Source organism: Pistacia vera, unplaced genomic scaffold, assembly GCF_008641045.1.
Source record: "Pistacia vera cultivar Batoury unplaced genomic scaffold, PisVer_v2 Contig4, whole genome shotgun sequence".
Taxonomy (NCBI): domain Eukaryota; kingdom Viridiplantae; phylum Streptophyta; class Magnoliopsida; order Sapindales; family Anacardiaceae; genus Pistacia; species Pistacia vera.
This window is the reverse complement of record NW_022196223.1, coordinates 332615-399123: the sequence shown is the minus strand read 5'-3', so window position 1 is coordinate 399123 and position 66509 is coordinate 332615. Positions and strand designations below refer to the sequence as shown.

Here is a 66509-nt window from a genome sequence, read left to right as displayed (position 1 = left end):
CTTCTTCCGGTCATGGTGATTTTGTGTTGATAGTAATTTTTCTTTTTCTTAAATTTCTCTCTTGATCCCTCTTTAGAAGTTCTCTTATATCGCTCAGTTTAACAACCTTAGTTTTGAAATTTGGTGGAATTCTGCTTCTATTTACTTAATGTGTTAAGGTACAGTAATTACAAGTATTAAATGTTTATGAGTGTTGATTTATTACTGTCACTATTACTTGTTTAGGGTAATCATAAACATTCATACACCTCTGTCATAAGCTTTTTATTTTTTTTTTAAAAGAAATATTTTGAAAATTTAGGACATATAATTTATGATATCCTATTTTTGTAGTGGTTGAAAAAAAGAAAAAAGAAAATTGTTTTCATAAGGATATGAAACTCTAAGTTATGATCATGTATCTTTTATTCTGTATATATCTTATTAATAATGAAAATATAATAGTGTGAAGGCAAATGATAAAAGTGAGGAATGTTTTTTTCTTTCATTTGTTAATCATTTCAATACAGAGTCCTCTAAGTCCAACTAACAAAGTGCTGCTTTTTTATTTAGACTTTTTGGTAAAGTTGTGGTGGATATATATATTAGATCATCAACTTGCGTTATGGTAAAATGGGAAGAAATCAAATTGTTTGAATGGTTAAATATTAAATTAATCTTAAAAAATATGATTAATTTTTATTAATTAATAAGTCAATTTATTCCCGTTTCTCAATATCAAAACTAAATTCATCTGAATTACACTCTGGTCGGTTGAATTCGGTCCAATATCATAAAGATACATTGAACATAATATCAACTCATTAACAATGTATGCCTTGGCAATAGAGCCTTCAAGTCTTACTTAATTCCTTACATAAGATTTATAAGTTCTTAAAGTCCTTTCAATTGGACACATCCATCGAAATCCAGCTGCAATTGTCAAGGTTTTAAAAACACGGCCCAGACCGATCGGTCGGTTCAACCAGTTGAATCGAGAATCGGTGATCAAGCGGAGTCGATTCGACTAAAAAACTGGAAATATTAAATGACCCAGTTTGAACCGCGGTTGGACTGAATTTTTTGTTACGAACCACCGGTTCAACCCGGCAATTGAACATCTTGTATTTTATTTTTTTTTATGACATAGAATGTCTAGCGGATGAATTCATGGAGAATGGTGAACGTCAGAGTCCATGCGTAAAGCCCAAAGGGCTTAAATGAGCATGCCCCATTCAAATGACCATAATTTTTGATCCGGGAAGAGTTACGGAGCCTATAAGATACCGTTGGAAAGCTTATTTCGAGCCCGTCATCGTGGGAACCAGCTTTAGCTAGTCGGAGGTCATTTTTGAGGTCAAAATCCACCGTTTTGGTGTGTGTTCGGATGGGTTTTTAGTTATTTGCATGTTTTTTTCGATTTTATTTCGGATTTTCTTGTTTTAATTGATTTAGTTTTTGTTTCCTTTTATTATTAGGAGTCTTATTAGGGTTGATTGTCACCCTATATAAACTTAATTTTCGTTTTGGAGACCATTCAATGCATTATTTAGATTTTTCTTTAGATTTCATAGTTTAAGTTTCTGGATTGAGACTTGTTTATTAGTTCTAAAGGTGTGGCCGAGTGCTACCCTTGTCTATTTATGCTAACTCGCTGCGTCATTTTATATGTCATGTTGACGTTAGAATGACATCATCACACTGACATCCGCATAAACCGGTTCGACTGACCAACCCGATGACCGAACCAGAGTCAGTCCTTGGGTTGGGTTTTAAAACCTTGACAATTATCAATAGTCACAGCTGGATTCTAGCATGGGTAATATCAACATTTTCTATTACTCCATAATGTAAATTAGGTCTACTAATATGAAGATATACACTAGTGATTAATAAAAAAGGATAAAAACTATAAACCCGCCGCTCAATTGATATCTCAATAATATTATTAATATTATTTAGGTTTAGGTTAATATAATAAACCTACCACAAAACAAGATAAAACAATATACCCGCCACCATCTTCAATTGATATCTTAGTATTATTATTATTTTTCAGTTTAGGTTAACATGATANTTGGAGAAACTTAGAATTCAGGAATGTGCACAGTTAGAGGTTTCGTTCCCAAGCCTCTCGCCGTATTGCAACACAGAGGTAGATGGATGTAAGATGCATTGCGGAGAAGAATTTGACTATAAACCAATACGGCGGTAAGGTTGCCATTTTCTGGAACGATTCATATTTTTAATTTTCATCTCAATATGCGCTCTTTCTTACTAAATAACATTTTATCTCCTCATCTATTTGAAATAACTAGCCTCAAAGCAGAGGTAGATGAGTGCAATATACTGTCCGATAGTGAAGATGACCCCTCGACTACTGAGGAATATTTCGGAGCTCCCAACTTCTTTAAGGTAGGGTTGTCAGTTTCTAAACTGTTGTCATTCATAATTTGTATGATTTAGGGATATATAGCAACAATCCATACATTGTTTCAATCTATAATCTATATTATTATCTTATTATTGCTTTTTTTATGCAGGCCTTTCTCGTGGGAGTAATTAATTTCATCCGTAAAATGTTCAATTGGACGAGTGCAACTTCTGACTAATAGATCGGAGTTCACAACTTCTTTAAGGTAAGGTTGTCATTTTCTGAATTTTTTTTTTTTTTTTTTTGGGTAATCTTAATAAATGCTGTTTCCTCTTGAATTGAATTTTTGTTTTATATGTTAGTTACTGGAACATCTACTTAGAGACTTATTTTGATAGATTTGACCACTGATTAGTTTGATTCTAAGAAGTTAATTAATAAGTGAAATATCCAGAAATGCTCTGGCTTGAAAATTGGAGGGAATTTGATTCTATAAAGTTCTGTTATTTGCAGTCAAACCTTTTGATTTACATGCTTTCACAGTGTTTTATGAGAGAACCACAACCAGTAATATCTAATGTCTTTTTTTTTTTTTTTTTTTCTAATAATGTAAAAAGGCTCTGTTTTCCTTTTTCATTTCTATCTATGCATTCACTTTTGATGGATAGCGCTTTGACAATTATATGTCTGCTTGTTTTTGTTGATGGATTAGGAATGTAGTTTGGTTTGTTAATTTTTCTGATGATATTAATTTATCTGATGATAATTTGAGTTATCAATTCTAATATGTTAATTGAACTCTCCACTGGAAATGCTGATTAACTTGAATGAATATAATAACGTCTTGTATCAGAAATTTGATAGCTGAATATAATAAAAATGCGAGGGCACTTCTGTCTTGTTTCTCTATCAAGTTTGTTCATCCATCCTTGGAAGGAGGTTTAGTGACACTCTGTAATGTGCATGTAACATGAGCTAATGTGATGTCCCATGAGTGGTTGATTGTATGTGTATCAATTATAAGATTTTTTATTTTTTATTGGCTCTTATTATTTGGACATGACACTGTACATGTTTAGTATTACTTTCTCTTTGTAAAGAGTTGTGCTATAAGAGATCATCACCTTAAATGTGTGATCTGGATACATAGTGATCTCTTCAACCATGTGTTGTTTCAAATTTTCTCACCTCTCTGCGACTTTGAAATTAATAGCAACGATGTAATTTAACTATCTTATTATTGTCTGTTTATGCAGGCCTATCTTATTGGAGACGTAGAGCTAGGATATGAACTTCAACTGGAATAAGGCAACTACTAATGGTTGATGTCTGTCAGTTTTTCTATTTGATGAATAAGTTAACAGTGCACTTGTATTGTCTATTTTTGTGTTTGTCTTAATAATGTAAAACACTCTGTTGTTCATTTTCATTTTTTTTTTAATTTTTTTATCAGATGGTATGTTAATAAGACAACTTTACTGTTCTGCAATTACTGGTAACTTCACGTTTTCTTTGTTACTGTACATTTGCAACACTAATTTTTTCTGTAAATTATGAATGGTTCATATATCATTAAAAATTTTGTGGAGAAACAAAGGAATCCCTAAGCAGGAATCTTCCATAATGAAAAACTAGAATTGGTTTTAAAGTTTTTTACAGCTTTTAATCTAAAAAACAGTTTTTAAATTTTATATCAGACACATTTTCAAATATTAAAAATATTGAAATAGAGCTCAAAAATTTGAATAGTATTTAAGTTTTCAAAAATTATTTTTGAAACACAAATCAAATATAAGAAGTTTCTATGAGCCCAGACTTCAACATACACAAATATAATACAAATGGCAGGGGATTAGGACTTTGTATAATGTGCTAGACTGCTAGTTTAGATGGTATTTAGATTTCTTAGTGGAAGCTTTTTCCATCTTTATTATGAATGTATTTGCTCTCCCTCCTCCCGTTCTTCCTATCATACATTTGCACCACTAATCTTTTTTTGCAAATTATGGATGATTGGCACTCTAGCAATGGATGTTTGTTAGATATCCCATATCGACTAGACACACTCAAACCAAGCCATTTGATTTATAAAAGGGAATAATCTTCCCATTCAATAAAGCATTTTGANTGTTTTATATGTTAGTTACTGGAACATCTACTTAGAGACTTATTTTGATAGATTTGACCACTGATTAGTTTGATATTAAGAACTTGATTACTAAGTGAAACATCCAGAAATGCTCTGCTTGCAAATCGGAGGGAATGTGACTCTATATCACAAGTTTATTCCAAAACAAGTTTTGTTATTTACACTCAAACCTTTTGATTTTAGTGAATAATGTGTTACTCTACTCGAATGAATCACATGCTTTCACAATGTTTTATGAGAGGAACACAACTAGTAAAAGACTCTGTTTTCCTTTTTCATTTGTCTCTATGCATTCACTTATGATGGATAGCCCTTTGGCAATTATATGTCTGCTTGTTTTTGTTGCTGGCTTAGGAATGTAGTTTGGTTTTTTAATTTTCATGATGATATATTCTATTAGTCCTTTTTAGGGGTTGTTTTCATTTTAATTTATCAATTCTAATATGTTGATTGAACTCTCCTCTGGAAATGCTGACTAAGTTGAATGAATATAATAACTTGTATCAGAAATTTGACAGCTGAATATAATAAAAATGGGAGGGCAGTAGCAGTATATATAACTCCCTCAAAACTCTCTCAAATTTGATTTACTTTCAGGTGTTGAGTTACGTACATTACAAGTATTTACATGCAACTTTTATTTTCGGTTGATTTATTGGTTTATATTCTTGTATTCTTGTTCAGTTCAAATTTAGAGTATTTGAATTAACTAAACGGTGTTGCTGTCAAAAGATATACCGGTACAATCAAATCAATTTTAAAGTTGAATGGAGGAGATTGAGAGAGAACAACAGTAAAAGATTTGGTTAATACTTTATTTAGAATGTATTAATATACAAGTTTTCCAGTAAACGAGGAGTTCACTACTTGACTCCATTTTCCCAAGTTACTCTAGTTTTGTTTAAAACAATCATATATTGTATAACAGCTATATTCATGATCACAAATAGCTTCCTTGTATAGAAAACTCTCCACCCATGTCTCTCATAACTCTTTACCTTACTCAAATTTGTCCAAATATAATAACTTGTTGTATCAGAAATTTGACAGCTGAATATAATAAAAATGGGAGGGCACTTGTGCTAAATCTAACTTGTTTCTCTATCAAGTTTGTTCATCCATCCGCTGGAAGGCAGTTTAGTGAGAGTCAGTAATGTGCATGTCAAATGTGCTAATGTGATGTCCCATGAGTGGTTGATTGTATGTGTATCAATTATAAGATTCTTTTTTATTGGTTCTTCTTATTTTGACATGACACTGTACATGTTTGTATTACTTTGTCTTTGTAAAGAGTTGTGCTATAAGAGATCATCAGCTTAAATGTGTGATCTGGATACAAAGTGATCTCTTCAACCATGTGTACTGGTGATCTCTTCAACCATGTGTTGTTTCTAATTTTCTCACTTCTCTTCGACTTTGAAATTAATAGCAACGATTCATATCTTATATTTTAATCCATAATCTGTAGTTTAAGTATCTTATTATTGTTTGTTTATGCAGGCCTATCTTATTGGTGAGGCAGAGCTAGGATAAATTATCAATGCACTTGTGATGGAATATTGTCTGTTTTTGTGTTTGTCTTAATAATGTAAAACAATCTGTTGTTCATTTTCATTTTTTTTTAAATTTTTTTTATCAGATGGTATGTTAATAAGGCAACTTTATTGTTCTGCGATTACTGGTAACTTACATTTTCTTTGTTACTATACATTTGCAGCACTAATTTTTTCTGTAAATTATGAATGGTTCATATATCATTAAAAATTTTGTGGAGAAACAGAGGATCCCCTAAGGAGGAAATCTTCCATAATGAAAAACTAGAATCGGTTTTAAAGTTTTTTACAGCTTTTAATCTAAAAAACAGTTTTTAAATTTTATATCAGACACATTTTCAAATATTAAAAATATTAAAATAGAGCTCAAAAATTTGAATTGTATTTAAGTTTTCGAAAATTATTTTTGAAACACAATTCCATAATGAAAAACTAGAATCGGATTAGGACTTTGTATAATGTGCTAGACTGCTAGTTTAGATGGTATTTAGATTTCTTAGTGGAAGCTTTTTCCATCTTTATTATGAATGTATTTGCTCTCCCTCCTCCCGTTCTTCCTATCATACATTTGCACCACTAATCTTTTTTTTGCAAATTATGGATGATTGGCACTATAGCAATGGATGTTTGTTAGAGATCTCATATCGACTAGACGCACTCAAGCCAAGCCATTTGGTTTATAAAAGGGAATAATCTTCCCATTCAATAAGGCATTTTGAGTAAGCAATTAGGCTAAAAAACTAACAAGTGGTATCAGAGTCAGCTCAGATGAACCGAGTGATTAACCATTCAAAGCATGACCCACAATATGGGCTTAATCTCAAACTATCTGGTTTATAAGAAAGGGAATCCTTTTCTTCAATAAGGTTTTTAGGCCCAAAAACCAACAATGTCTTGTTCATTGTTCATTAATATTATGAAATAGATAACTGCATGCTTGGCCAACTTGGTGACCAAGTCAGTTTGAACATTTTGTAAACAAATGGAGTCCACACGGTTCTTTTGTCACGGTTTAACAACTCCATTGACTATTACTACACATAAATTAATTGTTTTATGTTTCATTGACATTGTCAACAGATATCCGATTCATACTTTGTCTTTGCGAGATCGTTCTCATTTCTCTCATTCAACAGACGAAACCATGGTTAATGTGGAACAGGTCTTTCTCGCAGCCTTCATTTCGGTTTTGTTCACAAAACTGGCATCCAGTGAGGTGCGGGAGTTTGCCGATCAAGTGGGGATCCGTCCAAAGCTGAAGAAGTGGAAGAAAAAGCTGTCGACGATTCAGGCTGTGCTTACTGATGCAGAGGAGAAACAGCTGATAGACAGGGCTGTTAAAACTTGGCTGGATGAGCTCCGACACTTTGGTTACGATTTAGAAGACGTATTGGATGACTAAGCCACTGAAGCTTTGCACCGTAAGTTGATATCTGAACATTATACTAGTACTTTCAAGATTTCCAAAATCATCCCTGCTTGCTTTAATTGTTTGAGTCCATGTGCTGCGAAGTTTAATGTTGGCATGGAGTTTAAGATAAGTGGTATTACAAGCCGCTTGGGAGAACTCTGTGCACAAAGAACTGAATTTGGATTGCAAGTTATTGCTGGAGGGACATCTTCAACTGCCGTGTTCCAAAGACCACCTAGCACATGTTTGCCAACTGAGCTTGATGTTTGTGGGAGAGATGGAGATAAAGCTAAGATTCATGAAATGGTGTTGAAGGATGGACCAGGTAATGCCAACTTTCATGTTATACCAATTGTTGGCATGGGAGGAATTGGGAAAACAACGCTTGCTCAACTTGTGTATAATGATGAGACGCTAAAGGAACGTTTCAAACTAAAAGCATGGGTTTGTGTTTCTAATGACTTTGATGCTTTGAGAATTTCAAAGGCGATTCTTGAGTCGATTGATCTTTCACCTTGTGATTTAAAGGATTTAAATCCAGTGCAGGTTCGATTGAAACAAGAATTATCTGGAAAAAGATTCTTGCTTGTGTCAGATGATGTTTGGGAATTATGGTTTGTGGGAAGCCTTGAAGTCACCGTTTATGGCGGGAGCACCTGGAAGTAAGATAATTGTGACAACTCGGAGTGTAGATGTTGCGTTAACAATAGAGCCTGTTCAATACTATAGCTTGCAACTCCTATCAAATGATGATTGTTGGTCAGTGTTTGTGAAACATGCATTTGGGAGCAAAGATATTGGTACACAGTGAAATTTGGAATTAATTCGTGAGCAAGTTGTTGAAAAGTGTAGAGGTTTACCCCTAGCTGCAAGGACTCTTGGTGGCCTTCTGCGTTCTAAGCAAAGAGATGATGAGTGGCAAGACGTACTGAATAGCAAAATCTGGAATTTACCAGATGAAAGTGACATCCTTCCGGTGTTGAGATTAAGCTACCATCATCTTCCTTCACATCTAAAGAGATGTTTTTCTTATTGTGCAATTTTTCCAAAGGATTATGAATTTGAGGAGACAGAGCTTATTCATTTATGGATGGCAGAAGATCTTATTCAAGAGCAAAACGATGACAAGCAAATGGAAGATGTTGGTGGTGAGTATTTCCGGGATTTACTATCAAGGTCAATTTTTCAATCATCGAATAGTAAAAGTTCCAAATTTATAATGCATGACCTTATTAATGATTTGGCCCAATGGGTATTTGGAGAAACGAGTTTTAGATTGGAGGATGAATTTGGAGTAGTTAAGCTGCCGAAAGGTTTTGAAAGAGCTCGTCATTGTTCTTATACTTGTGGTCGATATGATGGAAAAAATAAATTTGAAATCTTTCACCAAGTTGAGTGCTTAAGAACATTCCTGGCAATAAATCAGCATTCTGATAGTTGCTATGTAACCAATATGGTTGTTTCTGATTTATTGCCGAAATTAAAAAAACTGAGGGTGTTGTCTTTAAAAAATTACTATATCTCTGAACTACCCAATTCAATACAAAGTTTGAGGCATCTGAGGTATCTTGATCTTTCTGGTACTGAGATTAGAGTTTTACCAGACTCAGTAACTTCACTATTAAACTTGCAAATTCTGATGTTAAGATATTGTTGTCATCTCTTAAAGCTGCCTTCCAACATAGGGAACCTGGTCAAACTACGCCATCTTGATATGAGAGATTCAAACTTAATACAGGACATTCCACTGGGAATCAAAGATTTGAAATGGCTACAAACATTGTCTAACTTTGTTGTGGGTAAGAATATTGGATCTAGATGTGGTTTGAAAGATCTGAAGAACTTAAAGTATCTTCGAGGGGAACTTTGCATCTCAAGATTAGAGAACGTGACTGATTCTCATGACATCAGTAGCGAAGCCATATTAAGTGATAAGAAGGGTTTAGAAGTGTTGTTGTTAGAATGGAGTTCTCTATTCAATGAGTCGCGTGATGAGGTGGCAGAAAAAAATGTACTTGACATGTTACGACCTCATAAAAATCTAAAAGAACTCACAATTAAATGCTATGGTGGCTCAAGATTTTCAACTTGGATAGAAGATCCATCATTCTCAAAGATAGTAGTCCTAAGATTGGAAAGGTGTGAAAGATGCACATCTTTGCCTTCACTCGGACTATTGAGCTCACTCAAAGACCTTACCATCACAGGGATTCCAAGACTGAAAATCATAGGTTCTGAGATGTATGGAAAGGGTTACTCAAAACCTTTTCAATCACTCGAGACTCTTTTTTTTAAGAATTTGCAGGAATGGCAGTACTGGAATCCCATCAGAGACAGTGAACATGTTAAAGTGCATCCTCAACTCCGCAAGTTATTGATTATAAACTGCCCAAAGCTCTCAGAAAGATTACCTGACCATCTTCCTTCGCTGGTGAAACTTATGATTCATAATTGTGCTCAGTTTGTAGTTTCATTCCCAAGCCTTCCCCTGCTGTGTGAATTAGACATAGATAGATGCCAAAAGATGGTATTCAGTAGTCTAATTGACTTCAAGTCACTAAAGTCTGTGACCCTTTCTAAGGTTTCAGCATTTGAAAATTGGTCAATGCCAGGCTTTGAGACAGTAAACTCTCTAAAAATTGTCAGCTGTGAAGATTTCATACCGTTACCGCAAGGGATGTATACCTTCACCTCCCTCAGGGAGCTACTTATCAGAGACTGCAATGCCCTAACATTCCTGCCTGATGTAATGAAGCACAACATGGCATCCCTTGAATGCTTGGAAATTGAAAGGTGCAATTCTTTAACATTCATTGCAAGAAGTCAGTTACCTTCATCTCTGAAAAAGCTTGGGATAAGGAATTGTACGGAATTGCGGCATTTGTTGAATGACAGAGAGGATGCCTCTACTTCTTCAAAAATGCACCAGGAGAATGTCAAGAACACCAACATTCCTCATCTTGAGTACTTATCCATCTCGGACTGCTCATCCCTTCTTGATTACTTGTTACCTGAGAAACTCACCCACCTTATTGTCAGTAAGTGCTCAAATCTGATAGCCTTGCCATCCAGAGGCCAGTTACCCGCTACACTCAAGCACCTTGAGATTTGGGATTGCTCAATTCTGAGAACCTTATCACAGGAAGGGCAGTTACCAAGAGCTCTTGAAAGCCTTCGAATTAATAACTGTCTGAAGTTGGAGTCAATAGCAGAGATGTTTTGTAATAATGCTTCCCTTGGATCTCTGCAGATTGTGAAATGTAAAGATCTTCAATCCTTACCTGAAGGCCTATGCAATCTTAGTTGTCTTCATGAGATTAAGATTTGGGATTGTCCAAGTCTTGTTTCATTCCCTCATGGAGGGCTTCCGAGTACCAATTTAAGAGTTTTCGAAGTCAGCAGATGTGAGAAATTTGAAGCTCTACCTGAGCACATGCACAACCTCTATTCTCTCCAGGAATTACATATCCGGGATTGTCCAAGGATCAAATCCTTTCCTGAAGAAGGTTTTCCGACAAATCTAACATCACTGATAATTTCAGATCTTAATATATATAAACCTTTGGTTGAGTGGGGGTTGCACAGATTAGCCTTTCTTCGAGAGCTTGAGATTGTTGGATGTTCAGATGCAGTATCCTTTCCAGAGGAGGAGCTAGAAATGATTCTGCCTTCCTCTCTGATTGGGTTGATCATTGCAGAATTTCCGAATTTGAGATACCTATCTTCAAAGGGTTTTCAGCACCTTGACTCTCTCGAACATTTGCAGATCAGAGATTGTCCAAACTTGGCATCCTTCCCAGAGGCTGGCCTGCCATCCTCACTTTTGCAATTACGAATTACTGCTTGTCCGTTGCTGAAAAAACAATGTATGAGCAACAAAGGGCAAGACTGGTCCAAGATAGCTCATATTCCTCGCGTTGAGGTGGACCGAAAATTCGTCTTCTGTCCATATGAAGATGAATAAGCTCTATTTCTTTTCAGGTCTGTCAATTTCGAACACCTAGAAGATTAGCTACTTTAACAGTGACTCATTTAAATGTTTATGACAACAGAGTGTTAATTATGTCACACATGGATGCAGCTAACTTATTTTCTTTTTAATGTATCAGATATGCTGAGGTAATTTGACTCGTCAAAGCTGATATGTTGAACTGTCAACTGAAATTGCTATTTTAAAGTAATGGCGATTAGTACTTTTATGTTATATCATTTGGGCTTGGCTAAGTTGAATTTAATAACTTGTGCTAGAAATTTGAAACGTTTTCTTGTTTCATCTTGCAGATTGGATCATAGATATAGGAAGTTTGAGAAGCTAAGTGTAAGATCTGAAGATCAGCATGATAGCTAGCATAAACCTAGTTGGAGGCCCAGTAGTCCAACATGTTGGTCATTTTTTGAAGCTTACTAGATGTGGATGGAGTATAATTCATATTGGTTTCTACTCAATGAAATACAGGCTAATAACAGAGCTGAAGCATTACCTTAGGCCAAGGACTGATAGAAGTAATGAATAGTGTCTGATTGTGAATATTGCTGATCAAGCTTGAAGCCATTGCCTTGTGCTAAGGACCTCTCAGAGATGTCCTGCATAGTTGTTTGATTGTAAAACAATCTGCAAGCTACATCAAAAATTTCATGTTCATTGCCTCAAAATTAAACAAAATGTTGTTTCCAACATTGCTAGCTACATTCATGGACAAGTTTAATTTTTTGAAATCTTTGTAGCGACAGAATTACCAGTTGAGATTGTTAAATTCTCTCCTAATGCAAGCTTGTAGTAAAAGAGAAGAATGACCACCGTTAGTAGTACCACCTATTGCTCATTTGCTGGAACAATTGTCAATTTCTTTTCCAGAATATGAATGCCTCTGAGTACTATTTATAGTAGTACCCATGAATGGAATCTCGCTAACCGAAACTATTTATGGGCGAGACGAAGATAAAGAGAAAATACTAGAAATGGTGTTAAGGGATGAAGTAAGTGATCATGCCAACTTTAGTGTAATACCCATCATTGGCACAGAAGGAGTTGGAAAAACAACACTCACTCGACTTGTGTATGATGATAAGGCAGTGGAAGACTTCAAACCAAGAGCCTGGCTTTCCCTCTACGAAGATTCCAATGTTTTCAGAATCTCCAAGGCCATTCTAGAGTCAATCACTTCTAAATCCTGCAGTCTAAAGGATTTAGATGAAGTGCTGGCTCAACTGGAAGAAGCAATTTTTGGGAGGAAATTCTTGTTTGTCTTAGGTGATGTTTCGACAGAGAATTATGGTTTGTGGGAAACTCTAAAGTCTTCGTTTATGGCTGGAGCACCGGCAGTGTAAATTTTGAATTCCACGTCAATCTCAGTACTCAACCTTTTATATTAGAGGTATTATCAGATGAAGCTTGCTGGTCCATGCTCAAGATGTATGGTTCGAGATTAATCCGTGAAAAAGTTATTGAGATGTGTAAAGGCTTACCCTTGGCAGCGAGTATTCTTCGTGGGCTTATAAAGTCTACGCAGGGTGATGAAAGGGAATATAATGCGAACACTAAAATATGGGAGTTAGCAGATGATATTGAGATTCTTCCCGTGCTAAAGTTAAGCTACCACTCTCTTTTCTTTATGTTTACAAAGATGCTTTATGTATTGTGCAATTTTACCTGACGACTATGAATTCGAAGAAAAGGAGCTTGTTCTTCTATGGATAGCAGAATGTCTAATTGGAGAAGCGCAAGGGGATGAACGAATTGAAGATATAGGTGGTAAGTTTTTCCAAGAACTATTGAAAAGATGTCTTTTCCAGCATTCAAGTAGTCACGCTTCTAAATATAGAATGCATGACCTTGTCAAAATTATGGCCCGATGGATTTATGGAGAAACAGAATATTCCAGGTCCGATGATGTGTTGGGGGTCAATGAGCAACGGGAAGAATTCAAGAAGACCTCTCATTCTGATACTTCCGCTCGGTCTGATGAGAAAAATATCTTTAAGTTATTCTATGATGTTGACAACTTACGAACATTTGTTCCTGGACTCATAAGTAATAATGATAACCATCACATTACTGATGCGCTTCTTTCTGATTTGCTACCAAAGTCCGAAAGATTGAGGGCGTTATCTTTGGCAACACATAGTATTACGAAGTTACCCAGTTTAGTTGAAGGTTTGAGATATCTAAGATATGTCAACCTCTCCAGCACTATGATCAGAACGTTACCTGATTCAATATGTTTGCTACCCATCTTGCAAATTTTGCTATTAAGGGATTGTTCTCATCTCGTAGAGTTGCCTTCCAATTTGAGGAAATTGATCAATTTATGGTATCTTGATATTACCGGTGTCAATTTACTTAGAGAAATGCCATTGGGAATGAAAGAGTTGACATGTCTTAGAACATTATTGAATTTTATTGTGGGCAAAGGTGTAGGATCTGATTTAAAAGATTTGGAGGACTTAAAATTTCTTGGTGAGCTTTACGTTTCAAGATTACAGAATGCAACTGGTTCACAAGATACAAAGGACTCCATATTAAAAGATAAGAAGGCTCTAAAAGTGCTGGTACTAGAGTGGGACTTTCAGTTGGATGACACAAGAGATGAGTTAGTGGAAGAAAATGTACTGGGCACGCTCCAACCTTACCAAAATCTGAAAGAACTCACAATCAAAGGCTACACTGGCACAAGATTTTCATCTTGGCTTGGAGATTCAACATATTCAAAAATAGTTGTGTTAACATTGAAAAGATGTGAAAGATGTAGAGTCTTGCCTTCACTTGGATGCTTGGGTTTGCTTGAACACCTTACTATTAAGGGAATAACAGGAATAAAAAGGATAGGTTCTGAGCTTTTTGGAAAAGATTGTTCAAGTCCTTTTAAATCACTGAAGACTCTTTGTTTTGAAGATTTGAAAGAATTGGAGAATTGGGATCCTGTTGAAGAAAATGAGCATGTTGAAATATTCCCTTGCTTGCGTGAGCTATCCCTTGTGAAATGCCCCAAACTCCATCGAAAACTACCTGAAATTCACTTTTTACTTTGTTTTAAACTTACAATTTAGGAATGTGGGGTATTAGAGGTTTCGTTCCCAAGCCTCTCACCGTATTGCGACGCAGAGGTAGACGGATGTAAGATGCATTGCGGAGAAGAATTTGACTTCACAGGCTGCTTTAAACGAATGCGGCAAGGTTGTCATTTTCTGGAACTACTTATGTTTTTAATTTTCATCTCAATATACTCTCTTTCTTACTAAATAACATTTTATCTCCTCAGCTATTTGAAATAACTTGCCTCAAAGCAGAGGCACATGAATGCACTATGCTGTCCTATACCTATGGATAGCCCTTTGACGATTATCTACTGTCTTCCTTTTTTTCTTTTTTTCTTTTTTTCTTTTTTTTGAATAAATGTAAAAGACTCTGTTTTCCTTTTTCATTTCCATCTATGCATTCACTTTTACTGGATAGCCCTTTGACGATTATATGTTTGCTTGTTTTTGTTAATGGATTAAGAATGTAGATTGGTTTTTTAATTTTTATGATGATATTATATTAGTCTTTCTTAAGGGTTGTTTTAATTTTAATTTATCAGATTCTAATATGTTGATCGAATTCTCCACTGGAAATACTGATTAAGTTGAATGAATATAATAACTTGTTACATTAGAAATTTGACAGCTGAATATAATAAAAATGGGAGGGCACTTCTAACTTGTATTCCTGTCAAGTTTGTTCATCCATCGGTTGGAAGGAGGTTTGGTGCATATTGATCGGATAAAAATCAAATCATACACCTAATTAATTTTACTAGTATCTATTGCAAGCATACCATGAAGCTTAGTTGTGAGGATCTTATTACGGAATCCAATATCAGATTAAAAACATTCTTATGATTTGGTATTATCCATCTTATGATTTGGTATTATTCATATTTAATAGAGTATTAAAAACATTCTTATGATTTGGTATTATTCATATTTAATTTGCTTGTCCTTTCCTTGTTGTTTAAGGCTTCTTGTGCTTTATAATCCATCTTTTCTAAACCATCCACGGTTAAAAGAATGAATTCCTTTATTATTCTCCACTGCGCCAATCACTTTTTCTTTTCCTTTTTCAAAAGTGTCAACAGGGTATTTTTTTTTCCATGGATATCTCCACCTCTCTTATCAAACTCTCAATAATTTCTCTTATTCTCTCTCTCATCACGCTCTTACCATCTCTCTCTCAAATTCTACTCTTGTTTTCTCAGTGTTAAGGTAAGCATAATATAGGAAAATTTAGGGTGCGTTTGGCATATTATTTCTATCCATATTCCTAATTCTATTCCCAAAATACTTGTTTGGCACATTATTTGAGAAATATTAGTATATTTTTTTATTATTTTTAGACCACTTATGTTTATTAATTTCATTAATTGCCCATAGAAAAAAAGTTTAAAAAGTTAATAAAAACACCTCCACCCACCCATACTCGCCAGATTCCGGCAACCACCGTCGGTGATAGTCGGAATCTGTCACAACGGCCTACACCATGACTGGAACTGGTTGGTAATTCACCAATCTGGCCTTCAGCGACGGCCAAATCTTGCCTATCGTTGACTGACAACTGACGGCCAGATCTAGACTTTTGCGGCCATCGACGGCCAGATCTGGTCATAGATCTGACCTTTTTCGACCAGATCTGTGGTGGATCTGGTTGGAAAAGGCCATATTGACGCCCTACCCGTCAGATCCGACCGGTCTATGTCGTAATGCCATTTTCTAGCTAGATCCCGACAGCGATGGCTGTTGTTGATTTTCGCAAGTGTACGAAATCGTGCAAGTAATAAAGTGTAAGAATACGGATGTCGAACCCAAGGGAATTACTAATACCAAGTACCAATTAAACTATCCTATTACTATTTGATTAATCAGATTTTCAGAATGATTCAATGAAAAATAAAACAACTTAGAAACAAAAATGAAAAAAAGAGACTTTTATTAACACTTTAGTAGGAAATCAATATGATTAAACCTAGGGCATAGATTTCACACCAATTTAATCCTATGCATTGATATTTATCGTTAACCCAATTANGTGGATGACATAAATCACACTCTATATAAGGTTTTTTCCCTTTGTATTTAGGATTGTGATTTTGCCCCTTCTGTGTGTTCTGCGCATACAATGCAGTGGTCACATCTGAACCAACATTAGCCCCCGATAGAATCCTTTGGCTTTTTATCTTGATTAACAATAGAGTATGCTTGCTTGACTGAGGGCAATGGCGACATCGGAAGGATTTGACTTCTTACCATGGAATAAGTGTCATTTAACCCCATTAGAAATTGCAGCAACCTCTGTTGGCTTAATGTTCAAGGTACGCCTTAGCTGATATACTATTTGGTGGTGGTAATCTAATTAACGAGCTCAGTTCATCTCACAATGCTTTTAGTTTGTTATAATAAATGGCTATAGACATAGTACCTTGTGTGAGATTAACAATCTCCCAGTGAATCCCATAAATTCTAGTTCCATTCACCTTATGGTACTGCTCCTGTAGGTCCTGCCACACCTGATATGCACTGGTGGAATAAACAATTCCGTTAAAGATCTCCTTTGAAACTGTGTTGAAGATCCAAGCCAGGACTAGTGAATTGCATCTTTCCCATTGTGCACCTAAATTCGAATCAGATGGTTTCTTGCATGTGTCATCGACAAAACCCAGCTTATTCTTAGCCGTAAGTGAGACTGTCATGGCCTTGCTCCAGATGCCATCATTGTTCTCCTGTGAGTTGTTCTATTACCAGTACCGACCCTGGAGTATCCGATGAGTGAATGTAGAGTGATGAGTTCGTATCTGTAGGATTCATTGTCGATTCACAACTGGAATTCATCATCTTATACGATTACCGTGTAAAACATAAATCTGAGCTTACTTAGCTGATTGTCGAACAAATTGAGAATTGAGCTGAGCAAAATTTTGAAAAGATCGAGAGCTGAAACAAAAATCGAACAGATCAAGAGCCAATTGCTGAATAGATTGAAACTTAAACTAATTATGAATTGAATCAGTTGAATCAAAGGAATGGACGAGCTATTCAAGCATTTCTCGAACAATAATGGACGAACTAAATGAGCATTTCTAGAAGACCAAACCCTAGTGCTCTGATACCAGAAAAGATTTTCAGTCGAGAGAAATTTGTGAAAAAGGAAAATTTTATTCACTGTCGAAATATTATTACAATGCATTCTTCTTAAGTAAAACTCTTAGCTTTTAACTCTAGTAAACTTTACTCAACTAAATCAACTAATTTCAGCTAACTATAGTTACAATTAACCCATTCTGTTACATCACTAAAACCAGCTTAAATCAGCTAAAATTTCTGTTGACTACTAGTCAACATTGGACCGATGAGCTGGAAGCAGAAGCTAAGCTAAGTGAGATGAGATGCTGAGTTGAATATATCTTCAATAGTTGGTTCTAGTTTCTGAATTTTAATGCGTGAAAACAAAAGAAGAGATGAATTTGTTTACAAAACAGAATTGAAACTCTGTAGAAAAGCAGAGAGGAAAGCAGAGAATAAAACACAAAAAAAACATTGCAGAACAGAGTACTCTGTAATTACATCAGAGTATTCCTTTATTTACAAGACACTATAACATTTTTTACTTGTTTCAGATGACAACCGTAGCACAGATTGTAAATTGGGAGTCCTCCATTTCTCCTTTTATGGCTGGAGCACAGAAAGGATTTTTCAGATTTTCTGCTTCTCTTTATATATTGCTGGCTTGCATGCTATCTCATCGAAGGGAGAGCGAATGGGAAGATATAATGAGCAACAAAATCTGGAATGTATCATATGAAAATAATAAACCTTAAAACGAGGTCATGTCAACAGGTGAGCTTAAGCTAGACAATCTACTGGTCAAGTGATCTGTTGCCCCGAATCTATTATCCAATTTAGTTTCATCAAGGCAAGATAAGAGTGATGTAGTTGTGCATCTGGTGTGTATGTACTTGATTAGCTATTGACTTGTTCTTTGATCCATTCTTCCTTTGTAATTAGCTGGAAACCATGAATTTTGTAACATGTACCCATTGTGAACTTCATGTGTTGGTCAAGAGGGATGATAGCAGGTTTGGCACATGATAAACTAGTAGTAGAAATTAATTCTAAAGCATATTTAAACTGACAGATGGATATCCCTTTAGTAGACCCTGCCACCTCTAGACCAAGAAAATATTTGAGCAACCCTAAATCTTTGAGGTTAAAATTAGAGTGAAGCAGCTGCTTGGCATTATCTATTAAGGCAGAATTACTACTAGTGATGACTATATCATCAACATAGACCAGATACACCACAATTTGATTACCATGTCTCTTAACAAACAAAGAATAATCTGATTTCAATTTGGAAAATCCTCTTCTAATTAAAGCAGTAGTAATCTTAAAGTTCCAGGCCTTGGAAGCGTGTTTGAGCCCATATAAAGACTTGTGAAGTCTGCAAACAACATTCTATCCAAATGGTTTATGAAAACCTTGAGATAAAGACATAAAAATCTCCTCAGTTAAGTCACCTTGTAGAAAGGCATTATCAACATCAAGATGATACAAGGGCCAATCATTAACGGAAGCTAGAGAGAGTATAGTTCTTACTGTTACCATTTTAACAATAGGGGAAAATGTTTCCTTATAATCAATTTCAGTCTATTGTGTGTAACCTTTTGCCACCAACCTAGCCTTATACCTGTCAAAAGTACCATCAGCATTAAATTTCAACTTGTACACCCATTTACACCCAATTGGAGTCTTACCATGAGGCAAAGTGACCAATGACCAGGTATGATTGTCCTTTAAAGCTTTTATTTTCTTTGACATAGTTTCTACCCATTCTGGATCTTTGGAGGCTTAGGAAAAGCTAACTGTTTCAGTTAAAGAAGAAATTTTGCTAAGTCAGGCTTGATATTTGGGTGAAATGTGAGTGTAATCTATGTTACCTGAAATAGGATATTTCACAAGGTGAGCTTGTGATGAAGAGGAAAGTGTAGGGCAATGAAAATCTGTAGTCTGTATAGGTGGCTTGCTGATTCTAGTTGATTTCCTTAAGGGTACAGGATGAGATTGTCTCAAATTTTTAGGTTCAGGAGGTGCATTTGGTCTAGAAGGTGAACTATATGATTCAGATATAGTGGGTGAACTAGAGGTCACAGTTCAATCTGTTTGTTGTCCTGGAAGGTTATCCATATGTATGCAAGGCTGTCCAGTATGTGTATCTAAGGAATCTACATCTAAAAATGAATCTGATGTGAAAATAGACATATCTGAAGTTGACCATTTGAAGGGAAAAATGTGTTCGTGAAAGGTGACATCCCTAGTAGTTTGGATAGTATGATCTTGTAAATTGTACAGCAAATATCCTTTTTTATCCAAAGAGTATCCTACAAACACACATGGAATAGACCTAGGGGAAAATTTATCTTTGGCAGTAAGAATTGTATAGTAAGCTAAGCAACCAAAGACTCTTAAGTGTGCTATTGAAGGAGGCTTGCTAAAGAACTTTTCAAATAGGGAAAAACCTTTTAACACAATGGTTGGACATCTATTTGTCAAATAAACTGCTATTTGAACACAGTGGCCCCAAAGAGAATACGGTAACTCGGACTGAAATTTCAAAGCCCTAGCAACTTGTAAAATATGCCTATGCTTTCTTTCCACAACATCATTTTGTTGTGGAGAGTAAACACATTAACTTTGGTGTTGAATACCTAGTTCTTTCAACAAATCATGACAGCTTTTATTGAAAAATTTTAAACCATTGTCGGATCTAATGCATTTAGGTGTTATATGATATTGATATCTGACCATAGTCAAGAAATGTTTGGGCATTTGAAAAACATCATATTTAAATTGCATCAAGAAAATCCATGTTACTCTTGTAGAATCATCCACAATTGTAAGAAAGAATCTTGCATTACTAAAAGTGGATACCTTATAGGGTCCCCATACATCCATATGCAAAAGATCAAATGCTAATTTTGAAACACTTTGACTTAATGGAAAAGGTATTCTGGTTTGCTTTGCCAGTGGACAAATTGAACAATGTGAAAAATTGTCAACTGGCAAAGTTTTGATCATCTATTTTAGAACAAGATTTGGGACATGGCCCAATTTTTTATGCCAAACATGAAAATCAGAACATGCCCTAGAACTAGGAATTGAAACTTTATTCATTACTGCATTACAAACCCCATTTGTAGAAAGCATTTTGGCCAGGGTATGAATGTTAGAGTTGGGTGAATATGACTGTATGAAAGGCGCATGAAAGTACAAGCCTTGAAAGTTTTTACCAATCCCCTTCAACTTGCCACTTCAGAGGTCCTGGATTAAGCAAAAATCAAGGTAAAAGGTAATTGCACAATATTGGGTGAAGTGTATTTTGATAATGAAAACATAATATACTTGAAATCTGGTAAATGCAACACATGATCAAGACTAATTTTATCATCTACCTTAACAGATCTAGTGTGCCTAATCCTAGTTTTTGTTCCATTTGGTGGGCCAACATAAGTATTTGGATTAGAGGTCATGTCAATAGGTGAGCTTAAGTTAGACAATCTACTGGTCAAGTGATCTGTTGCCCCTGAATCTATTATCCAATTTACAGTTTCATTAAGGCAAGATAAGAGTGATGTAGTTGTACCTGCTACATTAGCCAATGCTGAGACGTTTTCTTTTCCAAGCAATTGAAGAAGCTGTTAATATTGTTCTGCCAATAGAATTGTTCCAAGTGAACTTGAACTCTTTGATGATTCCACAAGAGTGTTAGAGGCAGAAGTTATTTGTGCATCAGGCTGTTTATGTACTTGATTAGCTATTGACTTGTTCTTTGATCCATTCTTCCCTTTGTAATTAGCTGGATAACCATGAATTTTGTAACATGTATCCCATTTGTGCCCTGGTAGATGACATAAATCACACTCTATATAAGGTTTTTTCCCTTTGTATTTAGGATTGTGATTTTGCCCCTTCTGTGTGTTCTGCGCATACAATGCAGTGGTCACATCTGAACCAACATTAGCCCCCGATAGAATCCTTTGGCTTTTTATCTTGATTAACAATAGAGTATGCTTGCTTGACTGAGGGCAATGGCGACATCAGAAGGATTTGACTTATTACCATGGAATAAGTGTCATTTAACCCCATTAGAAATCGCAGCAACCTCTGTTGGTTTAATGTTCAAGGTACGCCTTAGCTGATATACTATTTGGTGGTGGTAAGCTAATTAACGAGCTTAGTTCATCCCACAATGCTTTTAGTTTGTTATAATAAATGGCTATACACATAGTACCTTGTGTGAGATTAACAATCTCCCAATGAATCCCATAAATTCTGGTTCCATTCACCTTATGGTACTGCTCTTGTAGGTCCTACCACACCTGATATGCACTGGTGGAATAAACAATTCCATTAAAGATCTACTTTGAAACTGTGTTGAAGATCCAAGCCAGGACTAGTGAATTGCATCTTTCCCATTGTGCACCTAAATTCGAATCAGATGGTTTCTTGCATGTGTCATCGACAAAACCCAACTTATTCTTAGCCCTAAGTGAGACTGTCATGGCCCTGCTCCAGATGCCATAATTCTCGGTGCCTGTGAGTTGTTCTATTACCAATACCGACCCTACACAAATCTGAGCTTACTGAGCTGATTGTCAAAGAAATTGAGAATTGAGCTGAGCAAAATTTCATAAAGATCGAGAGCTGAAACAAAAATCGAACAGATCGAGAGCCAATTGCTGAATAGATTGAAACTTAAACTGATTATGAATTGAATCAGTTGAATCAAAGGAATGGACGAGCTAATCAAGCATTTCTCGAACAATAATCGACGAACCAAATGAGCATTTCTAGAAGACCGAACCCTAGTGCTCTGATACCAAAAAAGATTTTCAGTCGAGAGAAATTTGTGAGAAAGGAGAATTTTATTCACTGTCGAAATATTACAATGCATTGTTCTTAAGTAATACTCTTAGCTTTTAGCTCTAGTAAACTTTACTCAACTAACTAACTCAACTGATTTCAGCTAACTATAGTTACAATTAACCCATTCTGTTACATCACTAAAACCAGCTTAACTTTCTGTTGACTAATAGTCAACATTGGACTGATGAGCTGGAAGCAGAAGCTAAGCTAAGTGAGCTGAGATGCAGAGTTGAATGGAAGCAGAGAATAAAACACAAACAAAACATTACAGAACAGAGCACTCTGTAATTACATCAGAATATTCCTTTATTTACAAGACGCTAACATTTTTTACATGTTTCAGATGACAACCGTAGCACAGATTGTAAATTGGGAGTCCTCCATTTCTCCTTTTATGGCTGGAGCACAGAAAGGATTTTTCAGATTTTCTGCTTCTCTTTATATATTGCTGGCTTGCTTGCTATCTCATCGAAGGGAGAACGAATGGGAAGATATAATGAACATCAAAATCTGGAATGTATCATATGAAAATAATAAACCTTAAAATTTCCTCGTAACATGATGCATGAGACGATGTTAGTTGTTGGGATCAGGGAATCATCATTTTATTATTAATGAAGAAATAAGTCTTAATAAATATTTCTGACTTCCAAATGCTTAGTTGACGCTTGTGCGAGCTTTCCGTTGTAAAATGGCTGATGAGCTTTCTTCATTGAAGAAACTTACAATTCAGGAATGTGGAAAGTTAGTGGTTTCATTCTCATGAAGCCTTCCAAGCTTTTACCAAGCAGAAGTTGATAGAAGAAAGGTGCTGTGCGGCATTGAAATTTGACTCTATGACACTGGACAAATATTTCAGGAGTTGGGTAATTGATGAAGGTAAGAATATCTTTATCTAAACTCTTTGATCTTCTTCTTTTCATGCCAATTAATAAATGCTCTTGCTTCTTGAAATAAATAATCTTTCTGTTTTATGTAGGCCAATCTTATCGGAGATCCAGAGGGCTTAAAACCAGACATAATTGAGCCCTAGAGCGGAACAGAGTGCTTGAACTAATGAGTAATTTGCTCTTGAGACAGCACACAACAAAGTGGGCGGTGATAATGAATCAAAAGGCGATATCGAATCGATCAATTCAGATTTTCAGACTGTATACACATTTTTGTTCGCCAGGTTTAGACCTTCATCAACTTCAGCTGTATTTTACTTTACAATTTCCATATTTCCGAGACTATCTTATTGGAAAATTGTTTTAATGAGTAAAAACACAAGAAAGGTGAGTTTGTGTACAAAACAGAAGTGAAACTCTGTAGAAATGAGGGGAAGCAGAGGATGGGTCTAAAGTCTATTTTTTTTCTTTTTTCTTTTGTATTTTCCAACACCACAAATAGTTTACCATACCTAAAATTGCATCCAATAAGTTGCTTTATTCTAATATTCAGTTGAATTCAAACTGTCTAACCTCATAGTAGATAACTGAAACTAATAAAATACTAACAAAAGAGTCGAGCAGAGGACTGTGTAATTACACGTGTGTCTCTTGTGTTACACGACATTAGCATTATCCAATCCAAGACCGGCAGCTGCAAGGCCCCATGAATTATAAAACAAATTTCTTTTTTCACACCAGTCTATCATTTTGTAATCTAACAAGTAACGAATTATAAATTATTAATAATAATGATAATCATAAAATCTTTACACATCTGTCATCAAATCGTGTCTAGTGTTTACAACAAGAAGTCAACAAATCTAAGATTTCTTTTTCCCCATTTTATTGCACAAGTTTAATACTAGGTTCTGATCAAATAATTTCTTACTTCTTGTTCTTGGGTCATTTGATCGAAAGTCCACACGGTTTTAGTTTTAATTTATAAAGAGAATCAAACGAGCTCATCAGATTAATTGACATATTCTATATATAAAAATCCACATGGAAGAACGAAGATTAAGATTGGAGACATTCTTTATTTCTTCAAAACTATTTTTTCCCACATTAATTTCTTAACTTATCACATATTATTATATGACACAGCTTGTTCATGGTATATCACAAATTTCTTATGTAAAAATATACCATCTCTCTTCTTCTGTCTTCTTCTCTGAGAAAACTCTAACTCTCTCAAAAATATCCAAAATTCAATCTGACACTAGCCCTTGAACTACCGGCTTCAACTCTACAAAAGTTTTCTAACTTTGACACTTGGTAGCCCCTCATTCGTCGGCAATCAAATTACCCATCTTGTAAATAGTAAAAAATGTTAACTCAAACCGGAGAGGCTGCCAGGTCCCGATTGGACCAGTCCAAGTGGCCAGTCCAGTCCTAGTTTTAAAATGGTGAGTTACTGCACAATCAAAATATGCAGTTTCATTTGTTTAAGAAGGGAAGTTTAGCTTTCTGAAATATTCTTAAAGGCATTCATATATATTATCAAATCGAAAGAACATTATTTATAATATAAACAAATATCCTTTTCATATTTCTCAATAGATCGGGGGTATATAAATTAATCTGATTTCTTGACAAACTCAACTTATAATTAAGTGCAGTACGTAGTTAACTGGTTCTGTTTCTTAGGTTGAACGGTTCTTTACAAAGTCCACACGGTTAATGTATATTTATATATACATAGATCCATAGAAAAGGAGATAGCACATGCTATCATATATATTACGTACTATAATCCACAAATGATGTGAGGAGTTCAAGGTATGGTTTCGCAGATCACGCACAAGGCCAGGTCGCAGATATTTAACAGGTTCATGGTTCTTGATCAAAGGGCCAGCCATTAATTTGTTAGTGTGAACAGGTTATAAGCAAAGACGAAACTGTGATCAAAAGTCCACCCGGATTTAGTTCCTAATGTAGAGGGAGAATCAAACAAGTAATAAGTTCATCAGATTAATTGAATCAAATAACACGCACCTGCTACTCACATAATTAATGTAAAGAGTTGACATTATCTGCGTTGCTTCACATGGCTTAATTTTCATATATACAATAATGTGCATGTATATACATTTTTACTCACCAGGTTTAGACCACCTTCAACTTCAGCTGTATTTTACTTTACCAATGGCATTGTTCCGAGACTAATTTTAATGAGAGAAACACAAGAAAGGAAGATTAAGATTGGAGACATTCTTTATTTCTTGAAAACTATTTCTTCCCACGTTAATTACTTAACTTATCAACCTACTTTGTTTAAAATAATCACATATTATATTATGACACAGCTTGTTTCATGGTCCATAAAATTGTTATTCTATCACAAATTTCTTACATAAAAATATACATCTCTTTACTTCTCTCTTATTCTCTCAGAACACCCTCTTAACTCTCTCAAATTCTCTCAAAAATTCAATTCTGAACGTTCTTAGTGTGTTGAGGTAAGTACATTAACTACAAGTATTTACATATTTGTTTTTCATTATGTTTTGGTTTTTTGATTTATTATTGTTCATATTTACATTTCATAGTAAAATGATAGATGACAACCATAAGAAAATATTAAGTGTAGATATAGACTGAGACAGGCTTGATTAATTTTATCTTGGGGGAATCTCTGCTTCAATTTACTTAATTGTGTTAAGGTAAATTGATTGCAAGTATTTAAATGTTTATATTTACTTTTATTATTACAAATATTTAAATGTTTATTATCACTTGTGCTAAGGTAATAATAAACATTCACTTACATCCCGTCATTTGCTTTTTTTTTTTTTTTTTTCCCCCCTTAAAGAAACATGTTTAAAATCTTAAAAATTTTAGGACATATAATTTCATGATATGTCCAAAATCTTGTAGTGGTTGGAAAAAAAATTGTTTTCATAAGGCATATGAAACTCATGATCATGTATTTTTTATTTTGTATATATACGTACCTCAAGACTCTTGGTATCATTTTTCTTTTTTTTTTATTCTTTTCATCATTTGTTAATCATTTTATTGTTAGGTCCTATTTTATTATTGGGACATGACACTGCAATATATTAAATGCCTGCAGTCGATATTCATGGGAAGCTCCACTAACTACTTTTAATTTATAAAGAGAATAAAAATGAAGAATACTAAGAAAATATTAAGGGTAGTTATAGACTGAGACAAGCTTAATTAATTTTATCATTCATTTTTGATACCATTCATGGTTATTTGTGTCCATTTTTTATTAATTTTTTTTTTTCAGAGAAGAGACGAAGTCACCTGTCCAAATGACTTCCTCCGAATTTATTAAAAGGCCTCACTTGTGGCGGAGGAAAACCATGGTAACAAGCAGGATACCTGGGATTTACAGAACCCTCCCAAATATCAAAATTATAAAGAAAAAACAACACAAAACAAAACAAAACGAACAAGCCTAAACCAAAGAAAAACCCAAAAAGTCAAGTTACCATCTAAACTGAGGCAAACCCGCCTTATCCAACCGAAGAATGCGTTTCAAATTACGAGGCAAAGAATTAAAATCCAAAAAAGTATTATTATTACCCTCCTCGCCCCATCTAGCGAGGAAATCTGCTGCGCTATTCCCTTCGCGTAATTAATGATTAATGGTGAAATATACGTCTCTTAACAGTATCAAAAGATCATCCCAATAGTCCCATAAGTAACAAGCCGTGTACTTTCGACTACTCAACCAAGATACAATCAAAGTGGAGTCGCTCTCAATATTTATATGATTAAAACCCAACTCTTTACACAAAGAAATACCAGCTAGTAACGCCCTCAATTCAGCCTCATTATTTGTGCCATGCCCGAAAGAAGAAGAGAAAGCCCCTTTGAAAATACCTCGCACATCTCGAATGACACCTCCTCCCCCACAGCTACCCAGGTTGCCCCAACAACATCCATCTACATTCAATTTAATCCACCCTTCAGCCGGTTTCCTCCAATAAACCAGTTTCGAAATAGCCCTTGCTCTATCAACATAAGGCACTTCAAGAGCCCGAAGAATAACCTCATCCCTAGCAGAGATAGGCCACTGTTTTACCATAAGAGAGGAAATCTTACGTATCCATACTTTCACTAGAAACCAAACATTATCCACCGATTCAGCTGAGTTCTCCATGTGAACCTTGCAACGATGCAGCCAGAGACGCTAGGTAATGATAGACGGGATGAGACCGAGAAGAACCCCTATGTGACTTGACTTCTTGGAAACATTAAACCACTGCATCACAGTCGACCACCAAGAAAGACCATAGACATGATTAATACCCAGAGTGATAGTTGTAGTCTTCCATACCTCCGCAGCAATACTCCCATTACAAAGCACATGATTTAAGCTTTCTGTGTGGCCATGAGTGCAGCAATTACATCGAGATGCCAACGGGATTCCAAGTGATTGCACCCGAGAATCCAACGCCTGCCCATTAAAACGAGCGTTCCACATACACATAGAAATTTTCTTCAATAGAAGGTGATGCCAAATCTAGTCCATGCCCAGATGTTTAGTGCCTTTCACACGGATTAGATCCCACGCAGAAGCCAACGTAAAATCTCCCTTAATATCTGGTTTCCAAATGGTAATATCAGTTCCCACCTTACCAGCCACCACACCGTTCATAATCTCCTCTGTTTTGTCTAAACCGACCAGTTCCACCAGATAATTCTCATCCCAGGAACCATCAACCCATACATCTTTAATTGTGATTCGAGAATGCCCTAAATCTCTACTGGCACATAAAGGCCCACTCGCCAACCACTGATCAAACCAAAAGGAGGAGCTGCCCTCTCTCACCTTTACAATCACATTTTTTGGCCATATCAGGAAGCACATTCATAATAGACTTCCAGAAACGGGAAGCATTTCTTCTAGTCTCAGCAAAGAAAATGTGGCCGTGTTTCACATATTTCGCATGGAAAAACTTGGTCCAAAGATTATCAACAGTTACCAATCTCCAAGCAAATTTCATGGTTATTTGTGTCTGTGTTTGTTAAAATTTTCTCTCATATTCGCTCAGTCTTTCCAGCTCTAACTCTGAAATTCTGTAGAAATCTCTACTTCAATTTTTGCTAAATAATCAGTTTTACAAAGGGTATCTTTTTCCATAGTTACATTCACAAATGACAGTCGTTGGTTCAAGCATTTGGTGAGAACATTATCTCTCAAATGACGTTCTTGTATTATTAGGCCATATTATTTATAAGCTTGTAGTGGTTTCTATACGAAATGTGAAGCGAGCAACCGGCGGTTGTTTGGGTTGAAATGTTCTGTAGTAGCCAGTTTAGATTTGTTAATGGCAGTCTTTGCCATCTCTATTGGGAAATGTATTTGCTCTGATTCCCTTCTGCCTATCTTACATTTGCACCACTAATCTCTTTCTGCAAATCGCAATTGGCATTCTGGGAATGGATATTTGGTTTTATTAATACATCATTATAATCATAATGAAGCTTAGTTGAGAGCATCTTATTATTGAATCCAAGATCAGGGCGCCTTAATTAATTATATTTAAATGTATGTTCTACATCTGCCATTTGAACAAGTCTAAGAATTTAATTCGCCTTCAAATAATGCAATAGTTCTTGGTTATTGAGAGGGCCAACCATTAATTTTTTAGCCTGAACAAATATTAAAGATACCTGGTTCTTGGATCATGTGATCAAAGTAAATTTGCAGTTCACCGACTTCACATGGAACAGTAACATGAACATTAACTAAGAATAGAGTCATTATTTATTTCTTTAAAACAATTAATATATTATTATCTGACAGCTAGTTTTCTCACATATTAAATCCTTTGTATTTAAATTTCACTCAAATAAATGTTTAATCAAGCACTTTTTCTTATTGTTTGAATTTTGTTTATGGCTGTTTTCTGATCATCATCCTTTCCGCAGACGACCAAAACCATGCCTGTAGGGGAGCTCTTTCTCTCTGCTTTCGTTTCGGTGTTGTTTGAGAGATTGACATCGCCGGAGTTGCTGCAGTTTGCGAGTGAAGAGGGGATACGGTCAAAGCTGAAAAAGTGGGAGAAAAACTTCAGGTGGATTGAGGCAGTGCTCAGCGGCTTGGAGGACAAGCAACTTGATCCCAAGGACTCTGTTTCTGAAATGTGGCTGGAAGATCTCCGAGACTTGGTTTATGATGTCGAGGATATACTGGATGAGTTCGCTACTGATACTTTAGGGCGTAAATTGACGGCAGAACGTCATCCTAGCATCAGCAGGGTACAGAATTGCATCCCAGATTGTTTCACTGGTTTGACTCCACATGCTATCAAGTTCAATGCCAGTTTGAGGTCCAAGATAGAAGAGATCGATTTGGGGTTGGAAGATCTCGATGCAAGAATAAGATTTCTTGCGTTAACCAGAGCGAATTTCGGATGCCCATCAGCTGCTGCATACCCAAAGCCAACCAGTGGATGGCTGCCAATTGAACCTGCCATTTGTGGGAGGGATGATGATAAAGCCAAAATCCTTGAAATTGTGTTTCAGGATGAACCAGGTGATGACAAGTTTCGCATAATACCCATCATCGGCATGGGAGGAATTGGCAAAACAACACTAGCTTGGGAGGTGTACAATGATAAAGCAGTGAACAATTTCCACCCAAGAGCATGGGTTTGCATCGCCAGTGACTTTGATGCTCTAGGAATCTCCAAGGCAATTATTGAGTCGATCACTTCCAAGTCTTGTGATGAAGAGACTTCGGGTCGAGTTTATGGAAAACTGAAAGATGAACTTGACCGGAAAAAATTCTTGCTTATTTTGGATGATGTATGGAACAAGAACTACTGCGACTGGGAGTACCTGAAATCTGCCTTTAAAGTTGGAGCACCAGGGAGTAGAATAATTGTGACTACTCTTGACTTCGAAGTTGTATCAGCCATGACTGGATCCAATGAAGGTCACAGTTTAAAGCCCCTGTCAGATGATGATTGTTGGTCCGTATTTGCTAAGCATGCATTCCAGACTAGAGGTATTGGTGCAGTTTCAAATTTGGACTGGAAACGTGAGAAAGTTATTGCCATGTGCGGAGGCTTGCCCTTGGCTGCAACAATTCTTGGTGGTCTTCTCTACACCAAGCAAAGACGTGATGAATGGGAAGATATATTAAGCAAAAACTGGAACTCATTTGATGAAGGTGACAAAATTCTCTCAGTATTAAAACTAAGCTACTACCATCTTCCTTCACATATAAAAAGATGCTTTGGATATTGTGCTATTTTACCAAAAAACTTAGTTCGTGGAGAAGCAACTTGTCTTTTTATGGATGTCAGAAGGTCTTATTCAACCATCAAATAACAAGCCACCAGAAGAGGAAGGTGGTAAGTACTTTCGAGAGTTAGTGTCAAGATCAATTTTTCAACAATTAAGTAGGGATAACACCAAATTTGTAATGCACGATCTTGGCAATGATCTAGCTCAACAAGTTTCTGGAAAAACATGTTTCATGCTAAAAGATGAATTGGTCACTAGGAAGATATTGGGGATTCGTCACTCTTCTTATGTTTGTGGTATTTATGATGACAAAAAGAAATTTGAAGTCTTCCATAAAGTCAAGCGTTTGAGGACATTCTAACCGATGCAACTATATGAAGATGGTACTCGTTACATAACTTCAATGTTTCTTTATGAATTGATGCCGAAGTTAAAAAAATTGAGAGTGCTATCTTTAACAACATATTACATCACTAAGCTACCAGATTCATTAGGAGGCTTGATACATTTAAGTTACCTCAACCTATCTCAAACTAAGATTAGACATTTACCTAAGTCAACATGTTCGTTGTACAACTTGCAGATTTTGTTACTAGCAGATTGTTGCTATCTCTTAAAGCTACCTTCCAAGATGAAGAATTTGATCAATCTACGCCATCTTGATATATCAGGTGCAAATTCAATATCAGAGATGCCTTTAGGAATGAAAGATTTGACATGCCTCCAAACATTATCTAATTTTATTGTGGGGAAAAATACTGGATCTGATTTAGAAGATTTAATGTGTTTAAAGGATCTTCGTGAAAAGCTTTGTATCTCAAAGCTAGAGAATTCACAGGAACCAACAACATTCGTATTGAGAGATATGCGTCACCTAAAATTTTTGGTGCTAGAATGGAGTCCTGAACTTGATCATCCACGAATTAATGCAGAAGAAGAAACGGTACTTGAATGGCTGCAACCTCACGAAAATCTGGAAGAACTCACGATCAAATGCTATGCCGGTACAAAATTTCCACCTTGGGTTGGGAATCCCTCGTTACACTCGAAACCAATGGTACTAAGGATCCTAAGGTTGGAGAATTGCAAAAATTGCACTTCTTTGCCTTCATTGGGGTTGTTTACATCGCTAGAAGAACTCATCATCAAAAACATGTCAGGAATCAGAAGGATTGGTTTTGAGATATATGGGCAATCGTTGGTGAATCTTTCTTTTGAGGGTATGAAAGAATGGGAACATTGGGATCCTATTGGCGAAAATGAGCATGTTGAAAGATTCCCTTGTCTTCGAAAGCTTTCCATAAAAAATGGCCCCAAACTCTGTGGAGCACCATTTAATCATCTTCAGTCATTGGAGAAACTGGTGGTGTATAAATGTGGGCAGTTGGTGGTTTCCTTCTCAAGCTTTCCAAGGCTGTGCAAACTGCAAATTAGATATAGATGGCTGCAAAAAGATGGCGTGCAGCAGTCTAACTGATTCCAAATCACTGAAGTCTATGACTCATTCAGATTTTTCTGGGTATGGAAATTGGTTAAGACAAGAGCCATCTATCCTCCCCTCCCTCCAAAAGCTATGTATTCAAAATTGCGAGGCTTTAACATCCTTACCTGAAGGCCTGGAGAATTTTTCTCATCTTGAATACTTAGATATCTTTGATTGTGATTTTCTACTATCCATTGTCAGAGACCAGTTGCCCTCTTCACTAAGAAGATTCTCAGTATTAAATTGTAAGAATCTGCTATCTCTGTTCGATGGCAGAAAGGGGTCGTCTTCTTCAGCGAGTAATGAGTCCAAACTCGAAAATTTGTCCATCTCCAACTGCCCAGCAATTATTTCTCTATAAACTTTATAGCATAAAGTGTGTTTATCCTCTGTTTGGCAAAGGTTTAATAGAGACTTGAAAGTATGGTGCTGTAATAGATAAGATCAATTTATGGCATCTTGATATTACCGGTGTCAATTTACTCAGAGAAATACCAACGGGAATGAAAGAATTGGAATGTTGTAGAACATTACTCAATTTTATTGTAGGCGAAGGTGTAGGCTCTGATTTGAGAAAACTTAAAGTTTCTTCGTGAGCTTTACATTTCAAGATTACACAATGTAACTGGTTCACATGATACAAAGGACTCCATAGTAATTGATAAGAAGGGCCTAAAAGTGCTGGTACTAGAGTGAGACTCTCAGTTGGATGACACTCGAGATGAGTTAGTGGAAGAAAATGTACTGGACACTTTCCAACCTAACCAAAATCTGAAAGAACTCACAATCAAAGGCTACGCCGGCACAAGATTTTAATTGAGGGTTGGAGATCCAACATATTCAAACATAGTAGTGTCAACATTGGAAAGATGTGAAAAATGCACAGTATTGCCTTCACTTGGATGGTCGGGCTCACTTGCACACTTCACCAACAAAGGAATGAAGAGGAGTAGAAGTATAGGTCCTAAGATTTTCAGAAAAGATTGCTTAACTCTTTTTAAATCAGTGAAGACTCTTTGTTTTGAGGATTTGCAAGAATGGGCGAATTGGGATTCTGTTGAAGAAAATGAGCATGTTGAAATATTCCCTTGATTGCATCAGTTATCCCTTGTGAAATGCCCCAAACCTTGTGGAAAATTACCCGAAATTGACTATCATTTGTTTAAACTTAGAATTCAAGAATGTGGGGTGTTAGAGGTTTTGTTCACAAGACTTCCATGGTTTTGCGAAGCATAAATAGATGAGGCAAGGTGTTGTGCGGTACTTAACTCTGTTACAAATATTTCAGATATCCGTAATTGAATATTAAGGTAAGGTCTTCATTTTCTGAAACTCTTTTATCTCAATTGAATAAGGTAAGGTTGTCATTTTGTTATTAATTTCTTAGTATACTACATACTTAATCTTCACGTAAATGAATGTTTACTGAATATTTTATACACACCTGTCGGATTTCTTCATTGCCCCCGAGAAGAGAATGTGTGATCTAGATCCAGTTATTACATTGTGATCTCTTCAACTATGTGTTGTTTCTAATTTAAATCTTATTTGATATAGTATGACATGATATTTAAATCTTTCACTTCAAACTTGTAGTAAGTCACTAATACATTAGTTCAACTCATTTAAGTGGGTCATGACATCTTTGATGATTTAAGCAGAAAGAGGCTAGAAGTTTTGAATATTATTAAAGCGTCCATGACCATGAATATAATCAAGCTCTGGCTCAATTTCATCCTTGTCCTTTTGTGTGACATGCAGTTAATCATGGATCTATTCGGGTGTGTTCTTTCTTTGTTTTCTTCTCTGTGTTGAAATTCTCAGTACATCTTAGCATTGTGATTAATGATATTCTATTTTGAGTCTTCGAGATTGGATGTAGATTGCAAAGCCGAAGCACTATAAATTTGTTGTCTCCTGTACCTTTTGCTCTTTCATTTCAATTTATATGCTTAGAGTGATTTGGGTTAGAGTATTCTAATTTTCAAATCTGATTTGTCATTTTGATTCCATTATTAAGCCATTTGTGATAATTCTATAAATCCTAGAATCTTAACACTTACAAATGTCGTAACAAGGAAACAAATTAATTTTGTATCGGAAGCTTTGAAATTTTAAAAGCATACATGAAGATCAATATATAGGCTTTCACTCTGTCTTTCTCACATTCCTCTCTTTCTCTTGACAGTTCTACAGATGAAGCTTGCTGGTCCGTCTTTCAAATGCATGCAGTTGGTTTGGATTATGGGGATTTACAATTAATTCATGAAAAAGTTATTGATATGTGTAAAGGCTTATCCTTGGGAGCGTGTATTCTTGGTGGCCTTATAAGATTTAAGCGCCATGATGAATGGAAATATGTATTGAATGCTAAAATATGGGATTCAGTAGATGATAATGAGATTCTTCCTGTGCTAAAGTTAAGCTACCAACATCTTCCTTTATGGTTACAAAGATGTTTTGTTTATAGTGCAATTTTACCTGACGATTATGAATTTAAGGAAAAGGAACTTGTTCTTCTATGGATTGCAGAGGGTCTTATTGGAGGAGCACAAGAGGGTGAGCAACTGGAAGATATAGGCAGTGAGGTTTTCCAACAACTATTGAAAAGGTCTCTGTTTCATCACTCAGATAGTCATGCTTCCAAATTTAGAATGTATGACCTCGTCAAAAGTAGGGCCCGATGGATTTCTGGAGAAACTAATTTTAGATTGTATGATGTGTTGGGGGTCAATGAGCAACCAAGAAGATTCAAAAGGCCTCGTCATTCTGGTACTTTAGCTAGTTGTGATGTTGAGCACTTAACGACATTCCTGCTAGGACTCATACGTAGTGATGATACCCATTACGTTACTGATCCACTTCTTTCAGATTTGCTACCAAAGTTTAAGAGATTGAGAGCATTATCTTTGGAAAAGAAAAATATTACGGAGTTACCCATTTCTGTTGAAGGTTTGAGACATCTAAGATATGTCAACCTTTCCAACACTTTGATCAGAAGGTTACCTGATTCAATATGTTCAATACTCATCTGGCAAATTTTACTATTAAGAGATTGCTCTAATTTGGTGGAGTTGCCTCCCAATTTGAAGAATTTGATCAATCTAAGGCATTTTGATATTACAGGTGTCAATCTGATAAGAGAGATGCCACTAGGAATGAAAGAGTTGGAATGTCTTAAAACATTACTCAATTTTATTGTTGGCAAAGGTTTGGGACTTGATTTGAAAGATTTGGAGAATTTAAAATATCTTCGTGAACTTTACATTTCAGGATTACATAACGTAATTGGTTCACAAGATACAAAGGACTCCATATTGGTTGATAAGGAGGGTCTAAAAGTTCTGGTGTTGGAGTGGGGCTCTCAATCGGATGACACACGAGATGAGTTAGTTGAAGAAAAGGTAATGGACACACTCCAACCTTACCAAAATCCTAAAGAACTTGTAATCAAAGGCTATGCTGGCACAAGATTTCCATCTTCTGTTGGAGATCCAAATTATTCAAACATAGTGGTGTTAACATTGGAAAGATGTGATAAATGCACAGTATTGCCTTCCCTTGGATGCTTGTCCTCAAGCACCACACCATTAAAGGAATGACAGGAATAAAAAGGGAAGGTTCTGAGCTTTTCGAAAAAGATTGTGATGAACACCAACCTTCCAGATTCACGTTGATAGTAAATAATAAAAGTAAAAGCAACCACTCAATCACAAGCAATACTCTTAATTGAAAAAACTGGAAGAAGCTATATTAATGAAAAAGAGTTTGTAATAGGGGTGANGTCTTCTTCTTCTTCATTTTTTTATATTTTTAGTCTTTCTAAATTTATGCTTCTACCCCTAGATTACAGGTAATCCCGCTAAACCCCTACCACATCAGCTTTTCTTTCAAATAAACCTCCAGATTTTGCCCCTTGTAACATGCAAACCCAGCAGCTTCCTTTTCTTGCAATTTCATTCCCAATAAAGCTTTTAAAAACTAACAGAAATCCCCTTCCATAAAAATAAAATCACACAAAATATGTAATATGTATTAGGATTAAAAACGGGGTTTCACAGTATATATAATATGCTACTTTAACTTGTTTCTCTATCAAGTTTGTTCATCCTCCGTTGGAAGGAGGTTTAGTGACAGTCAGTAATGTGCAGTAAGAGATGAGTTTAACTCTATTGATACAACAAAAATCAAATCATACACCTAAAATATCTGTTGCAGGCATATGATGAAGCTTAGTTCTATGGAATCCAATATCAGAGTGTCTGAATTAATTTTATTTAAATGTGTTTCCCACATTTGGCGTTGGAGCAAAGTCCAAAAGATTTGATTCCTAGATACCTAATTTTCTTTAAAGCAATTAATATATTATTATCTGAAATATTAAATTCTTTATTTTATCACAAATACTCTCCCCCCATTTGATGTCGAGGGCATACTGGATTGGTTCCTACCGATGCTTTAGGGCGTAAATTGACGGAAGGTCATCCTAGCATCAGCAGGGTACAGAACTGCATCCTAGATTGTTACTCTACTACCTTAAGTTTGAGGGGATGTTAATTGTATTATTATATTTGACTTAAGCCCACAGACAGGGTAGGGCTTCCTAGTTGGGTCTCCTTGTTAGAAGGTTTTTTTGTCGACATCACCAAGTTAGTAGGGTCATCATTCCTATTGAACAATAAATATGTTTACTATTTCAGACATAATAGAATAAACTCTTCTCACCAAAACAACTATTTCTATGAACTTTAGCTTGGTTTTATTTCTGGTTTGGGAATCTTTATTACTATACATTTGCAGCTATAATTTTTTTTTCTGCAAATTATGATGGACATATATCATATCAGAAAATTTTTGAGGAAAAACAAAGGACCCTGTGCTGGAAATTTCATGTTAAACTTTGATCTTGATGAATATATTTGGTCCTAGTTACAGTTTCTTGCAGTAACCAAGCGATTGAGTTCCAGATTCGGCATTTGCATAACTTCTATTTTAAAGTTCTTTAATTATCTAAAGATTAATTACCATATTACTCTTAATTAAGCTCCAACTAGCTAACTAGCATGAAGGGATTAGAGCTCAGTAATATGCATAACATATGGAGCTTAAATTTAATTTGCTTGTCCTTGTTGTTTCAGGCTTCTTGTGCTTTATTATCCATCTTTTCTAAAGCATCCACAGTTAAAAGAATGAATTCCTTTCTTCTTCTCCACTAAACCAATCACTTTTTCTTTTCCTTCTAAGCCAAAAAGAAAAAAATGAGTGGTTCTGGGCCGCGCTCAAAAAAGTCATCACAGTATTTTGTCCACAGATATTTCCACCTCTCTTATCAAACTCTCAATTATTTCGATTATTCTCTCATTAGGTTCTTACCAACTCCCTCTCAAACTCTACTTTTGCTTTCTTAGTGTTAAGGTAAGCACAATACTGGAAATTTACTTCTTTCTAAATCTGTTTTTTGAATTTTTATTTTCATATTTACATTTTGATGTATGCTTATCAGCATCTTCAATCTTCATACAATTAATATAAACTTAGATATATATAATATATGGATATAGATACCTGTTAACTGGATCTTGCCCCATTTTACACTTCTGTTGTGAGAGGATAATTATTGCAGAACATATGCACCATCAATATATTTATTTTAACTTTTTAACTGGACTTATGTTCATAAATAACTTAAATAAATCGCATTTTTCATGAGTAGATAATAATTAAATAACTATTACAAATTAAAATGATAGGAAAAAATGTTAAATATATGGGGTATCCTACATTCTTTATTTCTTCAAAACTCTGATCCAACACTCCACACGCTTCTCTCCCAAAACCCTTGATTACTCGCAGGAAGTAATCACTTTTCTCCTACAACCCTCTCAATCTCTCTAGCTACTCTCAATTACGTCTCATATTCTTTGGCGCTCTTACCAACTCCCTCAATTTCCATTGCTCTTCCTTTCTCAGTATTAAGGTAACCAGAATACTGCAAGTTTACTTACTTTACTTCTTTTAATTTGATGCATTATTTTCATATTTACATTTTTGATGAATGTTTATCAGCATCTTTATGCCGTTTTATAATTTTATTTTTTAATTTAAACCTCGATACCAATCTATTAATATATGTTGTGGGAGGATGGTTTTTGCAAAACTAGATGGGTTAATGTCATAATTAAATTAAACAGATTATGTTTTTCATGAATATTTAATTGAACATGATTCTTCATCCGAGCATAACATTTAAGCACTAGTGACCTGAAAAACACTCAAAAACATCCACGATCCCATAAAAGGCAATTGTGAAAATATTAAGCAACTTTACTAAATTAAGCATAATTTCCCACAATTAATCCCCCAAAAACCACTAACTAAATGTGTATTTTCAAGCTCTTATCAAAGACCAACTGATACGACTTCGCTAACCAAATCTTCTTTTTTTGGTAGAGATGATGATAAAGCCAAAATACTTGAAATGGTGTCAAGGGATAAACAAATTGATGACAAGTGTCATGTGATAGTCATCGTTGGCATGGGAGGAATTGGCAAAACAACACTTGCTCAGGAGGTGTACAATCACGAAGTGGTGGAGGATTTCAACCTAAAAGCATGGGTTTATGTTTCTAACGACTTTGATGTTTTGAGAATCTCAAAAGCAATTTTCGAGTCAATTACTCGCTCCTCCTGCAATCTAACAAATTTAGATCCTGTCCAGGCTGAATTGAGAGAGCTTGTACGAGACAGAAAATTCTTACTTGTCCTAGATGACGTTTGGAGTGCGGATTAAGACAACCCATATATATTTTATTATAATTATTAGTCTTTCTTTAATTGATAATAATTAGCACATCTACATATGGTTTGATTTTAGTGGTTGGGTTACTTTTTATTTCATAGCTTTATTGCCTTATCTATGACTTTAAATCTAACAAAGTGCTCACCCTACATCCTCCTTTTTTACTTTGGAATTTAAGGCAACCTTATCATCAAAGGTCTTGATTGGTGTAATGTAAAACACCCAGTAATTCCTGTGTGCTTTAATTTACTACCTTGGTTCTCGGGCATTCTCAGTTACTACTCATATTCTTTCAATCAGGGGTGTTCAAAAGTGGTTAACCGAACCGGTTAATCGCTTTTCTAAACCAAACTGGGTTTTCAGTTCGAGAAAATTTTCAAACCGATTTTAGAGAAAATCAGTTTTTCAGTTAACTGAAAAACTGGTTAACCGTTTTAAAAAAAGCGGTTAACCGGTTTTGAACCGATTTTCCCTTTTTTTTGATAAATTTTTTTTCTTTTTAATTTTGTCCTAAATTAAATTATAAATATAGACAATACATTGGGAACTAAGAAAAGAATTTTGGGTTGGGATTTTAGATTGAGTGAATTAGAGATTTATTTTAGTTTAGGTTATTATTTATTTATTTAATATAATATATATATATATATATATTTGAAAAACCGGTTTAGAAAACCGGTTTTCGGTTAACCGTTTCTAATTTTTCCCGACCCGGTAACCGAACCGAAAATTTGGTTTTTTGAATTTTTCGAACCGTAACCGAACTGTTTTTTCGGTTAACCGGTTTTTCGGTTTGGTTACTGATTCGGTTAGCGGTTTGGTTCGGTTTTTGCATTTTTTGGAACACCCCTACTTTTAACCCCTTACCAACTCTTATTTTCTGGGTGTTAAAGGTAGGCACATTAACTACACATTATTGGAAGTTTTTTTTTTTTTTTTTTTTTTTGAATTTTGGGCCCGGTCCCAAAAACTAGTCCTTGGGAGGATCGATCTTACAAGGACCAATCCAGGGACCAGACTGGGCCCTAGGGAGAGGTGATCAGGCCAAGGCTAGTCCCTCCTCTGGGATTTCAAAAACCCTCTTATCCAATGACAAAAATCTCCTAACAAATATCTAAAACCTCCTGTAATATATGAAATACATAATAAGTTTAGGGATTAAAAAAATTTAAAAAAAAAAAAAATTGACCGTTGTTGTGGGGAGGTGCAAAAAGTTTTTCTATTTTTCTAAAATTTGATTTTTTTCTTAATTATTAACAACTAATTATTTATTAATTTATACATTTTTTTTCTTTTGCTTAAAAAACTAAATTTTTTCTTTTATTTAATAAACTGATTTTTAATTAAAAAAATAAAATTATAACTATTGTTTAGAGGTAACTGATTTTTAATAGAAATCGAAGTTAGAAGTTTAAATGTCTAATTTCCAAGTTAGAGAAGGTAACTGTCATCTATTTGTATTTTAGGGGTATAAGTGATATTGACATATCCTGTAATAACATTTATGCGGACTGACGAGAATGCCCTTTTACGGTCTAAATTAACGTCAGAATTTTAACTACCCGTGGAAATCTTTTTTTTTTTTTGGTTAAGATTGTAGGTCAAAAATGTTTTTCATTACGTAGATTTATTACAAATTTCTCTACGCTTTTGTTTGTTGATCTACCATCTTCATATTTACATTTTGATGCATATACGAAAATGTTTAATGAATCATCCACGAAGATAATCAGGCTTTTGCTCTGTCTCATCCTTCTCTTTTGTGTGGATATAGTTGTAGGAGAAATTAATTCATGGATCGGGACTTGTTTTAATTACCTTAGATTTTATTTTATTATTTTTTTTTTTAATGCAGGATTATTGGAGTGATTAGTTGCGTGAATACTATGTTGAATTGGAGGAAAGCACTATTGATGTCTAAAGTTCTTTGTGTTTTTTATTTTGCAGAATAAATCTTAAAGACTCTGTTTCTTTTTATTTTCGATGCCCTTTCGATGGAATATCACAGTGAAGATTTAACATATTTACTCAACTTTCAGAGAAACTGTCATTGAACTCTCTTCTCTTCCATCAACTTTCTCAAATTCTTTTTCAGATTTTCTCAGCAACCAAACGGGTATTTCTCAGAAATTCCTGAAAAGCATTGCTCCGATACTATCTTATTGGAAAATCTTTTAACGAGTGAAAACACAAGAAAGGTGAGCCTGTGCACAAAACAGAACTGAAACTCTGTAGAAATCACAGGAAGCAGAGGATGGATATTCCTTGTGTTACAGGACATTAGCATTATCCAATCCAAGACCGGCAGCTGCATGGCCCCATGAATTACTTTTTCTTTTCCTTTTAAACCAAAAAGAAAAAAAAAAAAAGATCGGTTCTGAGCCGCCCTCAAAAGAGTCAGTCAACAGGGTATCTTTTGTACAGATATTTCCACCTCTGTTATCAAACCCTCAATTATTTCTCTTATTCTCTCATCACGCTCTTACCAGCTCTCTCTCAATCTCAAACTATACTCTTGTTTTCTCAGTGTTAAGGTAAGCACAATACTCTAGCGGCGCCTGCAGTCGACAATCATGTGAAGCTCCACTAAGTCCAAGGTGTTACTGGTAATCACCAATTTTTATAATATCATGACTCTGCATTATAGAATATATGTATGTACGTTTATCACCATCCATCTTAACATCATTTTATTCATTCATATGTGTCCATCTTCACTTAATTTCATTTAAACTCTTATGAAAGAAATTTTTTTTTTTTTAAGATTGTGGGAGGAAAAATGTATATTAGCCTATTCCTCTAATCTCTTACCAACTATTTCCCGTCATAATTTGTGGAGTGTGATATAATTATTAACATATTTATCTACTTTCAGATTATTATTTTTTTGAAATTTTACCATATATTTTTCATAGAATAACCTTAAAAATGTCGTAATAAGGAAACAAATTAATTTTGTATGTGTATATATATTTGAGGACAGAGTGTCAGTAGCTTTAAAATTTTTAAAGCATACATAAAGACGAATATATAGGTTCTCACTCTGTTTTTCTCATATTCCCCTCTTTCTCTGACAGTTCTACCGGAAATTCATGGATCCGGAACTCAGTGCGGTTCTCACTAGGTTAGTGAACACACTGCAAGAGCCATCCCCAGAGTTGAAGCAACTTGCAGCAGTTGCAGGGCAAAAGGGCCTATTTTTAAAGATAAATCAGTGGACTACAGTGTTGCAGATTTTTAGGAAAGTTATCGAGAAAGACTGGCTACTATGGAACGTGGATGCGAAAAGGTGGCTGGATGACGTCAAACAGTTGGTTTGATGATGTGGAGGAGATACTGGTTGAGATTTCCAAACAAGCTTCACGCTTCAAACCGATGGCTCAAAGTCAGACTACCACGGGCAAGAGAAGTTCATTAAAGGGCCTCATCCCTGCTTGTTTTACAGGTTCGAACACAGGTGCTGTTACGTTGTTTGATGATAATCTAAGTTCCAGAATAATTGATATAACTAGCCGATTGGAAAAACTTAATGCTGAGAGATATATACTTGGACTGAGAGTGATTGGTAGACGTGAATTGCAGGGTCGGTTTTCACAGATCAAAACTATTTATGGGCGAGATGAAGATAAAAATAAAATACTAGAAATGGTGTTAAGGGATGAAGTGAGTGATCATGCCAACTTTAGAGTAATACTCATCATTGGCACAGCAGGAGTTGGAAAAACAACACTCACTCGACTTGTGTATGACGATAAGGCAGTGGAAGACTTCAAACCAAGAGCCTGGGTTTCCCTCTACAAAGATTCCAATGTTTTCAAAATCTCCAAGGCCATTCTAGAGTCAGTCACTTCTAAATCCTGCAATCTAAAGGATTTAGATGAAGTGCTGCTTCAACTGAAAGAAGTAATTTTTGGGAGGAAATTCTTGTTTGTCTTAGATGATGTTTCGACAGAGAATTATGGTTTGTGGGGAACTCTAAAGTCTTCCTTTATGGCTGGAGCACCGGGAAGCAAGATAATAGTGACAACCGGCGAAGTAGATATTGAGTTTCCAGTCAATCTCAGTATTCAACCTTATACATTAGAGGTATTATCAGATGAAGCTTGCTGGTCCGTCTTTTAAATGCATGCATTTGATCGGTGGTATATTGATTTACAATTAATTCGTGAAAAGGTTATTCCTATGTGTAAAGGCTTACCCTTGGCAGCGAGTATTCTTGGTGGCCTTATAAGCTGTAAGCGAGATGATGAATGGGAATGTGTATTGAACACTAAACTATGGGATTTAGCAGATGATAATGAGATTCTTCCCGTACTAAAGTTAAGCTACCAACATCTTCCTTTATGGTTACAAAGATGTTTTGTATATTGTGCAATTTTACCTGACGGTTATGAATTCGAGGAAAAGGAACTTGTTCTTCTATGGATAGCAGAAGGTCTAATTGGAGGAGCACAAGAGGACGAGCAAATGGTATGTGAGCAATTGGAAGATAGAGGCTGTAAGATTTTCCAAAATCTACTGGAAAGATCTCTTTTTGAAAATTCAAGTAGTCATGCTTCTAAATATAGAACGCATGACCTTGTCAAAACTATGGCCCGATGGATTCATGGAGAAACAAATTTCAGATTAGAAGATGTGTCAGGGGTCAATGAGCGACCAGAATGTGCCAACAAAAATAAATTTGACTCATTCTATGATGTTGACAACTTACGGACATTTATGCCAGGACTCCTATGTAATGATGGCAGTCATCACATCACTGATGCGCTCCTTTCTGATTTGCTACCAAAGTTCAAAAGACTGAGGGCGTTATCTTTGGCAAAGCATAGTATTACGAAGTTACCCAGTTCAGTTGAAGGTTTGAGATATCTAAGATATGTCAACCTCTCCAGCACTATGATCAGAACGTTACCTGATTCAATATGTTCACTACCCATCTTGCAAATTTTGCTATTAAGGGATTGCTCTCATCTGGTAGAGTTGCCTTCCAATTTGAGGAAATTGATCAATTTATGGTATCTTGATATTACCGGTGTCAATTTACTCAGAGAAATGCCATTGGGTATGAAAGAGTTGACATGTCTTAGAACATTACTGAATTTTATTGTGGGCAAAGGTGTAGGATCTGATTTAAAAGATTTGGAGGACTTAAAATTTCTTGGTGAGCTTTATGTTTCAAGATTACAGAATGCAACTAGTTCACAAGATACAAAGGACTCCATATTAAAAGATAAGAAGGATCTAAAAGTGCTGGTACTAGAGTGGGGCTCTCAATTGAATGACACCCGAGATGAGTTGGTGGAAGAAAATGTACTGGCCAATCTACAACCTCACCAAAATCTGAGAGAATTCACAATCAGAGGTTACGGTGGCGCTAGATTTTCATCTTGGGTTGGAGATCCAATGTATTCTAATTTAGTGGTCTTAACATTGGAAAGATGTGAAAAATGCACAGTATTGCCTTTGCTTGGATTGTTGAGCTCGCTTGAACACCTCACTATTAAAGGAATGACAGGAATAAAAAGGATAGGTTCTGAGCTTTTTGGAAAAGATTGTTCACGTCCTTTTAAATCGCTGAAGACTCTTTGTTTTGAAGATTTTCAAGAATGGGAGCGCTGGGACTCTGTTGCAGAAAATGAGCATGTTATAGTATTCCCTTGCTTGCGTGAGCTATCCCTTGTGAAATGCCCCAAACTCCGTGCAAAACTACCTGAACATCACCTTAGGTCGTTGAAGAAACTTAGAATTCGGGAATGTGAGTTGTTAGATGTTTCGTTCACAAGGCTCCCACTGTTTTGCCACGCAGAGGTAGACGGATGTAAGATGGAGTGCGGAGAAGAATTTGTCTATACAGATAGAGTCCTCCTTAGAAGAATACACCGGTCAGGTTGTCATTTTCTGGAACTACTTATATTTTTAATTTTCATCTCAGTATGGGCTCTTTCTTACTAAATAACATTTTATCTCCTCATCTATTTGAAATAACTAGCGACATAGAGCCGACAGATGGATGCAATATATCCTAGACCTGTAGTGAAGATGACTCTTCGACTTCTGACTAGGTCGGATTTCCCAACTTCTTTAAGGTAAGGTGGTCATTTTCTGAACCTTTTTTATTTTCATCTCAATAAATGCTCTTTCCTGTTGAATTGAATTTTTGTTTTATATTTTAGTTACTGAAATATCTACTTATAGACTTATTTTGATAGATCTGACCACTATTAGTTTGATATTAAGAAGTTAATTGCTAAGTGAAATATCCCGAAATGCTCTGCTTGCAAATTGGAGGGAATGCGACTCCCTATATTGCAAGTTTATTCCAAAACAAGTTTTGTTATTTATACTCAAATCTTTTGATTTTAGTGAATAATGTGTTACTCTACTCTAATGAATCACATGCTTTCACAAATCACAATCATATCTTGCTTCATTATAACCAATGTCTTTTGCTTTCCTGTCATCTTTCATTTTCTAATTACTTTCTATATATCTTACTGTCTTGTTAATGTTAGTGTGAGCCTTTAGTTTCAGAATTTCAGGTGCATGTTTGGTTTATTTATTGATTTTTTTGGTTGACTTACAAACAACTGAGGAATTCAAGTTTGTAACTCAGGATTTGCATACATTGGTTTTTTATAATTTGTATGATCTAGAGATTTCAATATTGTTTTAATCTATATATTCTATGTTTAATTACCTTAGTTTTGCTTTTATGCAGGCCCTGTCTTGTCGGAGCAATTTCTTGCAGGAAAACAATGTTCTATTAGAGGAACGCAACTAGAGATATCTAATGTCTTTTCTTTGAATAAATGTAAAAGACTGTTTTTCTTTTTCATTTCTATCTATGCATTTACTTTTGTTTTTGTTGCTGGATTTATGATGATATTATATTAGTCTTTCTTAAGGGTTGTTTAATTTTAATTTGTCAGATGGTACTTTGACTTATCAATTCTAATATGTTGATCGCTGATTAAGTTGAATGAATATAATAACTTCTTGTATCAGAAATTTGACAGCTGAATATAATAAAAATGGGAGGGCAGTAGCAGTATATGACACGACCCGCCTCAACCCTCCTTACCCCATAAGCTCCGGGCGCACCTATGAGACTCGGGCGGCCGAGACGTGCCGTGTGGGAATCTAAAAACCTGTATTCTAAATACGTTTTTCATAAAAAACATTCGCTTGGATTCGTTTTGAAAGCATAAACACATAAGATATATATATGTATACATTTGAAAATCTGAAAGCTAACTTGTACGTTCATAAAATCCAAAAACGGATGGTATCAGATATTCATATCTTTTATAATCAACACAGGGGATACAAAGGATTACAACATAATTCGGATAGCGATAACAAGCATGATATTTTTACACCATGAGGAATCGATGACGTAAGGGCCCAACCTCAAAGGAATCACTCCTCAGCACGACTCTTCCTGTGAACCTGGGGAAAGGGGGTCTAAAAAAGGGGTAGCTGAAATACTCAGTGAGTGGGGGATTGGGGGAGTTTGCAAAACTCTTCAACAATAGTCATGGTATGCAATAGTTCTTATGAAATTCAGAAAACAACATGATTCTATGAACGTGTTATGAAGTAACTAAATCATTCCTGTATGCATGTATAACTCGTTTTCTAAAATTGTTCTAAGTCTACTGTAATCTCATCATTCAAGCTGAAACAAATTCTGAATTATAGCTCATCATTGAATGCTTAAAGTTCTTTTTTCTGGAAACTTAAAACATAACTATAAGTGCTTATGCTTCTGGGAACAATATTTCCTGCAAGGCATGCTGCACCATCTATGTCATCCCTCAAGAATGCATATGATCATGAAAATAATAACTCTACTAGTCATGCTGCAACATCCAAACCATCATTCATGAACACTCATGGTTCACAAAACAAAATCTGGTAACTAAATTTATAACTGCTGTGATGATATAAAATTGAAAACTGATTTTTCTGAAACTATGCACTGATAACTGATTTTGGAATACTGTAAACTATAAGCTGATATCTTATTTTTAAAACTGTGGCTAATATTGAGGCTCTCTTAACATTCTTAAACTCATTTTGAGGCTATCGCTCGTAGCAGATACTAAAACTGAATGTGATTTTTGAACATTCTAAAACTGATTCTGATGTTATAACAGAAAACTCTCACCGCAACTAGTACCCTCGGGAAATCTGTCTTACCTGGTGGGCGTCCCACACACAGGCAGAGCAAGGGATGTACCTGTCATACCCGGCAAGATCTGTCATCGCGCGGGCAGAGCCACTGAAACTGTCATACCTGGCGGACCACTCAACGCCCAGGCAGAGCCAATAAAATCTGTCATACCCGCAAGATCTATCATCGCACGGGCAGAGCCACTGAAACTGTCTTACCTGGCGGACCACTCAACGCCCAGGGCAGAGCCATAAAATCTGTCATACGCATGCGCAGAGCCAAATCGAAACTGTCATACCCGGCGGGATCCTGCATCGCTCGGGCAGAGCCAAAAATCTGTATCTCTGGGGATGGGTACTTTGTAGGTGGTTTTAGCACCATAACACTCATGCATAATCTCAAGTAACATGTAAGTCAAGAGCATATTTCAACAATCTCATCGCATAATCTCAAGTAACATATATAAGTCAAGAACATACCACATATGTGCTTAAAATCATGCATATATGACAAAATATTCAAAAATCACATCCAGGGGTGAACTGAAAATTTCCAAACATGTTTTAAAACTGACAGTTTAACCCAGATAAAAATTACTTTCAACATCACATTACCATAGCATATGTCCGACACTAACCACATTTCATTAAAAGCAATCATGCCAAAACGTATGATTCCATGCAAAATGGGGTAGAATGCAAGTTTTAAAACTTACTTTCAAAACTGACGAATGCACCCCTTCTCTTTTCTTTTTTACCAAGAAACCATTTACCACATCACGAACCTCAACCCGTATACAATTCAACCAATTCTCTACTCTTAACAGCAACATTTTATTCTATAGCATGAACACATATAAATTCTATATACCAAACTTCATCAAAACATTAAAATTAAATCACAAGTTAACATGCAAGCATGGATTTAAGGATTTGGAAGAAGATTTGGTTTAATCCACTCACCAAATCAGCTGTAATTTCAATGGGGCATTCAAGACAAAATATGTTGATCCATAATATTTTCAAGTCATTTCAAGTCAATAACTATTTAAAACACAATTTTCTTTCAACTCATTTAAATCTGCCAACTGTTTCCAGAATTGAGGTTACTGACTTGTAAAATTCATAACAATTCACCCTTAATCTAAACCTCATGAAACTCTCCAGAATTAAACTAGGCACATATGGATTCACCAGAATTTAAAATCACTCAATTTGGATAAGTATAAGTGCATTATTTCAGTTCTGAAAAATGCATGCTCTACAGAAAACATGAAATTCCAGAATTTCATAGCAGAATTCAAATTCATTAAAAATCCAATACTTCGAATTTTGGGTGAAATCAATTTTCAACCAATCTCTAATAAGTCTAAAACAAATATCTGAAATTTAGCTTCATTTGCAAACCCGAAACATATATAAAATTTTCGGAAGTTCGGACTGTCAGAATTTCACAGCATAACTTTTTATAACAAAAAACATACCTTTATAACTCTTGGTTCTTTAGGATCAACATATATGCTCTACCCGTATAAAATTGTTGCATTAAAACTCCAATTTCAGTTAACCACAATAGTCAGTCACCATATACAACATACAACTTCCAATTTTCTTTTCTATTCGCAAACATTTGTATATCATAAAATGCACACATGCATGCCAAGTTCAGCAAGCTTCAAATTCAGCTCAAAACTCATCAAAAGCAAAAATGGCCAACTATATTTAACATGCAAACATAAATCAAAATTTTTTAAGAAACTTTCATTTGATCCACTCACAAATTCAGCTCAGCCGAAACTCCAATGGCAGTCAAACACCTCTCTTCCGTACCTCACCCAAACTCAGATCAAACACTCATTCTTAAAGCAAAGAAGAACACTTAAAGAAATTGCTTCCTAACCCCATGCATGCACTTTCCGAACCCAGATTTTGAGTGATCTGCTTCAAATTCCCTCCCTATTTTTGCTGTACTTCACTCTCACTCCTTCTCTCTCACTTTACCTCTCGGTCTCCACTCTTACTCTACCTCTCGGCAGCTCTCTTCTTCCTTACTCTCCTTTCTTTTCCTTCTCTCTTTTCTTCTCTTCTCCTCGTTTTTTTTTTTTTTTTTTTTTTTTTTCTTGCTCTGCCATCGTTTTTCTCTCCTCTGCTCACGTCTTCTTCTTCTTCATTTTTTTATTTTTTAGTCTTTCTAATTATGCTTCTACCCCTAGATTACAGGTAATCCCGCTAAACCCTACCCATCAGCTTTTCTTTCAAATAAACCTCCAGATTTTGCCCCTTGTAACATGAAACCCAGCAGCTTCCTTTTCTTGCAATTTCATTCCCAATAAGCTTTTAAAAACTAACAGAAATCCCCTTCCATAAAAATAAAATCACACAAAATATGTAATATGTATTAGGATTAAAAACGGGGTTTCACAACTTTCCCCCCTTAATGGAAATTTCGTCCTCGAATTTACTTGCCAAACTAAAAAGTATGGATAATGAGTCCTCTTATATTCTCACATTTGCGTATTACTCTTCAATTGCATGCTCATTCCGTGGCACTCTAATACAAGGATATTCTTATACTGGCCACTTATGGTCTATGATCTAAAACCTTAATCGACCACCCTTTATACATCAAACCCTCTCTTAACTTTGAATTTCAAGCTCTCTCTCATACTTGTTGTTCCATTATTACTCTTATTATTGTCTCTATCTTCAATTACCTTCAATTTCCCTTCGATAAACTCTTCACATAAAATCGTCTCTCATGCAATGCTTATTATCTTAGAAACTTTTCGTTCAGTTCTTCTTCATCAACACTAACATGAGCATGTATTCTTTATAAGGTTATGGGCCCACTACACTCCTGCTGAGCCACTCTGATCGACTCATCCAAAACATAGCTCATCCATAATTAAAACTTATGCCTGAAACCCATGACTTGGGGTGATGTAATAGGTCCTTCTATCATCTCATCTCATCTGTATGCTCATTTTTCTTCCTTATACTTTAGGAGCTACGAATTCTATCACAGGACTCATGTGAGGTTGGCCACGTCGACTCATGCAGATGCAATTAAAATCTCTTTCTTAAAACAACAGCACTCCATGCAAAAAAATTTCCTTCTTTCCAAAAATGCAAAAACCTTTATGCATGCATCATGAAAACGTCCGAGAATCTAAAACCTTGCTCTGATACCAATTGACACGACCCGCCTCAACCCTCCTTACCCCATAAGCTCCGGGCGCACCTATGAGACTCGGGCGCCGAGACGTGCCGTGTGGGAATCTAAAAACCTGTATTCTAAATACGTTTTTCATAAAAACATTCGCTTGGATTCGTTTTGAAAGCATAACCACATAGATATTATATATGTATCATTTGAAAATCTGAAAGCTAACTTGTACGTTCATAAATCCAAAAACGGATGGTATCAGATATTCATATCTTTTATAATCAACACAGGGGATAAACATAGGATAAAACAAATTCGTTAGCGATAACACAGATATTTTTACACACATGATGAATCGATGACGTAAGGGCCCAACCTCAAAAGGAATCACTCCTCAGCACGACTCTTCCTGTGAACCTGGGGAAAGGGTCTAAAAAGGGGTGAGCTGAAATACTCATGGAGTGGGGGATTGGGGAGAGTTTGCAAAACATCTTCAACAATATCATGGTATGCATATTTCTTATGAAATTCAGAAAACAACATGATTCTATGAACGTTTATGAAGTAACTAAATCATTCCTGTATGCATGTATAACTCGTTTCTAAAATTGTTCTAAGTACTGTAATCTCATCATTCAAGCTGAAAACAATTCTGAATTATAGCTCATCATTGAATGCTTAAAGTTCTTTTTCTGGAAACTTAAAACATACCTTAAGTGCTTATGCTTCTGGGACACAATATTTCCTGCAAGGCATGCTGCAACCATCTATGTCATCCCTCAAGAATGCATATGATCATGAAAAATATAACTCTACTAGTCATGCTGCAAACATCCAAACCATCATTCAATGAACACTCATGGTTCACAAACAAAATCTGGTAACTAAATTTATAACTGCTGTGATGATATAAATTGAAAACTGATTTTTCTGAAACTATGCACTGATAACTGATTTTGGAATACTGTAAACTATAGCTGATATCTTATTTTAAAACTGTGGCTAATATTGAAGGCTCTCTTAACATTCTTAAAACTCATTTTGAGGCTATCGCTCGTAGCAGATACTAAAAACTGAATGTGATTTTTGAACATTCTAAAACTGATTCTGATGTTATAACAGAAAACTCTCACCGCAACTAGTACCCTCGGGAAATCTGTCTTACCTGGTGGCGTCCACACACACAGAGCAAGGGATGTACCTGTCATACCCGGCAAGATCTGTCATCGCGCGGCAGAGCCACTGAAACTGTCATACCTGGCGGACCACTCAACGCCCAGGCAGAGCCAATAAAATCTGTCATAACCCGCAAGATCTATCATCGCACGGCAGAGCCACTGAAACTGTCTTACCTGGCGGACCACTCAACGCCCAGGCAGAGCCAATAAATCTGTCATACGCATGCGCAGAGCCAAAATCTGAACTGTCATACCGGCGGGATCCTGCATCGCTCGGCAGAGCCAAAATCTGTATCTCTGGGGATGGGTACTTTGTAGGGTGGTTTTAGCACCATACAATCTCATGCATAATCTCAAGTAACATGTAAGTCAAGAGCATATTTCAACAATCTCATGCATAATCTCAAGTAACATATATAGTCAGAACATACCACATATGTGCTTATAAATCATGCATATATGACAAAATATTCAAAAATCACATCCAGGGGTGAAACTGAAAATTTCCAAACATGTTTTAAAACTGACAGTTTAACCCAGATTAAAAATTACTTTCAACATCACATTACCATAGCATATGTCCGACACTAACACCTTTCATATAAAACATCATGCCAAAACGTATGAAATTCCATGCAAAATGGGGGTAGAATGCAAGTTTTAAAACTTACTTTCAAAACTGACGAATGCACCCTTCTCTTTTCTTTTTTACCAAGAAACCTTTACCACATCACGAACCTCAACCCGTATACAATTCAACCAATTCTCTACTCTTAACAGCAATTTTATTTCATAGCATGAACACATATAAATTCTATATACCAAACTTCATCAAAACATTTAAATTAAATCACAATTTAACATGCAAGCATGGATTTAAGGATTTGGAAGAAGATTTGGTTTAATCCACCACCAAATCAAGCTGTAATTTCAATGGGGCATTCAAGACAAAATATGTTGATCCAGTAATATTTTCAGTCATTTCAGAGTCAATAACTATTTAAAACACAATTTTCTTTCAACTCATTTAAATCGCCAACTTTTCCAGAATTGAGGTTACTGACTTGTAAATTCAAACAATTCAGCCCTTAATCTAAACCTCATGAAACTCTCCAGAATTAAACTAGGCACATATAGGATTCACAGAATTTAAAATCACTCAATTTGGATAAGTATAAGTGCATTATTTCAGTTCTGAAAAATGCATGCTCTACAGAAAACATGAAATTCCAGAATTTCTAGCAAATTCAAAATTCATTAAAAAATCCATACTTCGAATTTTGGGGTGAAATCATTTTCAACCAATCTCTAATAAGTCTAAAACAAAATACGGAAATTTAGCTTCATTTGCAAACCCAAACATTATAAAATTTTCGAAGTTCGGACTGTCAGAATTTCACAGCATAACTTTTTTAACAAAAAACATACCTTTATAACTCTTGTTCTTTAGGATCAACATATATGCTCTACCCGTTAAAATTGTTGCATTAAACACTCCATTTCAGTTAACCACAATAGTCAGTCACCATATACAACATCCAACTTCCCATAATTTCTTTTCTATTCGCAAACATTATGTATATGCATAAAATGCACACATGCATGCCAAGTTCAGCAAGCTTCAATTCAGCTCAAAACTCATCAAAAGCAAATGGCCACTATATTTAACATGCAAACATAAATCTAAAATTTTTTTAAGAAAACTTTCATTTGATCCACTCACAAATTCAGCTCAGCCGAAACTCCAATGCAGTCAAACACTCTCTCTTCCGTACCTACACCCAAAAACTCAAGATCAAACACTCATTCTAAAGCAAGAAGAAACACTTAAAGAAATTGCTTCCTAACCCCATGCATGCACTTTCCGAACCCAGATTTTGGAGTGATCTGCTTCAAATTCCCTCCCTATTTTTGCTGTACTTCCACTCTCACTCCTTCTCTCTCACTTTACCTCTCGGTCTCCACTCTTACTCTACCTCTCGGCAGCTCTTCTTCTTCCTTACTCTCCTTTCTTTTCCTTCTCTCTTTTCTTCTCTTCTCCTCTCGTTTTTTTTTTTTTTTTTTTTTTTTTTCTGCTCTGCCATCGTTTTCTTCCTCTGCTCACGTCTTCTTCTTCTTCATTTTTTTTATATTTTAGTCTTTCTAAATTTATGCTTCTACCCCTAGATTACAGGTAATCCCGCTAAACCCCTACCACATCAGCTTTTCTTTCAAATAAACCTCCAGATTTTGCCCCTTGTAACATGCAAACCCAGCACTTCCTTTTCTTGCAATTTCATTCCCATAAAGCTTTTAAAAACTACAGAAATCCCCTTCCTAAAAATAAAATCACACAAAATATGTAATATGTATTAGGATTAAAAACGGGGTTTCACAGTATATATAATATGCTACTTAACTTGTTTCTCTATCAAGTTTGTTCATCCTCCGTTGGAAGGAGGTTTAGTGACAGTCAGTAATGTGCAGTGAGATGAGTTTAACTCTATTGATACAACAAAAATCAAATCATACACCTAAAATATCTGTTGCAGGCATATGATGAGCTTATTTCTATGGAATCCAATATCAGAGTGTCTGAATAATTTTATTAAATGTGTTTCCCACATTTGGCGTTGGAGCAAAGTCCAAAAGATTTGATTCCTAGATACCTATTTTCTTTAAAGCATTAATATATTATTATCTGAATATTAAATTCTTTATTTTATCACAAATACTCTCCCCCCATTTGATGTCGAGGGCATACTGGATTGGTTCCTACCGATGCTTTAGGGCGTAAATTGACGGAAGGTCATCCTAGCATCAGCAGGGTACAGAACTGCATCCTAGATTGTTACTCTACTACCTTAAGTTTGAGGGGATTTTTGTATTATTATATTTGACTTAAGCCCACAGACAGGTAGGGCTTCCTAGTTGGGTCTCCCTTGTTAGAAGGTTTTTTTGTCGACATCACCAAGTTAGTAGGTCATCATTCCTATTGAACTAAATATGTTTACTATTTCAGACATAATAGAATAAACTCTTCTCACCAAAACAACTATTTCTATGAACTTTAGCTTGGTTTTATTTCTGGTTTGGGAATCTTTATTACTAACATTTGCAGCTATAATTTTTTTTTCTGCAAATTATGATGGACATATATCATATCAGAAAATTTTTGAGGAAAACAAAGGACCCTGTGCTGGAAATTTCATGTTAAACTTTGATCTTGATGAATATTTTGGTCCTAGTTACAGTTTCTTGCAGTAACCAAGCGATTGAGTTCCGATTCGGCATTTGCATACTTCTATTTTAAAGTTCTTTAATTATCTAAAGATAATTACCATATACTCTTAATTAAGCCCAACTAGCTAACTAGCATGAAGGATTAGAGCTCAGTAATATGCATAACATATGGAGCTTAAATTTAATTTGCTTGTCCTTGTTGTTTCAGGCTTCTTGTGTTTTATATCCATCTTTTCTAAGCATCCACAGTTAAAGAATGAATTCCTTTCTTCTTCTCCACTAAACCATCACTTTTTCTTTTCCTTCTAAGCCAAAAAAAAAATGAGTGGTTCTGGGCCGCGCTCAAAAAGTCATCACAGTATTTTGTCCACAAATATTTCCACCTCTCTTATCAAACTCTCAATTATTTCGATTATCTCTCATTAGTTTCTTACCAACTCCCTCAAACTCTACTTTTGCTTTCTTAGTGTTAGGTAAGCACAATACTGGAAATTTACTTCTTTCTAAATCTGTTTTTTGAATTTTTATTTTCATATTTACATTTTGGTATGCTTATCAGCATCTTCAATCTTCATACAATTAATATAACTTAGATATATATATATATATGGATATAGATACCTGTTAACTGGATCTTGCCCCATTTTACACTTCTGTTGTGAGAGGATAATATTGCAGAACATATGCACCATCAATATATTTATTTTAACTTTTTAACTGGACTTATGTTCATAAATAACTTAATAAATCGCATTTTTCATGAGTAGATAATAATTAAATCCTATTACAAATTAAATGATAGGAAAAAATGTTAAATATATTGGGTATCCTACATTCTTTATTTCTTCAAAACTCTGATCCAACACTCCACCCGCTTCTCTCCCAAACCCTTGATTACTCGCAGGAAGTAATCACTTTCTCCTACAACCCTCTCAATCTCTCTAGCTACTCTCAATTACGTCTCTATTCTTTGGCGCTCTTACCAACTCCCTCAATTTCCATTGCTCTTCCTTTCTCAGTATTAAGGTAACCAGAATACTGCAAGTTTACTTACTTTACTTCTTTTAATTTGATGCATTATTTCATATTTCACATTTTTGATGAATGTTATCAGCATCTTTATGCCGTTTTATAATTTTATTTTTAATTTAAACCTCGATACCAATCTATTTATATGTTTGTGGGAGGATGGTTTTTGCAAAACTAGATGGGTTAATGTCTAATTAATTAAACAGATTATGTTTTTCATGAATATTTAATTGAACATGATTCTTCATCCGAGCATAACATTTAAGCACTATTGACCTGAAAAACACTCAAAAACATCCACGATCCCATAAAGGCAATTGTGAAAATATTAAGCAACTTTACTAAATTAGAGCATAATTTCCCACAATTAATCCCCCAAAAACCACTAACTAAATGTGTATTTTCAAGCTCTTATCAAAGACCAACTGATACGACTTCGCTAACCAAATCTTCTTTTTTGGTAGAGATGATGATAAACCAAAATACTTGAAATGGTGTCAAGGGATAAACAAATTGATGACAAGTGTCATGTGATAGTCATCGTTGGCATGGGAGGAATTGGCAAAACAACACTTGCTCAGGAGGTGTACATCACGAAGTGGTGGAGGATTTCAACCTAAAGCATGGGTTTATGTTTCTAACGACTTTGATGTTTTGAGAATCTCAAAAGCAATTTTCGAGTCATTACTCGCTCCTCCTGCAATCTAACAAATTTAGATCCTGTCCAGGCTGAATTGAGAGAGCTTGTACGAGACAGAAAATTCTTACTTGTCCTAGATGACGTTTGGAGTGCGGATTAAGACAACCCATATATATTTTATATAATTATTAGTCTTTCTTTAATTGATAATAATTAGCACATCTACATGTTTTGATTTTAGTGGTTGGTTACTTTTTATTTCATAGCTTTACTGCCTTATCTATACTTTAAATCTAACAAGTGCTCACCCTACATCCTCCTTTTTACTTTGGAATTTAAGGCAACCATATCATCAAAGGTCTTGATTGGTGTAATGTAAACACCCAGTAATTCCTGTGTGCTTTAAATTTACTGCCTTGGTTCGAATTAACGTCTAAATTAACTTCTGAATTTTAACTACCGATGGATTTTTTTTTGGTTAAGATTGTAGGTCAAAATGTTTTTCATTACGTAGATTTATTACAAATTTCTTTATACTTCTGTTTATTGATCTATTGTCTTCATATTTACATTTTGATGTATATATGACGATGTTTAATGAATCATCCACGAAGATAATCAGGCTTTTGCTCTGTCTCATCCTTCTTTTGTGTGGATACAGTTGTACGAGAATTAATTTATGGCTCGGGACTTGTTTTAATTACCTTACATTGTTTCCTTTTTTTTTTTTTTTTTTTATGCAGGATTATGGAGTGATTAGGTGCGTGAATACTATGTTAATTGGAGGAAGGCAATATTAACGTCCAAAGTTCTGTGTGTTTTTTATTTTCGAGAATAAATCATAAACTCTTTTCTTTTTTTTTCGTGCACTTTCGATGGAATATCAGAGTGAAGATTTAACATATTACTCAACTTTCAGAGAAACTGTCATTGAACTCTCTTCTCTTCCATCAACTTTCTCAAATTCTTTTTCAGATTTTCTCAGCAACCAAACGGGTATTCTCATAAATTCTGAAAAGCATTGCTCCAATACTTTCTTATCGAAAATCTTAACGAGTGAAACACACGAAGGTAAGTCTCTGCACAAAACAGTACCAAACTCTAGAAATCACAGGTACAGAGGATGGGTATCCCTTGTGTTATAGGACATTAGCATTATCCAATCCAAGACCGGCAGCTGCAGGCCCCATGATTACTTTTTCTTTTCTTTTAAACAAAGAAAAAAAAAAAAAAAGATCGGTTCTGGGCCGCCCTCAAAGATTCAGTCAACGGGACTTTTTGTACAGATATTTCCACCTCTCTTATCAAACCCTCAATTATTTCTCTTATTCTCTCATCACGCTCTTACCAACTCTCTCTCATATCAAACTATACTCTTGTTTTCTCAGTGTTAAGGTAAGCACAATACTCTAGCGGCGCCTGCAGTCGACAATCATGTGAAGCTCCACTATAAGGTGTTATGGTACATACTAATTTTTATAATATCATTGTTGAAAAATGGCTTTTAGCAAAATCACATAGGGTAAAATGATAATGGAGAAAGGTTTAGGGACTTATATGTAATAGGCCAAGAAAAGGTTGTTTGTCCCACATTGATTAGGATTGAAAAGTGGGAAACTTTTGGGGCCTATATATAAGGACCTAAATCAATGTTAATTGTATCCCAAGTTGTAATTCCATTATACTTCTTTGTTTAGGGTTCTTTCTTTAAGGACCCTTTAGTTTGCAAGTTTTGTTGTATCTCCCCTTTGTTGGGGTATTTGTTGTATTGCCCAAAAGTTTGTAATATTGTTTGGAGATAGTGAGTTTTCTTTTGCAGCGCCCAGGACGTAGGTTTTAATACCGAACCTCGTTAATTCCTGGTATTCTTTATTTTTTGCATTTAATTTTGGCAATTTATTTATGCTTTCTACTTGTATTATATATTCAATAAGCTAGCGTTAGAGTTTATGTTTCCGTTGCATAACAATTGGTATCAGAGCCTAGGTTTAGGACAGTGAGTACTATTTGTATGGTTATATGCATGTCTAGGAAATTCTGTCAAAAAGACGATAAAAGTCTAAGGAGACTGGATTTTAGTGGGACCATTTGTGACCCCTCCATTGTTTCCTGGAATTTTCCTGGTGCGTATTTAATCATTTCAGCACTTACTACTACCTAGGGCTATTTGTTATTTGTTGGCTAATAATTTGTGAGCTTGGTTATTGGGAATTTTGTTTACCAAGCCATTGAGTAAGGCATAAATGGCATCACCGTCCGAGGATTCATCGTTCGAGGCAGCAACCGTTTGCGGCACCACCATCCGCACCAGTAAAGATGATAACAGTTTCAAATGCAAAATTGATGTTGAAAATTTGATGGCCAAAATAATTTTGGCTTGTGGCAGAGTGAGGTAATGGATAGCTTGTATCAGCAGGATCTAGATATCGTTCTGGAGGAGGAAAACCCAGAAGATGTCTATGAGAAAGACGGGTGAGGTTGAACGTAAAAGCGTGTGGGATGATTCGCTCATGTCTTTGTAAGAGTAGAAATATCCATTCATGAAAGAAACGTCTGCAAATAAGTTATGGAAGGCGCTGGAAAACAATATATGAAAAGAAGTAACGAGAATCGGCTCTATTTGATGAAAAGACTGTTTCGTCTTCAGTTAAGACCAGGTAGAATATTTAGTAGCCATATTGATACATTTAACAGATTAATTGCTGATTTGTTAAATTTGGATGAACATTCAAAGATGAGCATAAGGCTATGTTGTTATTGGATCTCTTCCAGATGAGTTGGACTATCTTATATTACACTTCTTCATGGGAAAGAAAAATTGTCCTTTGAAGAGTTTGTTCTGCTCTGTCCAATCATGAAATTCGGAAGAAGATCAGAGGAGAATAGAGATGAGTCAGCAAAGCTCTTGTAGCAAGAGGGCGGAGTCAAAATCAGAGTCGTAAGAAGAGAGAAGAGGAAGATCTTGTTCAAAGGGAAAACTCAATAGGGATCATGTGCCTTTTGTCGTGAGAAGGGCATTGGAAGAAAGATTGTCCGAAGTTGCAAAAGAAAGAGGGCAAAGCTGCTTCTGATGCATACTTTGTTGAGTGTGAAGAGGATGAGTCAGATTTCTTGTCTAGTTAGCCTACCATCCACCTCTGGAACAAATGAGTGGATTATGGATTCAGTTTGTACCTCATAGGTGTCCCCACAAGGAGTGGTTCTTTAATTTTGAAGAACTTGATGGTGGAGTTGTTTATATGGGCAATGATGATGCTTGTAAACAACTGGGATAGGTTCAATTCGGTTGAAGAATCATGATGGCTCAACTAGAACTCTGACAGATGTTCGGTATGTACCGAAGTTGAAAAAGAATCTCATCTCTTTGGAGCCTTGGAATTTAAAGGCTTCACTTGAATATGCAGATGGAATTCTAAAAGTTTCTTCAGGCGCTCTTGTGGTAATGAAAGGCACGAGGAGAAACAACTTGTATTACTATAATGGTAGTACATTTTATTGAAACGACAGTTGCAGTCGTGCAGAAGGATGCAGATTCAGAAATGCTCAAGCTATGGCATATGCGTTTTGGGCATGCAGGTGAAAAAGCCTTACTTAGTTTGGTGAATCAAGGCTATTGAAAGGTGCAAAGACCTGTAAGCTGGATTTTTGTGAGCATTGTGTTCTGGAAAACAAACAAGAGTGAAATTCGGCACCGCAATCCATAATACTAAGAGTATTTTGGATTATGTTCATTCTGATGTGTGGGACCTACCAAAACAACATCTTTGGGAGGTATGCACTATTTTGTCACTTTTGTAGATGATTTTTCCAGAAGAGTTTGGGTGTATGTGATAAAACCTAAAGATAACGTACTTGGTGTTTTCCTTAAATGGAAAAATGATTGAGACTCAGACTGGCAGAAAGATCAAGCAGCTACGTACAGATAATGGTGGGGAGTATCGTAGTGATCCATTTTTGAAAGTTTGCCAAATGAAGGAATATTACGTCACTTTACAGTAAGAAATATACCACAGCAGAATGGGGTGGCAGAACGCATGAATCGAACTATATTGGAGAAGTTCGATGTATGTTGTCCAATTTTGGGTTGGACAAAGAGTTTTGGGCTGAGGCAGTTATATATGCGTGTCATCTCATTAATCGTCTACCATCAACTGCAATTGAAGGCAAGACGCCGATTGAGGTATGGTCTGGAAAACATGTTTCTGATTATGACTCTTTACATGTTTTTGGTTCCACTGCTATATCATGTGAAGAGTCTAAGTTAGATCCTAGAGCAAGAAAAAGCAGTATTTATGGGGATTACCTCAGGTGTGAAAGGATACCGTTTTTGGTGTCCAAGTTCGAAGAAAATACTGTTTAGTAGGGATGTGACATTTGATGAGTCTTCTGTGTTAGAAAAGAAAACATAAAGCCAGATGAAGGTTTTCAGTACTCCGCAACAGGTGGAGCATACTCAGCAGCAGGTGGAGTTTGAAACAACATCATTTAGCCCAGCTGGAAATGAGACTCCTATGATAGAGGGTTCATTGGAGATGAAGAAGGATTCTTCCCAAGAACCTCAACAAGAATCCATTGCTGTTAATAGGCCAAGACGAGAAATTCGCAAGCCTGCTCGTTTTGCTGATACGGTGGCCTATACACTCCCAATTGAATGGTGAAGTTCTTCCATTTATAATGAAGTAGCTAGCAGTTCCGAAAATGGTAGTGGAGGAAAGCCATGAAAGAAGAGATGCAGTCCTCCATAAGAATGAAACTTGGGAGTTGTTCAATTACCAAAGAATAAGAAGGCAATTGATGCAAATGGTTATATGCAAAGAAAGAAGGATTTCCGAATTTGAAAGACATCCGATACAGGCAAGGTTGGTGGCGAAGGCTACGCTCAGAAGGAAGGAATATATTTCATGAGGTATTTTCTCCAGTTGTAAAGCATTCTTCCATTGAATTTTGTTGGCCTTGGTTGCTCAGGAATCTTGAACTTGTTCAACTTGATGTGAAAACCGCGTTTCTACACGGTGATTTGGAAGAGGAAATCTATATGCACTCAGCTAGAAGGATTTAGAGTATTGGGAAGGAAGATTGGGTTTGTAAACTAAAAAGATCGCTTATGGTTTGAAACATCTCCGAGGCAGTGGTACAAGCGATTTGATAGGTTTACGATGGGTCAGGAGTACACAAGAAGCAAATTTGACAACTGTGTATTTTCAAAGGCTCCAAGGTGATACTCTCATTTATCTACTCTTATATGTTGATGATATGTTGGTTGCTTCAAAGAATGTAAAGAAATTGAGAAGTTAAAGGCTCAACTAAATCAAGAATTTGAGATGAGATTTAGGGGAAGCCAAGAAGATTCTCGGTATGGAGATAATTAGAGAAGAGGAATATGGCAAGGTTTGTTTGACACAAAAGCATTATCTAAAGAAGGTCTTACAACGTTTTGGCATAACTAAAAGTACAAAACCTGTAAGTACTCCACTTGCTCCTCTATAAAGCTTAGTGCGTCATTCTCCAAGTACGCATGAAGAACGAGAGTATATGTCAAAAGTTCCGTATTCAAATGCGGTTGGTAGCTTGATGTATTCAATGGTGTGTACTAGGCCTGACATTTCACATGCAGTTGGAATTGTGAGCAGGTATATGCATGATCCTGGTAAAGGACATTGGCAAGCTGTGAAGTGGATTTTACGGTATTTATAGGTACTGTAAACATTGGTTTGGTTTTTGACGGATGAAAACTTAGTCAATTTGCTGTTGGCTATGTTGATTCTGATTATGCTGGTGATTTGGACAAGCGTCGGTCAACTACTAGATATGTATTTACTCTTGCTAGAGCTCCAGTAAGTTGGAAATCTTCTTTGCAGTCTACAGTTGCTTTGTCTACTACAGAGGCAGAATACATGGCAGTTACAGAGGCTGTGAAGGAAGCTATTTGGTTACAAGGGCTATTGGTGAATTGAAAATTAGTCAGAAGAAGATCACTATCTATTCTGACAGTCAGTGCTATTCACTTAGCAAAGAATCCGTATTCCACTTTCGCACCAAGCATATAGATGTTCGTTACCACTTTGTGCGGGAAATTATTTCTGAAGGAAGAATCTTATTAGAGAAGATTGGGACTGCTGAGAATCCTGCAGATGTCTTAACAAAAGTAGTGCCAATGATCAAGTTCAATCACGTTTGAACTTGATCAACATCCTGCGATCTTGATTGTGCTTTTTGGCACATTTGGAGGTGTTGTAAAATTTGACAAAGAATACAAAACTTTGAAGGTTTGCTAATTCGCCAAGGTGGAGATTTGTTGAAAAATGGCTTTTAGCAAAATCACATGGGGTAGAAATGATAATGGAGAAAGGTTTAGGACTTTATGTAATAGGCCAAGAAAAGGTTGTTTGTCCCACATTGATTAGGTTAAAAGTGGAAACTTTTGGGCCTATATATAAGGACCTAATCATGTTAATTGTATCCCAAGTTGTAATTCCATTATACTTCTTTTGTTTAGGGTTCTTTCTTTAAGGACCCTTTAGTTTGCAAGTTTTGTTGTATCCTCCTTTGTTTTGGGTATTTGTTGTATTGCCCAAAGTTTGTAATATTGTTTGGAGATAGTGGAGTTTTCTTTTGCAACGCCCGAGGACGTAGGTTTTAATACCGAACCTCGTTAATTCCTGGTATCTTTTATTTTGCATTTAATTTGGCAATTTATTTATGCTTTACTACTTGTATTTATATTCAATAAGCTAGCGTTAGAGTTTATGTTTCCGTTGCATAACAATCATGACTTTGCATTATAGAATGCATGTACGTTTATCACCGTCCATCTTGACATCATTTTCTCTTTATGTATATCCATCTTCACTTGATTTCATTTAAACTCTTATGAAAGAAACTGTTTTTTTTTTTAAAGATCGTGGGTGGAAAAATGTATATTAGCCAAACTTTGGGTGGGAAAATATCATTAGCTGGCTCAAATGATAAGAAAACCTCAATTATTTCACATAATATATCCCCAAAAAGAATATAATCATCACAACCCACTTCTCTCAGATTCTTTTAAACTCTCTTAAACTCTCTGCTCTTACTTTTTTGTCAGTGTAACGGTACTTAGATTTATTACAAATTTCTTTATACTTTTGTTTGTTGATCTATTGTCTTCATATTTACATTTTGACGTATGTACGAAGATGTTTAATGAATCATCCGCGAAGATAATCGGGCTTTTGCTCTGTCTCATCCTTCTTTTGTGTGGTTACAGTTGTACGATAAATTAGTTCTTGGATCGGGCCTTGCTCAGTGCGTTGCTCCGTACCTTGATGAACAGACTGGAAAAGCAGTCCCCTGAGTTGATACACCTTGCAGTTGCAGATCAAGAGGGCTTATGTTTAAAGCTAAACCAGTGGAGGGAAATACTTGTCATGTTTATCCATTCTATCGACATAAAGATGAAGGAAAAGGAGTTACTCTCGGACATGAATGTGAAAATATGGCTGGATGACGTCAGAGAATTGGCTGATGATGTGGAGGAGATCCTGGATGAGATTGCCAATCAAGCTTTAATGGCTCCAAGACAGACTATCACAGGTAGGAAATGGTTCCCGGGCTTCATCTCTGCTTATTTCACAGGTTTGATGAAATCAAGTGTGGTTACCGCGTTTTATGATAGTCTGAGTTCCAAAATATCAGATACAAGTAGCCGACTGGAAAAACTCAATACCAAAAGGTATGCACTTGGATTACAGATAGTGGTTTTTACTGTTCAAAGTTGTGGTGATGGACCAATGGAATGGTTTAGGCCATTGCCAACCAAAACTATCTATGACAGAGACAATGATAAAATGAAAATACTTGAAATGCTGCTAATGGGTGAAGCAAGTAATCATACCAACTTTAGTATAATACCCATTATCAGCGTTGCAGAAATTGACAGAGCACGGTTGGCTCGACTTGTGTATGATGATAAGGCAGTGAAGGACTTCAAACCAAGAGCCTGGGTTTCTGGTTCCAAAGATTCTGATGTTTTGAAAATCTCCAAGGCGATTCTGGAATCGATCACCTCTCAATCCTGCGATCTAGAGGATTTAAATGAGGTACTGGTTGAACTGAAAGAAGCTATCATTGGTAATAAATTTTTGTTTGTCTTAGATGATGTTTTGACGAAGAATTATGGTTTGTGGGAAACTCTAAAGTCTTCTTTTATGGCTGGAGCTCCAGGAAGCAAGATAATAGTGACAACCTGCAGAGTAGATATTGAGTTCCCAATCGATCTCAATATTCAACCTTATACATTAGGGGAATTGTCGAATGAAGCTTGCTGGTCCTTGTTCAAGATGCATGCATTTGATCGGGAGGATAGTGGTGTTTACAAAAATTTAGAATTAATTCGTGAGAAAGTTTTGGATATGTGTAAAGGTTTACCTTTAGCAGCAAGAATTCTTGGTGGCCTTCTGCGTTTTGAGAGTCGAGATTTGAATGGGAAGAAGTATTGAACAAAGAAATATTTGATTTAGCAGAAGATAATGAGATTCTTCCTTTCCTCAAATTAAGCTATGACTATCTTTCTTCATCTTTCAAAAGGTGTTTTGCGTATTGTGCGATTTTGCCTAAGGATTATGAATTCGACAAAGAAGAACTTGTTTTTCTATGGATGGCAGAAGGTCTTATTGGAGGACCACTAGAGTATCAGCAAGTGGAGTATCAGTCATGGGACAATGATCAAATGGAAGATAGAGGCAGTAAGGTTTTCCAAGAGCTATTGGAAAGGTCTCTCTTCCAACATTCAAGTAGTCATGCTTCCAAATTTAGAATGCATGACCTCATCAAAAGTATGGCACGATGGATTTGTGGAGAAACAGATTTTAGAGATGATGTGTTGGGGGTCAATAACCAACCGAGAAGATTCAGAAGGGCTTGTCATTCTGACACTTCAGCTAGTTGTGATGGGAAAAATAAATTTGAGCTATACTATGATGTTGAGCGCTTACGGACATTTCTTCCGGGACTCATACGTGGTGATGATACCCATTACATTACTGATGTGCTTCTTTCTGATTTGCTACCAAAGTTTAAAAGACTGAGGGCGTTATCTTTGGAAAAGCAACATATTACTCGGTTACCCCATTCTGTTGAAGGTTCGAGATATCTAAGATATGTCAACCTTTCTGACACTATGATCTCAAGGTTACCTGATTCAATATGTTCGCTACACATGTTGCAAATTTTGCTATTAAGAGATTGCTCTCATCTGGTAGAGTTGCCTTCCAATCTGAGGAATTTGATCAATCTACGACACCTTGACATTACAGGATTCAACTTAATAAGGGAAATGCCGCTGGGAATGAAAGAGTTGAAATGTCTTAGAGCATTACTCAATTTTATTGTTGGCAAAGGTGTGGGATCTGATTTGAAAGACGTGGAGAGCTTAAAATATCTTCGTGAGCTTTACATTTCAGGATTAAACAATGTAACTGGTTCATAGGATACAAAGGACTCCATATTAGTTGATAGGAAGAGTCTAAAAGTGCTGGTATTAGAGTGGGGTTCTCAATTGGATGACACACGAGATGAGTTAGTTGAAGAAAAGGTACTGGCCATGCTACAAACTCACCAAAATCTGAAAGAACTCACAATCAAAGGCTACGGTGGCACAAGATTTCCATCTTGGGTTGGAGATCGAAAATATTTTAACATAGTGGTCTTAACATTGGAAAGATGTGAAAAGTGCACAGTCTTGCCTCCCCTTGGATGCTTGTCCTCACTTGAGCGCCTCACCATCAAAGGAATGACAAGAATAAAAAGGATAGGTTCTGAGATTTTTGGAACTCTGGTGAACTCGCTGAAGACTCTATGTTTTGAGGATTTGCCAGAATGGGAGCATTGGGATCCTGTTGGAGGAAATAAGCGGGTTCACCCATTCTTTTGCTTGTGCGAGCTATCCCTTGTGAAATGCCCCAAACTCAGTGGAAAATTACCTGAATTTCATCAGGTTACTTTGCTGTGTAAACTTACAATTCAGGAATGTGGGCGGTTAGTGGTTTCGTTCCTAAACGTCCCACTGTCTTGCGAAGTAACGATAGATGGAGGCAAGATGCTGTGCGGTAGTCAAACTTCACTCCAAGAAAACGAAGGTGAGTTTGCCATTTTCTGATTTTTTTTTTTTTTCAATAAATGTTCTTTCTTCTTGAATGCAATGCTTGTTTCAAAATTTTCAGAGTTGAGTACTTGATGTTTATAATTTGTATATTAA

The 66509-nt window shown here is 35.8% G+C and overlaps 6 protein-coding genes, 1 long non-coding RNA gene and 1 pseudogene across 11 annotated transcripts in view; all 8 read left to right on the top strand.

Annotated features, from left to right (window-relative positions):
- Positions 1-2062: 2062 nt before the first annotated feature.
- Positions 2063-3800, top strand: LOC116141448. Its single transcript, XR_004129807.1, has 3 exons — positions 2063-2394; positions 2523-2618; positions 3610-3800. It is a non-coding gene; the product is annotated as an uncharacterized LOC116141448 (long non-coding RNA).
- A 3866-nt stretch (positions 3801-7666) lies between these two features.
- On the top strand, positions 7667-12256 carry LOC116141482 (annotated as a pseudogene).
- Positions 12257-12425: 169 nt separating this feature from the next.
- LOC116141481 (putative disease resistance RPP13-like protein 1) lies at positions 12426-14584 on the top strand. Its single transcript, XM_031426987.1, has 3 exons — positions 12426-12790; positions 13091-14427; positions 14514-14584. The coding sequence occupies exons 1-3, from the start codon at positions 12426-12428 to the stop codon at positions 14582-14584; spliced, it is 1773 nt and encodes a 590-aa protein (XP_031282847.1).
- A 1081-nt stretch (positions 14585-15665) lies between these two features.
- LOC116141465 (putative disease resistance RPP13-like protein 1) lies at positions 15666-43001 on the top strand. Of its 3 annotated transcripts, none has more exons than XM_031426972.1 (2): positions 15666-15707; positions 41943-43001. In XM_031426972.1, the coding sequence occupies exon 2, from the start codon at positions 42145-42147 to the stop codon at positions 42985-42987; it is 843 nt and encodes a 280-aa protein (XP_031282832.1). In that variant the 5' UTR covers positions 15666-15707; positions 41943-42144; the 3' UTR covers positions 42988-43001. The 3 variants fall into 3 exon arrangements, with proteins under 3 accessions (XP_031282832.1, XP_031282830.1, XP_031282831.1); XM_031426970.1 differs by lacking the exon at positions 15666-15707 and adding an exon at positions 41315-41471; XM_031426971.1 differs by lacking the exon at positions 15666-15707 and adding an exon at positions 41366-41399.
- On the top strand, positions 29273-32060 carry LOC116141480 (putative disease resistance RPP13-like protein 1). Its single transcript, XM_031426986.1, has 3 exons — positions 29273-30523; positions 30606-30872; positions 31167-32060. Exons 1-3 carry the CDS (start codon positions 29273-29275, stop codon positions 32058-32060), a joined length of 2412 nt encoding a protein of 803 aa, XP_031282846.1.
- On the top strand, positions 34289-35668 carry LOC116141478 (putative disease resistance RPP13-like protein 1). The gene has a single exon (XM_031426985.1). It carries the CDS (start codon positions 34289-34291, stop codon positions 35666-35668), a length of 1380 nt encoding a protein of 459 aa, XP_031282845.1.
- LOC116141462 (putative disease resistance RPP13-like protein 1) lies at positions 42965-45769 on the top strand. Of its 3 annotated transcripts, none has more exons than XM_031426967.1 (3): positions 42965-44747; positions 44855-44951; positions 45584-45769. In XM_031426967.1, exons 1-2 carry the CDS (start codon positions 42988-42990, stop codon positions 44889-44891), a joined length of 1797 nt encoding a protein of 598 aa, XP_031282827.1. In that variant the 5' UTR covers positions 42965-42987; the 3' UTR covers positions 44892-44951; positions 45584-45769. The 3 variants fall into 3 exon arrangements, with proteins under 3 accessions (XP_031282827.1, XP_031282828.1, XP_031282826.1); XM_031426968.1 differs by having other exon boundaries at positions 42965-44752; XM_031426966.1 differs by having other exon boundaries at positions 42965-44951.
- A 17757-nt stretch (positions 45770-63526) lies between these two features.
- Positions 63527-66509, top strand: part of LOC116141464 (putative disease resistance RPP13-like protein 1) — a 3562-nt gene continuing 579 nt past the window's right edge. The window contains exon 1 of the mRNA XM_031426969.1: positions 63527-66390. Within this exon, the coding sequence (XP_031282829.1) occupies positions 63580-64752 (1173 nt within the window). The 5' untranslated portion in view covers positions 63527-63579 and the 3' untranslated portion in view covers positions 64753-66390. The remainder of the gene's footprint in view (positions 66391-66509) is intronic.

Bases quoted from the DNA above. Each gene is read 5' to 3' on its own strand.
- LOC116141481 (XM_031426987.1), top strand. From the start codon at position 12,426: ATGGTGTTAAGGGATGAAGTAAGTGATCATGCCAACTTTAGTGTAATA. The intron at 12,791-13,090 runs GTAAATTTTGAA...ATGTTTACAAAG, and splicing joins ATGGCTGGAGCACCGGCAGT to ATGCTTTATGTATTGTGCAA. The intron at 14,428-14,513 runs GTGAGCTATCCC...CTTACAATTTAG, and splicing joins TGAAATATTCCCTTGCTTGC to GAATGTGGGGTATTAGAGGT.
- LOC116141480 (XM_031426986.1), top strand. From the start codon at position 29,273: ATGCCTGTAGGGGAGCTCTTTCTCTCTGCTTTCGTTTCGGTGTTGTTT. The intron at 30,524-30,605 runs GTATTAAAACTA...CAAAAAACTTAG, and splicing joins AAGGTGACAAAATTCTCTCA to TTCGTGGAGAAGCAACTTGT. The intron at 30,873-31,166 runs GTTTGTGGTATT...TACAACTTGCAG, and splicing joins GGATTCGTCACTCTTCTTAT to ATTTTGTTACTAGCAGATTG.
- LOC116141478 (XM_031426985.1), top strand. From the start codon at position 34,289: ATGCATGCAGTTGGTTTGGATTATGGGGATTTACAATTAATTCATGAA.
- LOC116141465 (XM_031426972.1), top strand. From the start codon at position 42,145: ATGCGAAAAGGTGGCTGGATGACGTCAAACAGTTGGTTTGATGATGTG.
- LOC116141462 (XM_031426966.1), top strand. From the start codon at position 42,988: ATGCATGCATTTGATCGGTGGTATATTGATTTACAATTAATTCGTGAA.